The sequence below is a fragment of the Gossypium hirsutum genome, chromosome D10 (genome assembly GCF_007990345.1).
Source record: "Gossypium hirsutum isolate 1008001.06 chromosome D10, Gossypium_hirsutum_v2.1, whole genome shotgun sequence".
Lineage (NCBI taxonomy): Eukaryota > Viridiplantae > Streptophyta > Magnoliopsida > Malvales > Malvaceae > Gossypium > Gossypium hirsutum.
In genome coordinates this window covers 18344828-18416916 of record NC_053446.1, presented here as the reverse complement: position 1 = coordinate 18416916, position 72089 = coordinate 18344828, and the positions used below count along the sequence as shown (strand labels likewise).

General features: G+C 33.1%; 5 protein-coding genes and 1 long non-coding RNA gene across 9 annotated transcripts; 4 read left to right on the top strand and 2 right to left on the bottom strand.

Annotated features, from left to right (window-relative positions):
- Positions 1-19672: 19672 nt before the first annotated feature.
- On the bottom strand, positions 19673-25646 carry LOC107914500 (uncharacterized). 4 transcript variants are annotated; one of them, XM_041102154.1, is made up of 2 exons: positions 23227-25646; positions 19673-20454 (listed from the first exon to the last, which is right to left on the bottom strand). In XM_041102154.1, the coding sequence occupies exon 1, from the start codon at positions 25460-25462 to the stop codon at positions 23228-23230; it is 2235 nt and encodes a 744-aa protein (XP_040958088.1). In that variant the 5' UTR covers positions 25463-25646; the 3' UTR covers positions 19673-20454; position 23227. The 4 variants fall into 4 exon arrangements, with proteins under 4 accessions (XP_040958088.1, XP_040958087.1, XP_016698921.1 ...); XM_041102153.1 differs by lacking the exon at positions 19673-20454 and adding an exon at positions 21074-21091; XM_016843432.2 differs by lacking the exon at positions 19673-20454 and adding an exon at positions 21910-22143.
- A 4357-nt stretch (positions 25647-30003) lies between these two features.
- On the top strand, positions 30004-31881 carry LOC107914783 (uncharacterized). Its single transcript, XR_001689011.2, has 4 exons — positions 30004-30393; positions 30665-30945; positions 31432-31494; positions 31615-31881. It is a non-coding gene; the product is annotated as an uncharacterized lncRNA (long non-coding RNA).
- An 11606-nt stretch (positions 31882-43487) lies between these two features.
- Positions 43488-46160, bottom strand: LOC107915373 (uncharacterized; the record flags this gene model as incomplete). Its single annotated transcript, XM_041101929.1, has 10 exons — positions 43488-43822; positions 43919-44132; positions 44238-44340; positions 44430-44578; positions 44707-44735; positions 44986-45154; positions 45314-45437; positions 45592-45739; positions 45855-45933; positions 46023-46160. Coding segments are annotated over 9 exons (1089 nt in total), but the record flags the coding sequence as incomplete, so codon positions are not given.
- A 564-nt stretch (positions 46161-46724) lies between these two features.
- Positions 46725-47824, top strand: LOC107914498 (PLASMODESMATA CALLOSE-BINDING PROTEIN 5). Its single transcript, XM_016843430.2, has 3 exons — positions 46725-47242; positions 47322-47349; positions 47463-47824. Exons 1-3 carry the CDS (start codon positions 46906-46908, stop codon positions 47623-47625), a joined length of 528 nt encoding a protein of 175 aa, XP_016698919.1. The 5' UTR covers positions 46725-46905; the 3' UTR covers positions 47626-47824.
- Positions 47825-50287: 2463 nt separating this feature from the next.
- Positions 50288-53889, top strand: LOC107914497 (uncharacterized). The gene is made up of 7 exons (XM_016843429.2): positions 50288-51324; positions 51410-51522; positions 51619-51668; positions 52594-52827; positions 52960-53112; positions 53193-53288; positions 53386-53889. The coding sequence occupies exons 1-7, from the start codon at positions 51044-51046 to the stop codon at positions 53581-53583; spliced, it is 1125 nt and encodes a 374-aa protein (XP_016698918.1). The 5' UTR covers positions 50288-51043; the 3' UTR covers positions 53584-53889.
- A 15249-nt stretch (positions 53890-69138) lies between these two features.
- On the top strand, positions 69139-71902 carry LOC121222043 (uncharacterized). The gene is made up of 3 exons (XM_041101928.1): positions 69139-69450; positions 70198-70927; positions 70995-71902. The coding sequence occupies exons 1-3, from the start codon at positions 69139-69141 to the stop codon at positions 71900-71902; spliced, it is 1950 nt and encodes a 649-aa protein (XP_040957862.1).
- The last annotated feature ends 187 nt before the right edge of the window (positions 71903-72089 follow it).

Sequence of the window (72089 nt, the reverse complement as noted above, 5' to 3'; positions counted from 1 at the left end):
ACCAAAAAATTCTAATTGGTTAAAATCATTTCAGTTAATCTGGAAACCGACAAAAAACCTACCGACCAAACATCGTTACGGTACCCGAGCTAAGACAAAAGACATGGATCAAAGATTAGAAAGACTTGAACAACTTTAAAGGGAGATGCAAGACCAGCTACAAATGCAAATGCAAGAGCAGCTAGCTAAGATCCAACAAGACATGATGGACAAAATGTTACAATTTCAAAGAAACATGATGACTCAGTTGACCCAATTATTGGCTGGGGGGATAGATAAAGGAAAATACCCTATGGCCAATCCTAGGGAGGATAATGAGGAACCGATCTATCCTCCAGGTTTTACTCCACCAAATACACAGACCCAAGCTGAAATGTACCCGCGGAGACCATCCGTCACAATTAGGCCTCAACAATCTCAGACCGGTGCTTCTGTGCCAATGAACTTTCAAATTGGATCAGGTTCATACCCAGAAGATTACCCAACTAATCTCATTATTCCCGATTTTGATGAAGTGGTAGAAAAGGAAAAAGCAAAGACGGAACTGCCAAAACAGTTAGAGGACAGGTGTAAATGGCTAGAGGAAAAATTCAAAGTAATGGAAAGCACTGATAGTCATCATGGAATTAACGCTAAAGATCTGAGCTTGCTCCTAGACTTAGTACTTTCTTACAAGTTCAAAATACTAGAATTTGAAAAGTACAACGGGACCAGTTGCCCCGAAGCTCACATCACCATGTTTTGCAGACGGATGACTGGATACGTTAATAATGACCAACTACTAATACACTACTTTCAGGACAACTTGGTGGGGGCAGTATCCAAATGGTACAACCAATTGAGTCGTACCAGGTTTGGTTCGTGGAAGGACCTAGCAGAAGCATTATGAAGCAGTATTGTCATGTAACAGATATGACTCCTGATAGAATTACTTTACAGAATATGGAGAAAAAACCTAGTGAGAGTTTTAGGTAATATGCACAGAGATGGAGGGAGGTTGTCATTTATGTTCAGTCGTCGCTCATAAAGAAAAAAACTACTATGCTCTTTATCAACACTTTAAAAGCCCCGCTCATCACACACATGCTCGGAAGCGCCACAAAATTTTTTTCAGATATTGTCATGAATGGCGAAATGATCGAGAATGCCATAAGAAGTGAAAAGATAGATGCAGGAGAGAGTAACAAAATGTTAGTCTTAAGGAAAAAGGAAAATGAGGTGAACAACAAAAGTGCGTATAATAAGGGTTACTCAAAATCAATTACTATAAATCAGACAAGAAAAGTGGTTGCTGGTCAACAAATTTCATCAAGGCAAGAATCTGGCACGAAGCAAAACGCTGAAAAGCCCCAATTTATGCCAATCTCGATGTCATATAGGGAGTTGTATCAGATTTTATTCAATCCACATGTCATTTCTCTTTTTTACTTAAAGCTAATACAACCCCCGTACCCCAAATGGTATGACACAAACGCCTAATGCGAATACCATGTAGGAATCACGGGGCACTCGACAGAAAACTGCACTGCTTTGAAAAATCTAGTCGAAAAGTTCATCAATCTGGGCATTGTCAAATTTGATGACCCATCTAATGCAAAAAATCCATTACCCAATCATATCGATAATGGGGTAAATGCGATGAGTGAAGACATGGGGAGAAGAATCAAGACAGACATTGCAGAAATAAAAACTCCTTTGAGATGGGTCTAGAAGGATATGGTAAAAAGGGGGTCAATTATTTCAAAAGGAAGTTACAAAAAGATGAGGAACTACTGTGAGTTCTATTACGAAGAGGGGCACAAGATCCAAGAGTGCGTGGAATTCAGAGCCTTGGTTCAAAGCATGATAGACAATAAAGTGATGGAGTTCTGTAAAGAAATTAAAGAAGAGAGAAGCATATGCACAATGTTGGGAAATGTTCACATTAATGTCATATGCGAAGAAGCAACTAAAGGAGGGACCTTGTTAGATATTCGCCCTTATGAATCAGGGAGCATGCTAAACAATTGAACTGCAGAAGAAATTCATGTAATTTTTAGAGCTTACCTAGAGTAATGTTCAGAACATTCTTATTACTTTTAGCCTAGAAGTGATAAGAACCACTTTGTGAAATAGACTCATGTCTAAACATCATTATTTTAATGAAGTACATCTTTGCATTCATTTTGAGCAAATATTCTTTCATTCTTTCCATACGAGTAATTATTCTTTCATTCTTTTAGAGATTTTCTTCCAAATTATTCTTTCATTACAATCATAATCATATTGTACAAATAATTATTCTTAAATTCATACATTTTTTGTATATTCTTTTGTACCTACAATAGGTCCCTAGATATCAACGACATGAGTGACACTGCTACAGACTCAGAATTTCCTTTTGAACAAGACATGTGTTTAGACGGATCTCATGACTTTGAAGATGACGTAGACTGTGGCTTATCTTTGGACTTGTTGAGGATGGCAGAACAGGAGCATAAACAAATCCTACCTCAAAAGGAATCAATGGAAATTATGAGCTTGGAAAAAGAAAAATAGGTGAAGATTGGAACTGACATTACCACAAGGACGAAACGAGACCTCAGTGAGTTACTCCAAGAATTCAAAGACATCTTCACATGGTCATACCAGTATATGCCCAGGTTAAGCACTGATAATGTAGTACACTGCCTTCCTATAAAAGAGGATTGTAAGCCAGTTCAGCAAAAACTCTAAAGCATGAGGCCTAATATTGTGCTAAAAATAAATGAAGAAGTCAAAAAGTAATTCGATGCTGGGTTCTTACAAGTGGTCAAATATTCAGAATGGGTAGCCAATGTCGTCCCAATCCCTAAAAAAGATGGGAAAGTACGAATGTGTGTGGATTATAGGGACTTGAACAAGGCCAACCCAAAAAAATAATTTTTCATTGCCTCACTTAACACTTTGGTGGATAATACAGCAGGCTACTCACTGTTTTCCTTCATGGACGGTTTCTCCAGATACAATCAGATAAAGATGCATCCTGAAGACATAGAAAAGAGCACATTTGTAACCCTGTGGGGAACATTTTGCTATAAAGTGGTGTCATTTGGATTAAAGAATGCGAGAGCAACGTATCAAAGAGCCATGGTAGCCTTGTTCCATGACAGGATGCACAAAGAAATTGAGATTTATGTCGACGATATGATTGCAGAATCCAGAACAGAAAAGGGAACACGTGCAGGTCTTGAGAAAATTGTTCTTAAGATTGATGAAATTCCAACTCAAGCTCAATCTAGCAAAATGCACTTCCGGAGCTATGTCAGGAAAGCTTTTAGGCTTCATAGTCAGTGAGAAAGGAATCGAGATCGACTCAGATAAAGTCAAGACGATACGAGAATTACCCCCACCACGTACACAGAAGGAAGTTCAGGGTTTCCTAAGAAGACTGAATTACATTGCCCGGTTTATTTCACAACTAACCGAGAAATGTGACCCCATATTCTGTCTTCTGAAAAAACATAATCCAAGTGTATGGGACAAAGAATGTCAAGAAGCTTTTAACAAGATAAAATAGTACTTATCCAATACTCTAGTACTGTCACCACCTAATCCGGATAGACCACTGATATTGTATTTAACAGTGTTTGATAATTCCATGGGATGTGTACTAGGCCAGCATGATGAGACAGGAAAGAAAGAAAAGGCGATATACTATCTCAGTGAATCAGTAAGAAATTCACTGATTGTGAAATGAGATACTTGCCTATTGAGAAATTATGTTGTGCCATGATCTGGACAACTCGGAGACTGAGGCAGTACATGTTGTACTATATGACTTGGCTAATTTCAAAGTTAGACCCTTTAAAATATATGATGGAGTCGACTGCTTTGAATGGGAGGATAGCTAGATGACAGATTACGAGCCTTTAAATTTTGATTTCCCGAACGAGGACTTGATGTATGTAGGAACCACTGAAGAAAATTCCCAAGTGGATCACATTTGGAAGCTAAACTTTGATGGAGCCTCAAACGCTGTGGGCAACGGAATTGGGGCAATCTTAGCATCCCCAAGCGGAGATCATTATCCTTTTGCTAGCAAATTGGATTTTGATTGCACAAACAACATGGCAGAATATGAAGCGTGCATTGTGGGCATCGTTTCATCTTCGTGGTCACTGATTACTTCACTAAATGGATGGAAGTTGCTTCATATGCTAATGTTACAATGTCAGCAGTCAGTAAATTCTTGAAAAAGGAGATCATATGTCGATATGGAATGCCTGAAAGAATCATATCTGACAATACGTTGAATTTGAACAACAGCACAATAGCAGAGAGTCTGCAGTCAATTAAAGATTAGACACCATAACCCGTCACCATATCACCAAAAAATGAATGGTGCATTGGAGTCGGCCAATAAAAATATCTAGAAAATTGTGGGGAAAATGACTGAGACTTACAAAGACTGGCATGAGAAATTACTATTTGCCCTCTTTGTTTATCGAACATCTATTAGGACCTCCACCAGGGCAACCCCTTTCTCTCTGGTTTATGGGATGAAAGTAGTTTTACCTATTGAGGTTGGGATTCCTTCTCTACGGGTATTAGCTGAGCTAAAGTTGGATGAAGTCGAATGGATCCAATCTCGATATGATCAGTTGAACCTAATAGATGAAAAAAGACTAAAAGTTATTCACCACGGTTAAATGTACCAAAAAAAAAGAATAATGCGAGCCTACAAAAAAAAGATTTGTCCCAGAGAATTCCACGAGGGGGACCTGGGGTTGAAAAGGCTCTTTTTCTATAAAAAGATTTTAGAGGGAAATGGATGTTAAATTGGGAAGGACCTTATGTTGTAAAGAAGGCCTTTTCTGGAGGAGCATTGATTTTGAGTGTGATGGATGGTAAAAACTTGCCTAATCCTGTAAACTTAGATTCAGTTAAAAGGTATTTCACCTAAAGGAGGAGAAGGGACCAAGGTGAAAACCCGCAAAAGGTGCTTTGAGTCCTAAAAGAAAAAGAGAGGCCAAGGTGAAAACTCGCAAAGGGCGCCTTGAGACCAAAGGGAATTTGAGTTGAAAACCCGAAAAGGGAGGCTCAAATTTGGATCAAATGGGGCATGAAGTGATCTTGCTATACCTAAATCAACAGAAAAGGGTATGCGACATCTGAGGCATCATCAAAGTATTATAGATCTCCTAAACACATGTCAAATTCAAAATAATTTTTAGAAAATTTGTACAGAGAAGTTTAAGCTGCGATATCTGGGGCATCTAGTCTTCGTATTACTTATATTGAATTTGATATTCTTAGAATACTTTATTCTTTTCAAGATACATATTCCCAATCAATTCCCTTTTTATTTTTTACCATCTTTGATATTTTATTCATTTCGAGCTATGCTCCAAATCAATTCTATTCTTATCCAGTGCTATTATCTTTTGCAAGCATGTTGCATTGGAATAATGATTAATGGATTAATAATACTTTCACAAAGGAAGTTCTGCATATTATTTTAGAAGTTTCTAAATAATAAAAGTACCTGAAACAGGACAATTGTTTAGAACGCATCAGGTTTAAAGGTTGGAAATATTTTGTTGTCAAAATATTGATTGAACAAAACGACAAGATATCGTGTCGGTGATAAAGCTTCAATAAACAGACAAGCAATGACTACCAAGCAATAAGACGAAGTTATTCTTAGAGAAGAAAATTCTACATTTGTGCATAAACATCTGGTCACGACACTCTAAGAGTGATGTTAATGACTAAAGTGATGGAAGAGAACTCACATCCTATACTCTTAAATTGCAGTAGAAGATGATGGAAAAAGTGTCAAATTTTATACCCCAGGTCTCAATAGCACAAGACTCGTGACCCAGAAGTACGGTTGAACCTTGAGGTTACAGTGGGGGAAACTGATTGAGTGTTTCTTTGGGTCTTTTGTCGAAGGTACCAGCCGAACAAGAACACATCAATGATGGAGCCTTAATAAACAATGAGCAATAACAACTCAAACATTAAGGGATCATTTTCATGACATTCTGCATTCATTCATACACATCTAGTTATGAGATTTTTATTCATTCTGATCATAACATCCTAATCACTAGGCATAAATAGGCCCATGAAATGGATTCTACAAGTCATGTTCCCCAGAGAACATATCGGTGAAACCACAAATCCTATACCACTGAAGTTGCAGTGGGATGGATTAAAGTCATTATGCCAAATCTTATCTCCCTGAAGTTGCAGTCGAGTAGATTAAAGCCAATAATCCTATCTCCCTGAAGTTGCAGTGGAGCGGATTGAAGTGAAGTCTTATCTCCCTGAAGTTGTAGTGGAGCAGACTAAAGACATCGAATCTTATTTCTTTGGCGTTACAGTGGAACAGATTAAAGCTACAAATTATGGCGGATCTTATCTTCCAAAAGTAGTAGTGGAGCAGATTGAAGCCACCAGCCTTATCTCCCTGAAGTTGCAGCGGAGCAGACTAAAGACAGCGAATCTTATTTCCCTAGCATTGCAGTGGAAAAGATTAAAGCTAAAAATTATGATGAACCTTATCTTCCTGAAGTTGCAGTGGAGCAGACTGAAGCCACCAGCCTTATCTCCCTGAAGTTGTAGCGGATGGAACAGATTAAAGGTACAAATTATGGCGACTCTTATCTTCCTGAAATTGCAGTGGAGTAGATTGAAGCCACTAGCCTTATCTCCCTGAAGTTACAGCGAAGCAGATTGAAGAAAGCGAATCTTATTTCCCTGGCATTGCAGTGGAACAGATTAAAGCCACAAGTTATGGCGGATCTTATCTTCCTGAAGTTGCAGTGGAGCATATCGAAGCCACTAGCCTTATCTCCCTGAAGTTGCAGTGGAGCAGATTGAAAGTAGTAAATATTATATCCCTGAAATTACAGTGGGTTAGAAAGAGGTTAATTGAAGAAGACGAGTACCGAAAAGTCAAGACTCGGCGAGACCGGGCAAAATTTATCTTTCTTAAAAGTCTTTGCTTCATTCCCGTTGCACGACAATTAGCAAAGAGGGGCAGCTGTAAAGCCTAAATTTATGTCCGGGCCCATGCAGATTAAATAAAGAAAACAAAATAAAAACCAAATAAAAAAACAAACATTAACAGTCCAGTTACAATACCCAAATTACCAGGCCCAACGACAACAAACCTAAACCTAAATAACCAAAAAACCCTAGTGGCCTAATATGGCCCAAAAACTAAACATTTTCAACAACAAAAAAGGAGGGAAAACCCTAGCCGCCGCCGCCCTAACTGCAGCCGCCTCCCCCGCGCGCGCCGCTTTGTACACCAGCTGGCTAACGGCTTTGTACCTGCAAAACAAACAAGCTAGAAGAATCTAATAACAAAGTAAAAAATAAGAGAAAAATAGAAAAATAAGTGGCATTTTCGAGCTATAAAAAGGGCCCCGATTTTATTTTTTTTACTTACGAATGAATAAAAAAACAGAGAAAAATCAGTTCAAATACAGGCCATTTTCGAAGGTAGTTCTTTACTTTTACTCCATTAGATTCATTTTTATTTATTTTTGTTTTTTTAAGGACATAAAGAAAATAAAATAAAGGCGAAAACATACCTTTTTGCTCCGCTGTGGTAGCGAGGTTCATCGTTTCTGATGAAAAACGACGTTTTTTAGGCCAAGGGAATCGAAAGCCCCAAAAATGGCCTTCTTTCGATTTTCTGCCCACCGCGAACAGCGGCGCCGTCGCCGACAACCGACGGTCGCCGCGGTGGCCGACAGCTGGAACTGGCCGGATTCTAGAAAATATTTAGGGAGGGGAAAGAGTTTAAAAGAAAGTTTTTTTTGTTTTTTTAGAAATGAAGGAATAATAAGGATTTTTAAAAAAAATGGTATTTATAGCTTACCCGAAACGGTGCCATTTTGGGCCAAAGGGTAAGTACAAAAACGTCGTCGTTTCAGCCATACGACCTGCGCGCGACCTGACCCGGGGGAGATCCACGTGTTTCTGGTAAATGGGCTATTTGCGCTGATAACCCTTCCGCACTTTGCGACTGTTTTGATTTAGTCCTTTGGTGCACTCTTTTATTTATTTTAAATTTGACCATGGAATTTGTTTAACTTCTCAAGTCAGTCCTTGGCACGCTAATCTCTTGGGGAAATGACACGTGTCCAAGGAATGTGTTTATTCTCGTTCAGCCCTCCCATCTTTTTTGCGCATTACAATTTGGTCCCCCGATGTATTTTCAAGCGCGATTTTAACTCAAATTTTAGTTTAAACTTCAATTTAGTCCCTAATTTAATTTAATTTAATTATTTATCCATTCAATTCCACTTAATTTACCTTATTTATTTATTTAAACATCAATTTCCTTATCCTTGTTATATTTATGTATTACATTTATATATATTATTATGTATTATATTTATGTATTGCATTCATGCATTATCATGTATTATTATTTTTATGTTTTAATTAAACTATATCCCACATATTTTTTTATTTTAATATTTGGTCCTCCATTTTAAACATTTTATAACTTATTTTCCTTAATATTATTTTATGTATTTATTCATATTTTTCTTCGTGTTCGAGTTGATATTTTTTTATGTCATTGTTATCATTAGTATTCCTTTTGATTGTTGCTCATCTTATTATTTATTTTGATTGCAAATATCAGTATTAGGGTGATGTGTATCTCGTGATTATTGTCATCATGTGTACCATAATTATTTATTCCCATTTTCATATTATTGTCGTTCATTAGTTCAATATTTAATTCATAAATCACTGTTTTAAGGAAAATACATCGTGCTTAATTAAAACACTTGTTATCATCCAAAATTTCTCAAAATGAGGCAATGTTTCAATTTTTAGAGATTCGAGAAAGTCGTACCCTAACTTACGGGGTTTCTATTTTCTTGTTAAATCCAAACGACCAAACATCCTTCAAGGTTTAAAATACCGAAGATTTAAATAAAAATTCAAGGCAAAATTATTCTCGAGGGTTCAAATGTCGCATCCTAACTTACGAGATGCGTCATTTTGTTATCGCAGGATGATTGGGCCTTTGATGCTCATTTCAATTTAATTCAAGCGTTTTTACAATTAACACCAATAAAAAGGGATCGTATTTTAAAATCTTTTTCAAATTTTCAACTTTCAACCTTAAGACGTTAAGTAATCAACTAGGTGTTAATTTTGGGTGTATCGAGGGTGCTAATCCTTCCTTGAGCATAACCGACTCCAGCACCCGTTTTTTGGATTTTGTAGACCAAAAATTATCATTTTAGTATATTTAAATTTTTATTAAAATGATTAAATTATGAGGTGATCCGATCACACCTAAGTAAAAAGGATTGGTGGCGATTCCCATTTTCGCTTTTTTTTTAAAAAAAATTAAAAGTCGACCGATTTCAAAAGTGGTTTCGAAAAATGTAGGTTTCCAAAAATGGAAATGGAAATAAAAATGAAAATGGAAACTTGTAATACTATACAGGATTACTTAATTTTAAATCATTTGAGCCCTAATCGCATATGTCTAATCGGTCCCTCCGCTAACTCGTTGAAATCATAAATGAATTGCATGTTGAATCAAATGAACAGAAATGGATAGAAATGGGAAACGTTTGAAAATAAATATGGTTTTCTATAAAGTAAAATGACCTGAAAAATGAATTTATGGTTTTTTGAATTATTATTTAATTAATTATCTAGAATGCCACATCCCAAAAATCGAGTTGGTAGAATCGGGTTAGTAAATCAAGGGTTAGTGAATCAGAAATCGAAATTAGGCTAGATTGTTAAAATAAATAGGAATAAATAAAATAAAAAATTAAAATTAAAATTAAAATTATAAGTTTAGAAATTAAAATTAAGTGTCCGAGAATTAATTTGGTTAAAACGAATTTTTAAAACGAGATCGGAAAATAATTTTGAAAATGGCTTCAATTGAAAATCAATGACCAATTTGGAAAAGGGAGGAAACTGTAGGTGGTCAAAGGGGCAAATTCAATTTTTAAAACCTGGTTGGTTATTTAAACCACCTACATCTCCTTCCCTCCCATTTAACATCCTTTTAAAAAAATTCTCAAACACCAAATTAATATTTCTCTCCCGAAATTAGTTCATCCATTGTGATTTTCAAGCTTTCCAAATACAAAATTATTTTTCAATTTTAAAAAATACTCATGTTTTCATATCCAATTTCTCTAAAGTTCTTCACATATTCAAACTCAAATTAGCTCTATAGATCATCGATCTCATCAAATTGAGGTAACATTCTGAATTTTTATGACTAAACTAAGTATGTTATTGTTTCAAATTGAGTTTTAATCGATTAAATCAATATTTCAATAGATCACTTGATTTTAAGTTGATTTTTTGCTTGAAAATGGTATATTTGTATTACTAAGCTAAACTTATATTTTAAAGTGATATCTAACTCATTTTGAGCTAATTAAAAGGTATTTGATCTTAATTTAACAAATATTTAAGAAAATTTAACCAATTAAACTTTTCCCCTTTCTATTGATCACATAAACTTGATTTTTATAAAAAATGGAATGCATGTAATTGGAAAAATTAAGGGTTTGAATATGTAATTAGATGATATTTAGGAGGATTGGAATTGAAATTAAGGTTTAGAAAAGAGATTTGATTGATGAGATTGCTATTTCGGTAAAACTAGTTAAGTTCTCGGTATTGAGGTTGAGAGGCTTTGATCTGTGATTTTAGAGTGATTTAATTTTGTTTGTTGTTGTTTGTAATGCCTTTTTATTGTATTTGATGTATATGTAAAGTGCCAACCCATTTGGGAGCCTCTACAAGCAAGGACAAAGGCAAACAAAAGCTTACTTGAGCTTTTGTCATTGAAGCAAAGGTTGCAAGGTGAGTGGTCTGGTGTGCTATAAGTAATGCACAATTCAGTGTGTTAAATGGGAGCTTAGGTAGCCTAATCTCCGACCTTAAGTACCAAGAGTAAGTGTTCCTACCTATATTTATGTTAACTTGCAAATGTTGCTTCAATGTGGTAAGGTATATATGTGGTGTGTTAAGTGAATATATGTGATGTGAAAATGTTGAAATATAACTTGTGATATGTTGGTTTTATGCACACAACTGAGACTATTGATTATGTGGCTCAATGAGCAATGTGAAAGCACTTGAGAGTGCATGAATTGTGAATGTGGTAAGTGGTATGAACATGATATGTAAAAGTTTGCATAAACCAGAAAACAAGTGTGTGATAAACTATAAAAGTAACATATTTTAATCTCATTCTTAATGCATTTTTGGATGATTAATTATGCAAATTAGTGAATTTGATGCTCCTAATCCTTTAAATTCATATTTCTATACTTAGGAGAGCATTTGGGAGTGAAAGGAGCAAAAAACGAGCCAAAATTAGACAAAAAGACTTGTTTTTAGGATCCACACGGGCTGAGCATTTCCACACGAGCTGGCCATACGACCAAGTGTCAACCTGTGTCGATTTCGTAACCTGCTTCCCAAATACGCAGAAAAACTCAATTTTAGGCTTTTTGAGCATTCTAAAGTCTATAAATACCTATTAGAAGAAGACCTAAAAGGGCAATTAGAGAAGATCGAAGAACACATTCGAAGATCGCCATTGGAATCAACTCGGAAGCGGTTCTCCCTCAAGATCGAAGATCTCCATTTAATTTCTTTCGAAGTTTTATTGAGTTTCTTTATGTCTTGTGGTTATCCTAACTTTGAGATATTTCTATTCAGGATCACGAACTAAATTCCCTAGATACTTAGGGAGGATAAAACCTATGATGAGTCTTATTATTTAATTTTTGTTTTTACATGATAAATACTTGATTCTTGTTCACAATTATGTATGCTTATTTTGTGTTTTAATATTTTTGGGATATTAATTCATGTTTAATGTGCTTATTTCAGTGGAGCAAAAGTCCCTGTTTAAGAGTAGATCTAGCATAATTTAGTGGACTTGCATGCAATCCTAGAAATAAGACAACATAAATCTATCGGATTAGAGTCAAATCTAATAGGGGAATCCATAGATCGAGTTAATGCGACGATAGGGTTTTTAATTAGAAAGAGATTTCAATTAATCAACCTAGAGTTAGTTGTTCTTACTCTCGAAAAAGATATTAACATAATTTAGGGATTTCTACAAATCAAGACATAAATGAATAAATCATTTAATTCAGATTCATAATAATAGGTGAAGTCTAGGTGCATTCTTTCCTGGGTATTGTCTATTTCATTGGTTATCTTCGATTATTTTCTTATTTCATTCTCTGTTGTGTTCTTAGTTAGATTAGTTTAGTAATTTTAGATTAAAAACAATCACTCCAATTTGTCAGCTAAATAATAAAAAAACAGTAATTACTAGTACTTTTAGTCCTCGTGGATACGATATTCCCTACTCAACATAGCTATACTATTGTTCGATAGGTACACTTTCCTTAATCGTATTTTTAGTTAGTTTAGTGACTACCAGTGTGTGTATAAGGGAATATACTGACATTGTGACCTCTTGAAACCATTGGATATCATTGGCATGTCATAGGTTGTGAGTACTCACCATTATTGTGCTTATGTGTGAGGGCATTGAGGCCCCGAGATTGGTTTGGAGAGATAAGGGAATGTTTACATTCAACGGGACTGGTTGGTGTGTTTGGAGAGTGTTTAGCTTCATGCTACACTTTTATGGGACTTTTATGGACTTTATGAGTCATGAGGTGTGTTGGGAGATTCGTTTATCCAATGCTTATATGTTCTATACATGTTTCCTAGTCACATTATGCCAATATATTAACATGATATGCTATGATACATGTTTGATGTAATACTATGAGCAAATGATCTAGTATGCTTTCATTTAACCTTGATATTGTGGATACTTTGTGGCAATATTTGAACACTCACTGAGCTTGAAAAAGCTTACACTCTTATCTATCTATCTATATATATATATATATATATCTTGCAGAAAAATAGTTTGAGAGGTGGAGGAGAAAGGTAAAAACTTGAGTATGTTTGATGTGTTTCCAACTCAATAAGGAAGGCAATGTAGGACTAATTTAGAGGGTTTTGACTTTGAATTGTTAATGGTTTATAAATGGATATTATGGATTGTTTAAATGGTTTTTGGAACTTTTAACGTTGGGTTGGATGAATGCTTTTAATGGATAATTTATGAATGCATGTTGTGAATTGAATTAGGAAGGTGTTGTGTACTTGTTATTGACTAACATGTAAAATGCAAGTGGTTTGGCTTGCTGAGCATTGAGGTAAGGTCAAAATGACCACTTGGTATGTTTTGTGCCATTTATGCACTTTAAATGTCCTTATATGCAAATTTGGTATGTTGAGTAAATTGGTTTGAGACTATAGAAAAGTGTGTTAGCATAGATGATTGATTTGGATGCCAAAGCATGTTAATGTATGGTCTTGTGTGTTTGAACATGATTTACATGATTTAAGTATTCTATATGATATGTTAGAATAGGGAAAATGACATGAAATCACAAAATGGTATGTGTATTTGAGTGTCTGAGTGTCATTAGTAAGTGCTGCAATTTTTCTGCAATAAACTGCAATGTGTCGTGGTGACGAGGCCTAGTTATGTTACGATGTGGAACTAACATTAGGACATCATTTATCGCATCATCAAGATAAGGGCACATTTCCAGGCGACGCCGAGACGTGACAAACGTGCCGTCTCGACGTGGCTAATAAGTGAACTGGGCATGTTTTGAAACCTTTGCAAATAAGTCTTGATTTTTGTACAATAAAATTGGAGGGCTTAAACAACTCGAAATGCTTTGAAAATTTACATGACATGGTTTTATACATTGAATTTCAAAATGTTAACTTTAATTTCTTAAAGAAGTTTTCCTGGATATTTTGTAAAATTTATGTTTTAGTCATTAAACTTCGTTTTGAAATTAAATGAGTTTTAAATGTCGTTTAGAGCTGAATTTTTCACAAATGGCTTAAACTATAATGCCTAGGACACTAGTTGGACTAAATTTACAATTTACGTGTTTTAGGCTTACACTATGCAAAATGATTATTTTACTCCTGTTTATAATTTATTGTATTATGGTAGGTAAAACATGTTTTAGGCTTGTATGTTTAAAATTACTTGATTAAGCATGTTTTGTTTGGTGTGATGGTTGGTTTGCAGTGTGTTTGGTGGTTGGTAAGGAGAGTCATGTAAGTGGCTTATTGTGCTATGAATGACGTTTTTTGGGAACCCCATTGCTCTACTATAAATATGAGGCTTTGGGAAGGCTTAGGTTGGGAAAAGCATCAAGCACAATCACAAATAAGTTTCACCAAGAGAGTGAGACAGAGATTCTCCATTGTGTGAGAATTGTAAACCATCCTAACTGGATGATGTTGGAAAAAAGGGTTTTGAAAACGTAGTGGAAAATAAATTTACGGAAAAACAAGAGTTTTAATTTTTTTTCCAAAAACAATATCTTGGTTGTGATATCTAAATTAATAAACACTTAATCAAAATTGTACATTTTCGATTCGTCTAGGATAAGCGCGTTGACCGAGTAGTCTTCTCTGTTATCCTTAAGCTCGCGTCTGCCGAGTATGGGCTCGATTCAAATTAGAAAATTTTTCACGTGGAGTAATTTTATAATTTTTCCAAACTTTTGGGTCAAGTTGTAAATTAAAAAAATATCTCTATAAATTTTCTAAAATAACCTCTTCTGAGAATTTTCTCTCTATAACTTTCTCTTGAATTCAAGTGTGTGTAAATAATGACCCAAGGTTCTCTTTATATAAGGAGAGTTTAGAGAGTTCAACTATGATTAAACTTAATCACTTTAATATTAAATTAATAAAATACTAGTAAGATAAATATTAAATTTAATTTAATATTAAACTATTAAAATAATATTATTTTTGGAATAATTAATCTGAAATCAAATTCCCTAGTAAAGTTCCAATAGGAGCGTAACTCTTTCACTGCTTAACCACCGACGACCAACCGCTACCGGCCACCGGGACGCCATCGTCGTGGCCACCGGCATCTCCATCTCCGGTGATGCAAGTGCGACACCCTTACAGTACCCCAAGCCGGTTCGACTGCGGCCGGTTCAACTGCGGTCGGTTCGATTCAGGTCAATGACGACCCGATAAATCTGGTCTAGCTACTGGTTACACCATTAGCCCCGTTTCACATGCCTGGCCTGATTCAACCAGTTTTTGGGTCTTGGTCTCTGTTTTGGGCTCCCACACCCAATTTACGATATCAGGTCCACTTTTCAAGTTAAATTACCCATTGGACTAATTGTCTAACTTGAAAATTAACTTCCAAAAATATATTATTAATATTAATTGATTTGATTAATTTAATTTTACTTGATCAAAATTAATTTTTTCAAAAATCACTTAGATTTTAAAAAATTAATTTTTCAAGAAAATTCTTTAATCAAATCTTTTAGTTGAACAATTTTCATGACCACCTAATTTAATTCTACATCGAATAAATTATTCCCAAAGTCGTAGAATATTCTTCTGATTCAAATGCAATCCGATCGAGCTTTTATTGAGCTAATGGAGGGACCAATCGGACATATACAATTAGGCTATAGTGATTGCAATTATGTCCAGAAGCATCGTTCCGATAATTCGTAATTACTTAATCATGGAGTTAGTCCACAAGAAGTAGCATGATTGAAAACTCTTTAATGTATACTCTTTACGAAAACAGTTCATCTAACTACTTTGTCCAATAACCTCGTCATGTGTGTGTTACTCTCATATGATATCATTGATTCCTTTGAGTTAAATCCGTTCACTCAATACAATCTTATTTTATCTCATTGTCACAATTGTGTCTTCTTAATGATTAATATGATCACTGTCAACAAATGACTGTTATAAATTGCTCGTTCGAGAACGAGCAACCCGTGACCACGTTCCATATTTATCAATCCACACAATGTCAATGAGAGGATATCATTAACTCTTTAATTAAGTTATGAATTCCACTGTTCTAGTATAGTCATGCCATACACAAGTCATGTACCCAACATACCGGCTATAGGCTCGATCATCTTTAGAGTATAAACCTCCACTTATATTAAAGCACATGAGTTGTATATGCATGGTCAGTGACTAACTCGGGATTCAGGTAGATCACACCATGAACATTGCAAGTGAATTAGTTCACAAACGGATTCAGAATTAATTCATCTTGGGTACAGTCCAATGTATCATTCTACCAATGAATACATCTATGTCTCTACTCGTGGAGTCAACTGCTCTGATAGCCAAGACTAACCATCACCTCGATTGGAATTGTAGACGACATAATAATTCGTCTCAGTATTTGAATCAAATGCTCACTTTGATTCTTTACGAAATTACGGGCTGATTTAGATTATCTACTGAAGTAAGTTGTCTTTCTTGCAATGTAAATGTTCTTTACAACGCCACTTATCTTCAGTTTGAACTTTAGACAATCAATGAGCTATATTTGCTTGTCACAAACTCGCTATACATGCAAAATATAAAAGACAGAAAATACAAAAGGCATAATAGTGAAATGTGAAATTAACTTTATTTATTTATTTATTTATTTATCGTTCAAATAAATAGAAAACAATTACATGTTTACTATAATATGGGCACATTTCTCAACAAATAAGATATTGAATGTAATCCTACTCATATAGTAGTAGAAGGCAAGTTTGCACTCGACTAGAGTCCTATGATTTTTCCCATTTGGATTTTTCACGTCAACAAAATTTTGTGTGTTCTTATTATTTTTAATTTTTACCTATTATTACCTATTTCAATTGCATAAAGAATGAAAGAAATATTCTCTTACATACTCAATTTTTCCAACGTCAACCACCCCACTACACTCAAAAAAATTCCATTGCTAAGTTGTGTTAAAATTGAAGCCATCAAAATCCTAATTCTTGTTTCTCACTGCATGGGATAACTTTAATTTTAATACCTTATATTAGTAGATTACGCAATAAAACTTTATTTCAACAAATAAATAATACGTACTAATCTACTATTTAACTTCAATACATGATTTATTGATAGGGGTGGCTTCATTTTTGTGTATCATCCAGCCACTTTGTTCGGGAGCTACAGGTGAGTAGGGATTTCAATGACGGCCTTGCTAAGTTAGCAGTAACAACTCATCCAAGTTTAATTATTTTGCAAAAGGCTCCGCCAGTCATCATGTTTTAGATGCTTGTTTCGTCTCTTTACTATCAAATTAATAAATAAAAATTCATAGATTGGAAATTTAAAAGCTATGGTTAATTTTTTTTAAAATGCATTTTTTTTCTGTTCTATTATATGATGTATAGTGTTAAGCATAATAATATTACTTTTAGAAATTTTGAAATTTAATTCATGTATTTTTATTTTAAAAAATTTAGTCTCTTTACTTTTCAAATTTCTAAAATCAAGTTCAACGGTTAAGTGTTTTTGTTAAATTTATTGGCGTGACCTTTTGAAATAATAAAAAAAACCTCACTTAATAGCAATGTAAGTTTAACAAAAGATATTAACAGTGTTAATAATTGAACTTAAATTTTAAAGTTTGAAAAAATAAAAAGACTAAATTCTTGAAAATAAAAGTACAATGACTACATTTTAAATTTTCAAAAAGTACAAGAACTTACGACATATTTTAACCTTATATTTACTATAAACTTTATATATTATTATATACTACATAGTTATATTTACACTTTTATATATGCATATGTAATATTAGGCTAAATTATCCAAAAAAAAAGCCTATTTTAATAAAATTTGAGAGAATAGGCCAATTTTAGAGAGAGAGGGTAAAAACTTGCCCAGCTAGTTGCGTTTTTCCCCAACGATAATATCCCCTAACGGTCAAATTCTCCAACAATCGAATTCCCAACGACCATAAAACAACTAGTTTTATTTGTATATAAACCCAATCATTTTCCGCATTTTTTTTCATTCAAATCCAATTCTATCAATTCTCTCAAGTCTCTCAAGATTTTAGTTCTAAAATTTTAATTAAAATTCTCTCAAGTTCGTCTTGATTTAATTCTGTGTTTCGATTTTTATTCATTTTAATAATGTCAAATACTCTTATTGTTTTGGATGACAACCACATTTCCACGTTCCAATTACAAATGGTAAAAACATATTTTTAATTTTTATAATTTTATTTAAATTCATTATTAAGTTGTTAAAAGGATTAAAAAAAATTAGAATCGGGCCAAAGATCGAATTTTGGAGACATATATATACAATCTATCTTTGAAGCCATTGCCTATGATTGAACCCTATTTGGAAGATGTGAGATTTTTGCATGTGTCCCATATGCTCACGGGTATAAATTGGACCCCACACTTATTAGCACGTTGGTCGAAAGATGGAAGCCTAAGACAACACACATTCCATGCAGTGAGTGTACAATCACACTCGAGGACGTTCAATTAAAGCTTGATTTACCAGTGGATAGGCCAATTGTTACGGGATTAGTGGTCGTTGGCGATTGGATCAGCATTTTCGAGCTACTATTAGGCAAGGTGTCAGACAGGTTTTTCGGTAGCTTGATAGAGATGAAACAATTGCAAGAAAATTTTGATTCTCTCCACGAGAGTTCGAGCCCCCTTGAAAGAGAACGACACACCCAAACGTGCATTTAAGGTGGCTATTACAACTCGTCGACTTGAAAGAAGTGGGTCGACCCAGTTGGAATCAGCCGTGTTGGCAATATTGTACCGAGAAATGTGTCAGACGACGCAACCACAAAAAATAAAAATTGATGGTTGCGTACTCCTTCTACAGTCACGGGCATGGTTCCGGCTACCATTTTTACGTTACCGAGTGGACTACCCTTATACTTTCTCACTCGTAACAAGTTAAGATTAATTCGGTGTCAACCGTAGCTGCATTTCCAATGTTAGATGTCCCTTCACCGATGCAAGTTGTAGAGAGTACATCATCCCGCCTTGTATACCTTTCGCTACAACTAAAATCACTTACGGGTTGTCAACCGGTGTAACATGATGACATACTCGTATAAATGTTTCTAGCATAGAACATTGGCGTTTGGAAGTTGAAATCAAAAGCACTAACAGAATGTCGTGCCAAGGTGTCGAAGTTTCAATTACCGACAAACCTTGACTAGTGGATGGACTGTGTGCCAAAGTTGAAATCTTTGGCTGAAACTGATGAAAGTTTTCCCATTGGTGATTAAGAGATTTCATAATGGGATCTTTCTAACAAAGCTGAGAACCTACCAGACAAACGTGTAGTTGGACTTCCAGATTCCTGTTCCATTTTGACATGAACCAGAACAGCTATCGACCTTTGACCACTTTCATCGACTTTGACAAACTTGACATATACTGAAGTATAGGTGATCTAGTAGCATGATGTGTTTGGACCATCACATTGATCGCCATTGGGCCTCTAACATTAAATATTTCATATTTCATAGGGTCCTCTAACACTAAATATCTATACTTCAACGACGATATTCTGCAGCTAGGATTGCCCACTTTTCGCCTAATTCTTGATCGGAGCTCCGAAAATTGAATGTTCGGGTTGAAAGCCAATTGCGTAGCTTAGGCTGATAAAAAATGACCCCGATCTCAGTGTCACGAATTTCATCGTTGTAATAAACAACAACATTAAGTTGTCCACTCATTTTCAACCAAATAACCTGTTTAGAACATCTCTAGTAGAATGTCCACTTGCATTATAGAAAATACTATCCCAAATATCAAATATAACTTGACATCAGTAGAACAATTTAGACATTATAATTCTGAGAGATTTTTTTAAAAATGCGTGTTGTTAGAAGCGTTTTAAAGATAAAAACAACAGATGTAGCTTGGGATGTTTGAAAATAATACCTCGAGATTCTTAAGATACCTAAAAAATGAGGATTAGGATTCCCAGGTTTTAGAAACCTTTTAAGGGGCTAAAAATGATAGAGAAAACGCCCCGTTAGGTGTGCGCTTTTAGTGATGTGTCAAAAAGATACACTAAAAGCACGCCTTGTTGGACTAGTTTTCAACTGATGTGCCTGGGCAGCATGTTTTCCATCTCCTATTTTCAACCCCTTAAAAAGTTTCCAGAACTCGAGAATCTCAGTCCTCATTTTTCAGATATCCTAAGAATCTCGAGATATTTTCAGATTAACCCAGGCACAATGTTGTTTTCTTTTTCACTCGTTACCCACCCGGTTGCCTATATAAAGGGGGTTTGCTCCCCTTACTCCATCAACTTTCTCGGCCACCTCCCCTCGCCCCTAAAATCTTCTCTACACCATTGTTTATATTTTACTTTCAAGTTTTTTACTTTTTCGACGGATAGATTTTTCTATTTAAGGGAAAGAGTGTGCTAATTTTAAAGTGTATTTGAGTTCACGATGATGCAGTTGCGCTCCGAGATCCACATTTCATCTGTCGTGTCGAGACGGAAGCATTGCATTAAATGCTTATCGTATTGCAACTCTAAAACCTACAAACACAAACACAAATAAATTGGCCTCCCATTATTTCCAATGTCTACCTTAGACACAAACACAAATAAATCGACCTCCCACTATTTCCAACCTTAAAGCCTACAACCCAAAAATAAATCCTAAACCTTTAAAAACCTTAACAAACCCTAAAATACATTTACTACCCTAAAACCCTCAAATAAAACCTTAAACAAACAAAACCCTAAACAAATCTTAAGGCCCTTAAAAACCCTAAACCCTATCGAGGAAAAAAAGAGTGAAAACGAGTCCTCCAAAATCAGCCTATTCCAGTAAATATTTCAAAAATTGACCTATTCACTTAAATATTTGTTAAAAAATGGTTGTTTTTAAAGCTAATTTAGCCATAATATTAAGATAGAATATCGCTGTGTAATTAAACAAAATAATATATCATTGTGAAACAATACGAGGAGATATTAAAGTTCACAATTCGTATTTTCTCATATTTTTATTTTATATTTAAATAATTACAACAAGTTAATAATTAGTTTATATAAATTTTGTCCCCTCTATTAAACAAATGGGTAAATTAACCCCTATACATTAGAAAAAAAGTGCAAATTGATACTTCTGTTATAAGATCCATCTATGTGTCGTTAAGTGATGACTTAACTTTTTTTTAAAATAATTATACAAGTGACTTAGAAACAAATGATAGGTAGGATTAGGTAAAAGTACCATGTAAACCCTTGTATTAGAAGTTGGATTGCAATTTTGCCCCCTCTAGTCAAACAAATGGGCAAGTTAGTCCCTATACGTTAAATTAAATAACAAAGTAGTCCTATTAAAGATTCATCCATTTCTATTGTTAAGCACTGGTGGCTGAAAGACCAATCAGACACTAACATGTAACATGTCACGTGTACCTCATGCTGACATAACAAAACTCAAAAATTAAAAAAACCTAAAAAATTATAATTATTTAAAAAAAATCACATTTAGGATAAACCTGGACAAATGATTTTTTGAATAATTATAAAAATCTAAAAATATATAGAAAATTATTTTAAAATGTAAAAATTATATATACACCTAACATGTTTAAAGAATTTATATATACATATGTATATATATTCTTAATTAAGTTAATATTTTTAGTTAATCAAGTTGATGAGTACTATTTTATTATTATTTTTTATAATTAAATACACATATAATAGTAACATTGCATAATAATTTTTAATTAAATTTTAAAAGTTTAATAATTTATAATTTATTATAATTCTTAAATAATTTTCTATAATTTTGTTTAATTATTTTGTCTAAGTTCATTATGGACGGTTTTAATAATTCCAATATATTTTTATAATTTTTAATAATATTTTAATAATTTTCTATAATTTTGAACGTGATTTTTAAAATAATTATTTTTTGGGAGATTTTTAAATTTTTTTAAATATTTATTGACATAACAAAACACCATATCAGCATAAGATATAAGTGGCACATCTTATGTTTTCTGATTGCTCCACCATCCATGTCATCACTTAACATTAGAAATTAATGAATCTTTTAACAAAAAAACCATTTTGCTCTTTAATCTAACCTATAAAGATTAATTTACCTCTTTTTTTAGTAGAGGGGATAAAAAGCAACCCTACTTCTAATACTGGGCCTCCATGATACTTTTAACTAATCCTACCCATCCTTTAATTCCACATCACCTACAAAAAAAAAAAACAAATCATCACTTAACAGCTGATATAGATAAAAATTTTAACCTGGGTCAATTTCCACTTTTTTTTTACATATAAGGACTAATTTATCTATTTTTTTATTAAAATGTAATCTTCTCTTAAATACAAGAGCATTCATAGTCCTGGAATTTAAACCAGGAATTAAAACTAAGTTTTTTTTTCTTAGACCCACGACAATCCAATACAACAAATCTTTAAAGAGAATCAATGGGATGGATACTATGTAAATTTCTGAAGAAAGATGTATCCCCATTTAAAGAAGGATGGATCCTTCAATGTCTAAATTTAAGCAATTTATTTTAGACTTGAGTAGGGTGTTAATAAAACGGACCAGGCTTGAACAGGATTTTCTGCACATACTTCAACCAGTCTCGTGCATGAGATTTAGTGAATAAACATCTATACTCATCAAGTGAACCCCATGTATCCCTATAACATTAAATCAAGCTTTGGGTTTAAATCTCTGCTCAGGTACAAAGTATTTTTAAGCACAATTTTTGTCTCATTTCATCGGATTTCAATTTATATATATTTCAACTTTGGTTTCAGTAGTTTCCTCGATCAACTCAAATTTCTGCTAGACTAAGTCCCCCCCCCCCCCCAAATAGAAGACTAAAATTGAATCATATTTATTAGAAACCGACTAATCGAAAAAGAAACCTTTCAAACCATGTCTGCCCAAATCCCCATTGTTGACAGACTTGCTATAGTACAATAACCAGTTCATAACAAGACATATAATCCAGCGGAGTCCTCATCTAACTTATCCACTGAAGAGATAGATTGAAGCATCCATTTCGGTTCTCAGCATTTTCCAGTGAAGTCCTTAAGTAAAACAGGTAAATCAGAATTAAGTATGGACCTCTTAATATGAAACACAAAATTTCGAGAACCTAAACTATCTGCTGCTACTAACTTTGCAAATCAAATCTGCCATATAGTGAGCCAACTAGAACAAAAGCCTCCATTCGTAGATGCCGCGCATGATGCATACTGTTTAACATATAAATAAGAGTAGTTCTGCACTACATAAAAATTTACTAGACATACCTTACTGACTAGACATTCCAGATTCATTTGGAACACATTCTGGAGTACCTGCTGAAACCTTTCGGTTGCAAAGCTCTTTGAGAAGTTTAACTTCATTCTCTGCGTTAGTCAATTTGTCACTCAGAAGAGAAACTGCATCCCTGTGTGCATCGAATTTCCTTATCCACCCAGCTTCAAAATCCTTTATCTTATTCTCAATTAACAGTCTATTAAGCCTGTCTTCTTCTTCTTGTTTCAGACGCAGCTTTTCTATTTCCCTGGTGCTCAGAACTAAGCCCCCAGAACCAGTGACATCTTTGTAAAGTGGTTCATCAGGCAGGGGACAACGTGCTCTATACTCAGCAAAAGTTCTGTTTGTTTCCTTCAAAGCCTTTCTGTATCCATCTAAAAGGTTTTCCATCAAATAGAGCTCACGCTCAAGCCTATAAACCTCCATCTGTCTCTTCTGCTGCTCTTCAAATTTGGCCTTCTGCAAATGCTCGATAAGGGTATCCCTCCGTTGCAACTCATGGAGCAACACTTGTTGGTGCATACTCGAATCTCCACAAGCCTGGTCTTTCGCAGCATACAACATTCTTGCTTTGTCCATCCAATGCTGCATTTGTTCCATGCACGTATCAAAATCAGATGACTTATCCCATTGCTCATCAGTTCTCAACCTCTTATTGCTAAGATTCAAGGAATTATGAGATATATCATTCTCATGACCAATCTCTCTCTTGTTACCATTACTCAGAAATGATGAGACAGCAGGAACTGTCCGAGCATCGACCCTGGAGACAAGGAACTCCCCTGATGAGTTATCGCGAATGTGCAAGCCAGTTGTAAAAGGGACATCGGCAGTTTCCATTCCTTCAAGAAGATTTGCCGAGTGCACAGCCTCCAAATTGTCACCTTTTGGGGAAATAGTAAAGCCTTCTTCATGCTGCTCCTCTTGTTCATCTTGTACATCCTGTTCCTCGTGATCCTCTTGTTCCTCTACATTTCCTCCTCCTCCCTCTTCCATCTCTCCTTCCTCTCCTTTTTCTTGTTTCCTTTCTTCCACCATATCAACATCACCAAGATTACACGGTCTTAAGAAATTCTCCCCACCCACATCCATATAGCTGTCTCCATCCAAATTCCACTGTACGTCTTGAGGTCCATCCCCCTTACTTTCCTCACAATCCATAGCATCCTCATCCCCCACAGCAGCCTCCTTTTCAGCATCATCTTTATTCATCAAATTATCCTGCCCACCAAGACTCAACTCAATATTATGCTCCTCCAACTGTGATCCCCCGTGAGATTCATCAACCAAATCAGCAGACGTCTTGAAATCCTCAGGAACGTTATGCTCTTCCTCTTCCTCCTTGGCCTCATAAGCATCCTTTTCTGGTTTCTCCAGCAGCAACTCTTCTTTCTGGTATTTTATCAAACACTGCATGTGCGAGGCATAGTAACAATTCCCTAATTTAGGGGCAGACGTGAGCTCTTTCTCCACCATAAACCAAATCAAACCAGCCCAATCTATCTTCTCGAAATGGCCTTCTTTAATCATTTTAGTCCAGTTCAACACCTCCGCTGGCATCATCCACGTATCCTCGTGCAAAAGCACCCAATTTGAGACAAATTCCTCAAGAAAGGCTACCGATTCCTTTGACTCTTCAATATCAAGGATGCTATCCTTATCCTTATCCTTCTTCACAGATAAATTCAAAGCACGGGCTAAGTCGGCCCGGTTGACCCCAATGCGATAGCCATTAACGTAGCTACCGCGCGATTGCGGGTTGTACGTAGCGATTAACTGCGCGATCAGATCGGCTCGAAGGTTTCCATCGAAATCCAAATGAACAAAATCCCACAAACCAAGTCGCTTGAGGAGGCTTTCGTGCGAAGAAAAATCTAGGGTTTTGTTGGGGAGAAAGGGAATGGGGTTGAAGACTTCAGTCAGCATCTCGAGCTTCTTCTGGGCCTTCTTCTCTTGAGCGCGTCTCTTGGTTGCGGCCTTCTTCCGTTTAGGACCCCCGCCACGGCGAGAGCCAGTGGGGGTGGTGACATGGAGGTCGGTGTTGGGTGGAGAAGAAGGAACAGACAGATCCGGGTAGTCAGCGTTGGGTTCATCTTCGAGTAGATCTTCTTGATCATCGAGCTTGTCTTGGGATGGAAGGGTTTCAGGGAGCGATTCCTGGGGAGGGTTAGGGTTTTCGATGGGGTCTGGTTGGGATTGATCTGGACAGTCACTGGGGGAGGCCATGGGGATGAAGGTGAACTTGGGGTTGAATCAAAGATGAGATCAGAGACACAAGGTTAGGTTGGGACTTGGGGGATAGGAACTGGCATTACACGAGACGGAAGCGACGATTTACGACTTCTTCCCTAAACCTTTCACGCCCCTACCTTGATACAAACAAATATTATCGTGTGTTAGTTAAGAAGCAATAAATAAAACTGCAGTCATTTGAAACCCATCATTTATTCCCATTTTCCAAAACCTTTTTTTAGAATAAAAAAATAGAAAAATATTTGCTCTAATGTTCCTATACCAAATTCTAATATTTTCTATTTTATTTTTTTATTTTTCACTTTTATATTAAACATTTTAATATTGTTTAGGAATATTGTTTACTTAGGGTTAGTTTGGATGGGCGGTGTGTTTACCTCCGATGAGGTTAAAAACAGCGGTGGCAATGAGATTAGTTACTGTAGCGGTGAGATTGGATACTGTAGCGGTGAGATTAGAAACAATGGTGGAGTGTGTGTTTGGATTCAAACGCAACTGTAACGGTGATGTGAGAATAAAAAATGATTATTAAGGACATCAGATTAGAATTGATATATAATAGAAGTTATTTAAATTATTTAACTTTTTTAAAATTATTAAAATATGTGAATTTATAAATTAATTTAATAAAATATTAAAATGTATCTTCTAATATTTTAATGAATTATATAATTAATTTAAATTATTTATTAAATAATATGATAATTATTTTTAATTTTTTTATAGTTAAATAATTTTTATAACAATGATAAATATTATTTTCACAAATAGTAACATTATACTTGGATCAAATTTTGAAGTATCTAAACGGATGATTTTTAATAATAAAAAATATAGTAACATAAGACATAACAAGTTTCATTATTACTAGAAATTAGGTTATGATACAAAATGTTTTTACAAATATGGATTCATTAAACTAGTTGCAATGGTTTCCCTTAACATCGTGATTTCAAGGTCACTTTCTCTGTTAGAAGAACTCGATTCACCTCTGTCAAACTGGCCTGAAGAGACTGGCATGTCGAGTATATTCTCAAATTCTCGAAAATCCTCATCATTTGACCAAGCATGTCTTTGAATGTAATTATGCAAAACCATTGTTGCAATAACTATTAAAACATGCTTGTCGAATGAATAACTTGGAATATCTCTTAATATTGGCCATTTTTTTCCACACTCCAAATGTTCGTTCAATCACAGAGCATAATGAAGAATGGGCATGATTAAAGATTTCTTTTTTTCCAGATGCTTGATGATTACCTTGACGAAAATCAGGTAAATGATATCGTTCCCCCTATATGGACCTAGAAAACCTGTCATTTGTGGATATCCTGAATCCACAAGATAATATTTTTCTACAAAAAAGTAAAACATAATATAACGTTTAAAAATAAATTAAAAATTTTAATATTTTTTATGTAAAAAGTAATTAAAAAATTAAAGTTCAACCTAGTGGAAGGTGTGGAAACTTCAACTCTTGCTTTCTAAGTGCTTGCAAAAAAATTCTACTATCATGTGTTGTTCCTTCCCAACCAGGAAATGCAAAAATAAAGCACATGTTGAAGTCACAAACTGCCATAATATTTTGAGCTGGTTCACCTTTCCGTCCGATATAAGGTATTTGAGAAGAAGGCGAAATGCATGCTTTTATGTGTGTTCCATCTATGGCCCCAATACAATCCTTTAAAATAAATACAAGTAATGAGATAAAAGTTAGAAATAATTTATGTTTTAAAAATATAAAGATTGAGTAAATTTTACCTTAAAGTGAGGCCAATATCTAGTATCATGTCGAATATGGTTCGGTACTTCCTCGAATTGACCTTCAATGGGTTTAATCGTGTCTATTCTCATTCGAGCAAATATATGCAACATATCAGTAAAAATTTGACTAGCAGTTTCCTCAGATCGTTGAAATCGCTCTGTTGCATTTGAATTTGATTCTCTATTTCCAAGAATGTACAATGATAATGCTAACTTCTCCATCGCCGATACTTTCCCATTCTTTAAGCCATAATTTGTTTGCAAATCATGCAACAATCTGTGAAATATATTTTTTGGCATCCTAAAACTAATCATGCTACGATCATCGTGCCCATTTAATACTTCGTCCACCCACATTTGACCTGTATAATTTGAATCCATACGCGGTTGCATAGTGAAATAAGTTTCATGGTGTACCAATACACTGCTTAACACATATTCTTCCTCCTCATGATAATTGTTATGCTCAACTTGGGTGACAATTGTGGCTATTCTTTGTTGAGCTTCTTCACTTAATTCAGAGGCATCATAATTCATATCAAAACTATTATACATATTGTTAAATTCGTCCATAACCTGAAAAAGTAATCAAATGAAAATAAATTAACATTTCGTGACATTCTATACAACACAGAAACTTGATTAAAAGCATAGCATAAAAATACCAAACATAAAAAGTATCATACATTAGTTTTACATATAAAAAAGTAGTATAATTATATTACAATAATAATTCTAATGAGCTTATGGTGGAGGTGGTTGATGGTATGGTTGGAAGGGAAATGAGGATGTTGCTACCAAGGACGAAAATGATACAATTGGATTTTGTTCAGCATACTCACATCGAAGCCACCAAACCCTATCATCTGGATCTAAGTTCAAAAACACTTCTCGTTTCACCAGTATTTGGAATATTTTGGTGGCAAAATAGTACAATTTATCTTTTTTTGGAATTTCATCTCCCAAAGCACGCAAAGCATTCATTGCATTTGAAATAGTATATTGAGAGTGGGGAAAAATAATTTCATTCACTGACTTCCTTGGACTAGCCATACTCTCACACAATTTCTCACTCTGAGTAGTTAATGTATTTCTTGATGATTTTCTACTTGAACTTGATTTTTTTCCTTTACCGTGTACAGCCCCAAGTGTCTGCTTTCTTCGATTAGGAATTTCATGAAAAGGGTTTGATGGTACCTCATCAGGAGGAATACCTTCATTCTCGTTACTATGTTCATCTGAATCACCAAAACCCTCATTAGGTGCATCATCTCCCATAGGAGCCCCACTTGGAAGAACACCAGACGACGGTGCCCATGCGTTTTCTCCAGTAGCTACAATGCCAACAAACATTTGCCACATTAACTTATTCAATCGTGGTTCAATTCCTTTCTTCTTAAATCCTTTAAAATCAGGATTTTCCTACATAACGTGTTAAATGTTAAATGTCATACTAAGATTTTTATAATTGTAAATTATTAATTTCAATAAACTTTATGCATTAAAATAATGATAAAGTTAACACTAACCTGTATTTTTGCAGCCCACCATTCTTCGGTAGCATCGACCGTCTTTTTAGATGGACACCATTCAATACCTGTAGATTCCTTAAGCAATTCCCTCCATAACCTCCATTCCTTTTTTAATGTATCCCACTTATTTTTCAATTGAGGTTTTCCATAATTTTTTTGTGTTTTTGCTTAAAAAAGAGCAACGACATTTTCCCATCCTTTTGAGTTTAGATGAGTTGTCGGTCTATTACCAGCATTGACTTCATTCACACAAAGCTCACAAAATATCAGCGTCAACTCATCATCCCAAACAGCTTTTGTTGCTAAGGTACTATCTCCCTCCACAAAATTTCGTGTCTTTACCGTCTATTATTATTTTGATTTTAAATGTCAACCGACATAAAACCATAAATATATAATTAGATATAATAATATATTTTCATAAAAAATAAGAATAATACATCGCGAATGGATGAAAGCCATAAGATGAACACTAAATAAAAAATTCTCAAAGGTCCATGGTAAACAATAACGATGATATAAAAAGGATAATTGATTATGACTATCTTTTCAAAATGAATAAAGACATTTTCGTTTTTTTTGTTGGGTTTTTGGTTTTCTTGTTTGCCTTATCTTTGAAGAGCTTTAAACAACTAAATATTTCACTATTTTTTGTTCGGTAATTGAAAAAAAACTTAAAAGCTGTTTTTTTTAAGCAAGAAGATTATGCAATCGATTTGTTTTTAAAATACACTACATATATTTTTTTATTTTTAAAATACACTACATATATTTTTTTAATTTTAAAATACACTACATATATTTTTTATTTTTAAAATACACTACATATATATTTTTTATTTTTAAAATACACTACATATATTTTTTTATTTTTAAAATACACTACATATATTTTTTTATTTTTAAAATACACTACATATATTTTTTTCATTTTTAAAATACACTACATATATATTTTTTTATTTTTAAAATACACTACATATATTTTTTATTTTTAAAATACACTACATATATTTTTTTATTTTTAAAATACACTACATATTTTTTTTATTTTTTAAATACACCACATGTATTTTTTTATTTTTAAAATACACTACATATATTTTTTTATTTTTAAAATACACTACATATATTTCTTTATTTTTAAAATACACTATATATATATTTTTATTTTTAAAATACACTACATATATTTTTATTTTTAAAATACACTACATATATTTTTTTATTTTTAAAATACACTACATATATTTCTTTATTTTTAAAATACATTACATATATATTTTTATTTTTAAAATACACAAATACAATGCAATTTCCCCATTCCCATCTCCCCTCTTCCATCGATTCCCCCTTCCACTGTGCCCTCCTCCCATTTCCCATTCCCATTTTCCCTATTCCACCGTGCCCTCCTCCCATTTCCCATTCCCATTTCCCATTCCCATTTACGGTTGCTTCTTCAAATTGAGGCAGTAGGATTGTTGACTGTTGAGTTTCTGGTTTTGCTTTGGATCAGGTGTCTTAGCTCGCTTTGTTGTGGAGTGGGAATCGGGTAAAGAAGGTTGCACAATGCATGTCTCTCCTGGTCAACTTTGGCCTCATACCAAGGTTCGTTTTTTTTCTTGTTTTGTTTTTTTCCTCTTTCTTTTAAAATAATTTCCTCATACCAAGCTCTAGTTCATTGATATTTTGCTTTAGGTTAAATTGAATGCTGAGAAAGGAACTATGTTGTTAAACTAAAGTAATTAGGCCCAATGTTTTCTCCCTGTTGTTTCACGACAAAGATACTTGCATCTTTTGTTTGCTTATTATTATTCTTATAGTTTTTTTCCTTCTAATCTTTCTTACGTGTGATCTCTCTCACTTTTTTTTTACCCAGATCATTTGGAGATTTCTTTGTTAAAAGCACTTCTCGGTAACATTTCCTCATTTTTAAATTTGTGTTCTTTTGAGAACATTAACTCAGAACCAGTTCAGAAGTTTTACCAGAGAGCAGAAGAGATACTAGAGTTGTTGAAGCCAATTCTTAGCGCAGTTATTGATTCAGAAATTACTTCTGATAAAGTGCTTGGTAAGGCATTTGAAGGATTGCGTCTCTCTAAAGAAGAATTGAGAGAGCAATTCGAGAGCTGGCAACCCCTTTTGAGTAAAGTTTACTTTGTAAGTTACTAGTTACTTGAGTTCACATATTCACTTAGCAATTTTAGTCCACTTATGACTGGAAAAGAAGTACCTAAGTTAAACATTTAGGCATTGACATTCACCTGATATCATGAAGCTTTGATCAATTACCCGTCTAAACGTTAATATTTTCATATGAGATGCATGTTGTAGATTATTGCTGTCATTTTACAGTTAATTCTTGTGGATGTTTTCTGCACTATGGTCTATGAACACATTTTCTTCTAATTTCTTATGGTTATTAGAACATCATCATGTTTGTCCTAAGAGATTGTTGGAATGTATAGCTTTTGGAATAAGTTTAGCCCCTAAGTGCTGATTCTTGAATGTTAGTGGAAATTATACCTAAAGCAAAATATCAATGAACTCGATTTGTTAGTGGAAATTATAGGTTGTAATGACTTTTTGGAGTCCTTTTACTTGATTTATTTTCCATTCATCTTTCTAAAGGACTTCATAATGCAGGTATTTTCAGCTTTTGGATTTGTGCATAAGATTACTACCTTTGAGAAGACAGTTGGATTTCAGGTGAATGAATTAAATCTCCTTCTTCCTAGATTGATTGGTTTGCAATTTTTATCATTTATAGCTTGTTTGCAGTTTTTGATCTGTTTAATTACTTGACTAGTGTTCTTTGTTTATATATAGTCAGGGATATATAAATTGAATGGGGACTGATGCTATTGAAGTAGGGGAGACTCCAATTGACTCCTATCCTAGTTCCTTTGAGGTACTATTTTCGAGTTCCTTTCACTTTTTTTCTGTTCTAACTTTGAATCTACTGTATAATTTGATCGTTATCGGGAATAATTACATGCATTTGTTTGTGTTTTTTCTTTGCTTAAGCAAGTGTTAAAAGCCTTGGAAATTCAGTTTCTGCCCTACAAGCTTTAAGTTATAATGTTTTTGAGTTTAGATGTTTAGGTAATTTCATTGTGTATGACTTTAAATTATAGTTAGTAATAATATTACTAAATAGTGTGTAAAGCATGCTAAATTATAGGTCCAAAGATCAAAAGATAAAATGTTGCTGCCTATGGGATAAGGTCAGTATATCATTCAGAACCAGACTACTCAAAAGAAAAGCAATAACAATAACAACAATAATAACAGTGAGTAACAGCAAACCATCTCACCTTGAAGGAAGAACAACACTTTTTAACCAACTGTCTAAATGTAGACTTCCCCTGTTAATTGAGAAAAAGGGTAAATGTTGAGCATGAGAAAATAGAAGGAAAAAACACAAGATATCTCTAACTTGTTAGTTTGATTGAAGAAACAGAATATCCTAAGCTCCCACAACCAAGAACAAAGCAAAAAAGAGGGGAGAAACCAGTAAAAACGAGGGACAAACCAGTAAGAACAAGGGAGAAACCAGCAGGAACGAGGGGAGAAACTGCTGTTTTGTTCCCAAATCTGAAAACAAATAAGATTGGGAAAGAAATTAGTTGAACATCTAAGGATAAAATGGTAAATTAATAAATTAAAGTAAGGGTATTATTGTCTTCTAAAAATGTCTACTGCCTTACTGGAGCTTTTACCACCAGTCAGCTTAAAGCTGTCCAGTGCAGTAGAAACTCCTCACTGTGCTGGAAGCCAACACATCCAAAGGCTGTCCACAGTCCAGTCCAGTGCAGTGAGATTGATAATAAAGTTGAAAAAATTCAACGCACTGTAGTGCGTTGGCATCCAAAGGAGCTCTTAATTTATTCTTTATTCTTTTTAAGTTAAATTTGACTAAATATTAATATTTATTAACGCATGTCAATCCACATATACTTCATGTTAATATGACACAATTTATGTTATATATCATGCGTGAATTTTCATTTAAACTGTCATGTTTAAAAATTTACCACTTTAGTTAGTATTTCTGTTAAAAATGCATAAAGACTTATTTGGCCCTCCAACTTTACACAAAAAAATTATTTTAGTTATTCATTTAATTTTGTCTCTTTTACCTCTTAAACTAGCACTATTTGTCAAATCACTAAAAAACGAATGAAAATTTTAATATAAACTTTGCTAATGTGACATACACGTGGATGCCACATCAACAATTAATTATTTTTAAAAAATTTTAAAAAATCATAACAAAATTAATAAATATAAAAATATTTTCATTTTTTATTTTTTAAAATTAAATACATGGACTGACACATGGATGTCTCTACATGTATGCCATGTCAGCAAAGTTAACAGACATTAACTTTTCCAGTCATATTGGAGTGATTTAACAAATAATACAAATTAAATGAAGACCTAAAATGTCTTTTTTTTTTTGTAAAGTTAGAGGCCAAATAAGTTATTATGCTTTTAAAAAGCAACATTTCAACTCCTTTTGAAAGTTTGATAGTTGAACCTAACACATTTTAAAAAGTTGAGAGTTAAATTTAGTTTAAAAAAAGAGTAATGGTCAAATTGACAAAAGGTCTAAATGTTACGGGCTAAATTTATTTTTATTTATATTATTTATCAATATATGTTATTTTTGAGGATGCAGTTTTTTTAACTACCTAGACATTCATAAGTCTTGAATTCACGATAATATTAAATCATTAAGCTAATATGTGTCATGCATGTTAAGAAAAAAATCCTGCAAAATATATGAAGAGTACAAGTGTGGAGTTAAAAGATTAAGGCCTCCTTTGGTTTGGCTTTTAATGCCAGTGAGGTGCAATTGTGGTAAATAACTGCTACCAACCTCACTGTTATGTTGTTTGGTTCAGCATGACAATTCAGTGAAAATGCATTTTCACCACGCTGATGTGCTGAAAATCAGCTGGAGATTTCAGTAGCAATTAAAATTCACTGGGGCAGTTGGTATTTTTAATAGACAAAAATACTCATACTTTTATTTATTATTTTACCATTTTATCTTTGAAAGTTAAACTAATTTCTTTCCCAATCTTATTTTTATTATTTTATAATAAAATATTAGAAGATACATTTTAATATTTTATTAAATTAATTTATAAATTTACATATTTTAATAATTTTATAAAAGTAAAATAATTTAAAAACTTCATTATATATCAATTCTAATCTGATGTCCTTAATAGTCATTTTTTATTCTCACATCGCTGCTACAGCTGCGTTTGAATCCAAACACACTCCACCATTGTTTCTAATCTCATTGCTACAGTATCTAATCTTATCGCTACAGTAACTAATCTCACCGTCACCGCTATTTTTAACCTCACCAGAGGTAAACACACTGTCCATCCAAACTAAGCCTAAATTTAACTTAAGTATTTATTTACCCGTTAATCCAATAAGAGAATTAAAAATGGGGGAAGTCGACGCCCGTGAGCGTCTAAAAACCATTTGTTCCTCCCTTCTTCCCATCCAAAATTTCCTCAAATCTTGCGAGAGAAAAGTCGGTTGGGATTAGGTTCATTGAGAAGAGGTTAACACTAAATACAAATTATAAAGAGAGAGAATTTTTCAAGTGCCCAAAACCCAACCTTATAGATTTTGTTTATACACTCTATAATAATAGAATGGTTACGTTTGTTGTAATATTTACTATTTTTTTATGAAATAATATTTTAGTATTTCTTTGAGTTAATTGATATTACAAGTTAATTAAATATCAATTCAATCAAAAGTAACGCTTTGTGTAAATAAAACTTTAATAGACACTAAATTATGACACATTGGACTCCTAATAATTATTTGGTGTAAGGGTGGCTCCCTATTCAACATGATATGTGTGCAGGAATGATGTGAGATTCTAAAAAATTAAGAAGTTTTTATAGTTAGATAGTGGTTTTTCTTCCTTTTTTATTTAAAAGAAATTACAAGGTTTAAATAATTTTTTAAACAATAAACTATTTAAGTATCCATAAATTCATCTAAATATTATATACTAAAAACAAATTTTTAATATCTTTATTATAAATATTTGATTAAGCTTGATGTCAGGAGTTAAGTAATATTAATTTGATAATTAATTTTATAAAAACATTCATCTCTTAAAAACTGAGTCAAATAATAGTAAAATATAAAGGTAATTATGTAATTTAATTTAAACATAAAAAAATTATCCATTTTCTATAAAAGAAATCACTCTTTTAAATCCATTCTTGAAAAGTTTTTTTCTTAAATACCATTATCATGAAAAATATATTTTTTAAAAAATAATATATTATATTTTTATAAAAGAATTTGTCCGCTTTATAAAAAAATCCTATTTTTTTAGAAAATTACCACCCTCGAAAAAATAGCTCTTTTTTTTTTTTAATTTCATTACTCTCTCCTTTTTAGGTTACGATAAATATTTCTATACCTCCAATTAAATTAAATCACTAGAAGTTGTGAATCCATTAAATTTTAGTTATTTTTTAATTGAGAGTGCTTTTGCCTTTTTCATATTTTTATATAAAAACAACGCGATAAATTTTATATATAAAAAAATCGAAAATGATAAGTAAATAAGAATTATTTATCACTTAATTGAGAATACTTTCAATTAATTTAGTTTTATTTTAACATTATAATATCATATAAAGATTTTACATTTAAAATTTAATTTTATTTATAATACAGTGAAATATTTTAAAATTAAAGATAATATGAAGAATAACCTTTTTTTATAATTTAAATTTTATATTTTCAAACAATTTGATTATATTTCTTATTTCATTGTAAGTAATATATCAAATATTTTACCTTGTGTGATGGCCTGATGGTCAAGGGTGTTCATTGCCTTATATGTGACCTGGATTTGAGTTACGCTAATCGCGTTTGTTATTCGGACTTTATTCTGTCATTGTAATTTACCAAAAAAAAATCAAATATATTTTAAAACTTAAATATAAAACTTAATTTTTTTGGACATTTATTTTATTATACAGCACCTAAGTCTATTTAAGGGAATTTGGCAATTAAAACAAGACGTGGAGTACGGTAAAATGGGTTAGAAATTGGAACCAATATTCCATTATTATTAAATTAAATTAGATTAGATTACATGTCATCCACTATGTGGGTGTAAACTTCTTAGATATATATTATTAATTAATTTTTTTACCCGTCCAACGCATAGCCTGATTATAGGCTGTTTTACCCAAATAACCCAAAAAAATATTATATTTACAAAAATAACCTAAGTTTAAAAACAATCACCAAAATAACCTAAAATGAACAGTATCCACTCTTTTTTTGCACCAATAATTGGCTAATCATTGTGTCAGACTTAAAAAAATTATTTTTTTGGGTTCTGGCCTGTCAATGGCCGGAACCCATGTATTTTTTTTTTAAAAATTGTGTAATACTGAAATACGGATATACGAAAGAAAAAAAACAAAAAAAAAAATTTTTTGGGTGCTAGCCTGTCAATGGCCAGCACCCAGTGTACAGTACTAAAAAAAATGTTTTGTGTCAGAGTCAGATTTAAAAATACGAAAAAAAATAAAAAAAAAATTTTGGGTGCTGGCCTGTCAATGGCCGGCACCCAGTACACAGTACGAAGAAATTTTTTTTTGATTTTTTTTTGTGTCAGAATCAGATAAAAAATACGAAAAAAAAATTAAAAAAAATTTTTGGGGATGCCGGCCTGTCAATGGCCGGCACCCAGTGTACAATACCAAAAAAAAATTTATTTTTTTTCGTGTCAGAATCAGATAAAAAATACGAAAAAAAATAAAAAAAATTTTTTGGGTGCTGGCCTGTCAATGGCCGGCACCCAGTGTACAGTACTAAAAAAAAAATTTTTTGTTTTTTTTTTCGTGTCAGAATCAAATAAAAAAATACGAAAAAAAATAAATAAAAAAATTTTTTGGGTGCTGGCCTGTCAATGGCCGGCACCCAATGTACAGTACCAAAATTTTTTTTTATTTTTTTTGTCAGAATCAGATAAAAAAATACGAAAAAAAAATAAAAAAAAAATTTTTTCGCTGCTGGCCTGTCAATGGCCGGCACCCAGTCTACAGTACCAAAAAAATTTTTTTTTGTTTTTTTTTCGTGTCAGAATTAGATAAAAAAATACGAAAAAAATAAATTTTTTTTTGAGTGTTGGCCTGTCAATGGCCGGCACTCAGTACACAGTACGAAAAAAAAAAAAAAAAATTCGTGTCAGAATCAGATAAAAAATAAGAAAAAAAATAAAAAAATTTTTTTGGGTGCTGGCCTGTCAATGGCCGGCACCCAGTACACAGTACGAAAAAAAATTTTATTTTTTATTTTTTTTTCGTGTTAGAATCAGATAAAAAATACGAAAAAAAATAAATAAATAAAAAACAAAATTTTTGGGTGCTGGCCTGTCAATGGCCGGCACCTAGTACACAGTACAAAAAAAAATTATTTTTTTTCGTGTCAGAATCAGATAAAAAATACGAAAAAAATAATAAAAAAAAACAAAATTTTTTGGTGCTGGCCTGTCAATGGCCGGCACCCAGTACACAGTACGAAAGAAAAAAAATTTTATTTTTTTTTGTGTCAGAATCAGATAAAAAATACGAAAAAAAATAAAAAAAAAAATTTTTTGGGTGCTGGCCTGTCAATGGCCGGCACCCAGAAGAATCATATATATATAGGCCATTTCATCTTCCATTTGTCTAGTTTAAAAAGTTTTTCTCCCTCTGTTTAAAGGAAATCAATTTTTTTTTTGAAAATGAGTTCTGAAATACTTTTTGTTTATGTTCATTTCGATGGTAAAATGATAAATACAACTGAAGAAGGATGTGTATTCCAAAGCCGGAAAAAAATAGGAATGAGGTTCAACAAACAGATTTCGCTGTTGGATTTGAAACGGAAAATCCGTACAAAGATAGCAAGCCGTTGTGGAAAGCAAATGTCGAGACTGTTTTATAGATTTCCGATTTCAACCGATCCGCTAAAGTTCTCAGAAATTGAGCTTGAAGATGATGATGATTTAGGTACAATGATAGCAATTTATTGCCCCCCTGGTATAGAAAATCCCAGTCCAGTTGAGTTGTTCGCGGAGATAACTGAACCGGATCCCATTCAAATCGTAATTCCAGCAAGCCAGCGCTCCGAAATTGATTTTGATCTTAACGTCCCTTGGGAAGATCAGTCAGGCTTTGTATTGTCGGCGCCAACTCTCGAAAATCCAAACACTGGTGGGTGTTCGTATAACACCCCATACTCGAGTCATTGTCTAGAGATCCATCCAGATGTGTTGGCCACCATAGAAGATTGTGATGAAGGGTCCGATAATGATGATCAGTCCCACCGTGATCCCAACGATGATTTTAGGGACCCCGATTTGGATGATATCCCTGAAGACATAGATGAGGAAGGGCCGGTAGAGGGTGAAAATGCGATCCCCCATCCGGTTGGAAACACGGGCCCTGGTATAATTATAAGAAATAATTCAGGAACCTTCATGAGCGACGTGGATCCTGATGCAGCTCTTGCACGCGAGTTCTCGGAATACCTAGATATTGTGCCGGCTCACTTAGTTCACAATGAATTTGACGAAGAAGAGTTGTTTATTGGGCAACAATTTGATAACAAAAAAGACTGTTTGCATGCTATAAAAAAACTTAGCTTGAAGTTAGGTGTGGATTATAAAGTAACGAAGTCGACGCAGTCTTTGTACGCAGGAGAATGTTGGAAAGCATCAAGTGGTTGTAAATAGCGTGTCCGGGCCGCCCTAATGCAGCGGACACAGATGTGGATGATAAGGAAACTAGAAGGTCCACACACATGCATGTCTGCTCGTGTGTCGCAAGACCATAGAAAGTTAGATGCAAAAACTATATGCAACTGCATCATCCCTTTGGTGAAAGAGTCACCCACCATTCCAGTGTCGGTCCTTATTGCGGATATGCAAGCTCGATTCAAGTACAAAGTGCCATACCGAAAGGCATGGTGGGCAAAGCAAATGGCGATGTGAGAGTTGTATGGTGACTGGGATATGTCATACAACGTCCCCAGGATCGCGACAATTTTAAATTTTTATGTTAATTTGTACTTTTTTATAATTTATTATGTAAATATTCCTTTTATTTTTACATTTTTCTTTTTTTAATATTTATTTAATGAATCTAACATAATTATCTAATTATTTGTTTGAATATATGACTTCCAAGTCTCGAAAAATATTAGGACTAAATTCTTAGAAATAAAAATATACAAACTAAATTCTAAATTTACAAAAAATATATACGACTTGGGGGATTTTAATTTTGTAATAGTAAGTAGGAGGAAATAGAAAAAAAAACAAGGCAATTAATATGTGAACAAAATCTAAATGTTTGCAATTTTTAGATAATTGTGTGATTAATAGCACATATTTTTCGATACATTAAAGATAATTTTTTTTTAGAATTTCTATGACAGAATTTAAAACTTATTTCTTTAATTCTTGCATCTTTGATTAAGGTCCACTTAGTGTATCCTCTAAGAACTGAATCTATCTATTAATAGCGCATATTTTTTGTAAATTTATATCTGACTCTGACACGAAAAAAAATAAAATTTTTTTAATAATTTGTTCTGGGTGCCGGCCATTGACAGGCCAGCACCCAAAATTTTTTTTTTATTTTTTTCGTATTTTTTATTTGATTCTGACACGAAAAAAATAAAAAATTATTTTTTTCGTACTGTGTACTGGGTGCCGGCCATTGACAGGCCAGCACCCAAAAAAAATTTTATTATTATTTTTTTCGTATTTTTTTATCTGATTCTGATACAAAAAAAACAAAAAAAAAATTTTTTGGTACTGTAGACTGGGTGCCGGCCATTGACAGGCCAGCACCCAAATTTTTTTTTTATTTTTTTCGTATTTTTTATCTGATTCTGACACGAAAAAAAAATAAAAAAATTTTTTTGTACTGTACACTGGGTGCCGGCCATTGACAGGCCAGCACCCAAAAAACTTTTTTTTATTTTTTTTCGTATTTTTTATCTGATTCTGACACGAAAAAAAACAAAAAAAAAATTTTGGTACTGTACACTGGGTGCCGGCCATTGACAGGCCAGCACCCAAAAATTTTTTTATTATTTTTTTTCGTATTTTTTTATCTGATTCTGACACGAAAAAAAAAATTTTTTTGGTACTGTACACTGGGTGCCGGCCATTGACAGGCCAGCACCCAAAAATTTTTTTTTTGTATTTTTTATCTGATTCTGACAAAAAATAAATAAATTTTTTTTTGGTACTGTACACTGGGTGCCGGCCATTGACAGGCCAGCACCCAAAAATTTTTATTTTTATTTTTTTCGTATTTTTTTATCTGATTCTGACACGAAAAAAAATAAAAAAAAAATTTTTTTCTTCGTACTGTGTACTGGGTGTCGGCCATTGACAGGCCAATACCCAAAAAATTTTTTTATTATTTTTTTTTCGTATTTTTAAATCTGACTCTGACACAAAAAAAATATAAAATTTTTTTTGGTACTGTACACTGGGTGCCGGCCATTGACAGGCCAGCACCCAAATTTTTTTTTTGTTTTTTTTCTTTCGTATATCCGTATTTCAGTATTACACAATTTTTAAAAAAAAATACATGGGTTCCGGCCATTGACAGGCCGGAACCCAAAAAAATAATTTTTTTAAGTCTGACATAATGATTAGCCAATCATTGGTGCAAAAAAAGAGTGAGTACTGTTCATTTTAGGTTATTTTGGTGATTGTTTTTAAACTTGGGTTATTTTTGTAAATATAATATTTTTTAGGTTATTTGGGTAAAACAGCCCTGATTATATGTTTTAATGAAAATAATAATAATTTTGTGTAATTATTTTCAACATGTTTACCATTATTAAAGATAAATGTTAATTTTTTTTCAATTGAGTTTGAGTCATGTTATCTTTGTGTAATAATAATTTTGTGTAATTATTTCCAACACAAACCAACATGACTTTAACTCTATAATTAATACCTATACTATAGATTTGTTACTTTGTAAAAGAATAAATTTTAATTTTTTTTCAATTGAATTTGAATGGTCCGTGCCATCAACTCAATATGACACTTAAATATAGTATAGATATTAACTATAGAAATAAAATCAACTCAAGTTTGTTTCACTCCCACTGTGTCGATAATTTAATTGATGGTTAAATTCTGTTATTAGTCTTTATACTACCTGTAAGTTTTAAATTAATCCGTATAAATTACTTTGTTCATTTTTATCCCTTGTATTTTTTGAAATTTGAAATTTCAATATTGACCAAGCAATAGCCATTAAGGTCTAGTTTTTCTAAATTTTTATGTGTAAATATATTATCATATGAATAATGTCATGTTATTTTTCTATTTTCATATATTACTAAAAAAATAACTAATGGATTTATCGATTTTTGTTTGCATCAACATTGAAATTTCAAAATTCGAAAAATATAGAAACTAAGATTAATTAAATTAGAGAACATGGAATAAATCTATAACTTTATGTATAGTATAGGGCTAATAGTATAATTTAACCAAATGAATTTATTTACTACCATTAAAGTTAGGATTAAAATTTTTAAATTCAAAAAGCACATATTAGAATTGATCAATTTGAGACTAAAAAATAATTAAATTAAAATATATAAATTAAATTTTTATTGATAATAAATCAAATAATTTCATAAAATATAATACTAGAAATTCTATTACAGATGCATGTATGTGAAAATCATGTATTTAGAATACAGATTTACAAATAACATTTAATTAAAAATGAAACATATGATTTAAAACTATAATAAAAAATATTTACGAAAATAAAATAAAATAAAATAAAATAAAATAATTTAAATTGTGAACAAAAATAAACTTAAATAGGTAAATAATTATGATTAAGAATATTAAGTGCATTCTTATTGCTCTTTTTTTTTTTTTGACTATTATTGCTATTTTTCTATAGCATGAAGAGGTGGATGGTAATTGAGGCTCAAGAGCCTTTCTCCTCTCAAAATTTTTAAAAATTTTCATTATATACTTATTTTTTATTTTGAAAATTTTAATTAAATCCTTCAAATTTGTTTGAAATTTCTTATTAACTTATCAAAATTTTTAAAAATTTCAATTAGATACTTTAATTTTTTCTGAAAATTTTGATTAAAACCCTTGAAATTTCAAAAAAATTTAGTTAGCCTTCCAAGAAAAAAACTTAATGCTAAGATTCACTAGTGATAACACATTAAAATGTCATAATATCATATAGATAGTAGTATTGATAGAATGGCGAAAGGTAACAGCAACGCTAGCTGAGAAACGACAAGGCGCGGAAGGGTTCCTCCTGCCTTAAAACCTTTAGGGTGCGTTTGGTTCGCTGTATTGGATTAGAGGTGTATTGGATTAGAGGTGTATTGGGATTAGAGGTGTATTGGATTAGAGGTGTAATAGCTAATCCACTGTTTGGTTGAATGTAATGGAATAGAGGCGTAATAGTAATCTTGTGTTTGGTTGAATGGAATAGAGGTGTAATAGCATAATGGAAAAAACTAAAATGACTAGAATACCCTTAGCATAAAATTGTTTTGGTAAATGATTATTGTTATTGTTATTTAAATTTTAATAAGATTATTATTATCAGTAATAAATATTTTAATCATATTTAAACATAATTATTATTAAATATATTTTAATTAATAATATATAATTTAATAAAATTCTTATAATTAGCAGAAATTTGTTTTGGTAAATTATTATTGTTATTGTTATTTAAATTTTAATAAGATTATTAATATCAATAATAAATAATTTAATCATATTTAAACATAATTATTATTAAATATATTATAATTAAAATATATAATTTAATAAAATTCTTAATAATTAATATTCTTATATGAATTTACTCAAATCATAATATATGATACTGTAAAATATAAAGTAACATAATTATTATTAAATATATTATAATTAAAATATATAATTTAATAAAATTCTTAATAATTAATATTCTTATATGAATTTACTCAAATCATAATATATGATACTATAAAAGAAAATTTGAAATAATTAATATTAAATATATTTTAATTAAAATATATGATTTAATAAAATTTAAAATAATTATAACTAATAAATTATATTTCCAACTGAAACAAGCCAAACAACATAAGCAGTATTAGAACGGGGATTATTAAATCGACTTTTGTAGTATAAAGTTCCAAAAAAAATTTTCTTTATCTGTAGATAGAGAGAATCATGTTCATAAAACATATAAAATTTGACGTTGATGAACTGCATTCTCTTCCATTGTTAATGCAGGTTGAAAGGCTTGATTTCAATAGTGTTACGGCCTTTGTATTTAACTTCAAATAGAAGTTTGTACAATTGCTCCAATTAATATTTTTTTCTTTGCTTCTATTGGCTGGGTTAGAAATTCAAAACAATATTTTTGAAAGACTTGTATAATTTCATCTGCTCAATAATTGGAAAAACTCAATTTGATTTCTTCCTTTAATTGTCTCTTTTTTAAGTACTAATTATCAGCAACAGGCAGGGCGATTTAATGTGGTCAAAACAACCACATCAAGCACTCTCATCTCTTTGTTTGCAGCAAAGATGAACTCAACAGCTTCAAACCATGGCAAAATAAGTACAACATATATAACCAAAACAGGATATGCTTTCTTCAATAACATCTCAACTTAAATAACGGAACATTCATATTATGTTCGGAACACAAAATAGGTAACTTATAAAGTACTGAATAAAAAACAGAAGTGTCCACTGCCATGGTTTATGCAAAGTCCTACCAATTCCTCAACGATTGGCCTTGGCAACTCTCTCGATTTCGTCCTTCTTCTTGATGGCATAGCTACACAAACAACACGAGAAATGTTCCTACGAGCTTGTGTAATAGTATTTTGTCTTAAGAGATGCTTCACAAAATACTTTGCAGATGATATACTAGCTGTTAACAGAGCAGGTGACCACCAAGTCCTGCAACCAAATAAATGTCCATGCTTAATAAACCGGTTTTATTTATGGATTCTACCAGTATTGCAATCTAGATTCTTCTTCAAGCTTATAATGAACCTTCTTTTATTCGATCCTGAGGCAGCTGAGTTCTCTTTATTGGCAACAAGAATCTGCAAAGTTATCAATGAAGATTATGATAAATCATAACAAACCTAATTTCTATTGTATGTATAGGAACAGAAAGATTAAGAAGGCCTTCAGTTTCATCAAGAAAAGAAAAATCTCCATGGATATATGCATCTGCAAGGCCTATATCAGCTTCTTTCATGATCTGGAGGGAAAGCACATATAATGCTCATAAGCAAAGGTGACAATAGAGTTTAATATTAACAAGTAATCCAACTGAATTAAGAATTAAGTAATGTGTGGTGTGTACCCTCCAGTAAAACTGAGGATTATGCACTTTCAGAACTGTTTTAAGAGGACACTTTTCCATGTTTCCTTTGAAAGTGAAAATTCTGCCTCCTTCCTCTAAGAAACTGATGATAGCCACATGGTCAATTGTGTCAAATTCAAGTAGAAAAACATGCAGTGAACTAACATTGAGTGATTATATTTAAGAACTCACGTTACGCAGCCCATAGATATATATTGTTGAAAGAATTTAGTAACAAAGAGGCGTGCCGTTGTTTCCATGAAAGAGGGTGACATATTCTTTGGACTGTGCAGAACAGAAGAATGCTTTCCCAAGATACCATGTGCAGCATCCATACCAGCCTGAGAAAAAAAGAGCACCTTAGAAACATGCTTTGTGGATTCTTGTACTTTCATTGCAGCCTAAACTAAAGGAATTTATCTTGCTTGTTAAGAGTTGAAAATAAGCAGAAATTACTAGGTAGAGGTACCTTTAGTTCATCCTGATTGAAGTCATAGCCTGAAATAATTGTAAAACAGATACTCAGACGAGAGGCAGTTGACATCGTGTTTTATTATCTTATAATGACAGCTAATGAAGGTTTTAGAACACAAGAAATATAAAAGCACAGCACCATAACAGTAGCAATAATACTTCACAAATCTATAGCTAGTGGAAGAGAACTAAAAGAGCTAGTTTCATCCCTTGATAATTTACTTCTCCCCAAAATTTTGGTCCAAAATGTTAACTAATTTCATGAGGATCTCACCACAGAACCAGATTCCTCTCTTCCCCTGAATCTGACCAAGCTCAAGTGAAGCTTTTGATGCAGCAATAGAGGGAATTGCATGGCCAGTCGACCACTTAAGCAAGGTATTCTTCGGGGTATGGTCTGGATTGACAGTCACAAAAAATGGCTCACTTGTTTTCCCAATATACTGTAAAAAGAATAAGAACCACTCAGCATTACTCAAGTTATAACTGGATAAACAACCAAGTATTTTAGTAATTCTGATGAAATAAATGGTATCTGACAAGAATCTTCTATGCTTCCCTAGATGTTAGACAATATTAGCAAACTTAATTTTTTGACATACCTGTAATGCATTGAGCCAGTATGTTAAGAATGCATTATTTTTGCTACTATTGAGAAAATTCAATGCACTCCAAGCTGATTTGTTTTGTGGCATTAAAGTACTATCCCGGTGAAGGAAAATATCACTGCCAACAGAAACAATTGATTAGATTTCATGAATTTTAGTAGCTCACTTTAAATAAACTAAAGAACGTGCAAAATAGATTAGATTATACTTGCATATTAATTTTGAGACGTTCGAAGGCAAACAGATCAACGAGGGAGTACAAATTTTAGTACCTGGTAGCATATTGGAAAGCACCCAGTACTCTTGTTTCTTCAAATGTTGCTTGATTTCCTAATAATTTTAGGGCAGTGGGAGCATCAACAGCCATTATGCATCCATTGTAAGTTTCTTGAAAACCATCTCTACAGACCATGGTGGTACCTGTCAATCCATTTATACACAACTATCCTCAGGGGTCTGTAAAATCTGATATGAAAAAGTCATATTTTTCCTGGTAAATATTGAAAGATGGATGATTTTCGAGGCAAGCACTCACCATTATCAGCAGGCAAAACAGATTGTACTTCACAACCAAGTTTAAATTGACAACCTTTAGTCTCCAGCATTTCACTAACCTGATTTCATTGAATTGGATTATACTTTTAATTAGCTTACATCAATAGAACCGTATGTGGAGAGTTTAGGAAACTAGAAAAATGCTCACCCTTTTAACAAAATGTGAGTGCCCTTTGATAGTCAACCACTGTGGCTGCCCAAATTGCTGAAGATGGAAAAGGAAAACAAAAAGATCAACAAACGAAACCGACACATTGAGTTTTATATAGGAAGAGTCTAATGCAAATTAAGCCTACAATATACAAGATAGAATGATAATGCAGGAGAATTGATAATTTATCCCCAAAAAAACCCTAATTTCAACAGACAAAACCCACCATAGTTGAAGAACACAAATCTGTTTTTTGTCAACAAAACAATCATGATGAAGAAAATTAAAAATCCAAATTAAGTAAAAAAAGAGAAGAAGCACTTGCCGCTTCTGTTGATGTTGGTGAAAGATGCCAAGATGAAAGTCGGCGAAAGATCTGAGCGGGTGGAGGTTTGGTTCGGTGGCAACTTCTGTTGATGTTGGGAGGGAGAGGGAGAGGGAGAGGGAGAGGGAGAGGGTGGGGAGAACGATTTCTGCTGGGAAGGGTAAAACAGACACCGATTAGCTTATCCTTTCTTTTGGAAGGGATTGGAAAATCAGCGTTGAAGCAGAGAAAATGAGGATTGCGTACGTAACGTAATAGGCCCGTATTAGGGCAATACACTCAACCAAACGTGGGATTAAGTGGGCCCACCGATTAGGGGTGTATTGGCTATGCCAATACACCCAACCAAACATACTCTTACTCTTTTCGTATCCCCAGCCCAGATCTTTCCTCTCTGCTTTGCCTTCGCCTTTTGTTTTTAGATCTCCCAACTACTTATACCCTTAAAGTGTCCCAACGGTCGCTTTTCCATCGATCTTCCCACACTTTCCCTTTTTAATTAGTATTCAATCCCCCGCACATTCCAAATCATCAACCGGCTCTCTCCCTTTTACCATGTCCCAAAATCACTTCCTTCCTCTCTTTCTCTATCTCATTTTCGTGTCGCTGCCGCGTTCTTTGGCCCAGCACGGCGGCGAAACGGTGGTCACGGAGCTTTGGTGTGTCGCAAAGAACAACGCCGACGACGCGGCGCTTCAGGGAGCGCTGGACTGGGCTTGCGGTCCTGGCGGAACGGACTGCAGCCGGATCCAGCAAGGCGGACCCTGTTACGACCCCTCTGATGTCCAGAAAACGGCGTCTTATGCCTTCAATGACTACTACTTGAAGCACGGCATGACTGACGATGCTTGCTCCTTCTCCAACAATGCCGCTCTCACTTCTTTAGACCCTAGTGAGTTCAGACTTCAGAGTTCCCAATAAACTCTTTCATTTCATTTGATGATGCAATGCTCATTCTATTTTTTTTTCAGGCTATGGAAATTGCAAGTTTCCTTCCAGGTAATGCTTTTGTATTAATAATTTGAATTTCGAAACTCTCAATCAATGATTGAAAGTTTAAAACAGCAATACCTACTAATTCAATTGAGTGGATGCATGTTTTTGTAATCCAGCAAGACAGTGAACAATGCAAGCATTTCTCAGTCGACAGGAACACTGGGGATGGGACCAGATACTGCAGATCTGAGTGCTTCTCATCGTAGTGCTCACTCCTGGCTAAGGCAACCGCTGATTGTTGCTTCTTTCTTTCTTAGTATTGTAAGGATCCTCTCGTAAGATTAGATGGAAACGCAAGTTTTAGTCGAATTTTTTCCTTTTTGAAGCAGAAAAGGCAAATGCTTTTTCGAAGGCAAGATGTGTTTATTTGAACTTTTGAGTTGGATTGCATATATATGTTTAATTTCGTCAACTTATTAATGCATCTTTCTGCAAGTGTTTTCCAGCTGCCTTGGTTTGTTATTTTCACTAAGAAAACCACACCAAGGCAAATTACAACAAGCTTTATGATAACTTAAGACACAAAAAGAGGAATAGGAAACAAATAAAACAAGTTTGTTATTTTTGGTTTAATTCATCAATTAGTACCTGAATTATACCTTTCCCCATCTTGTATTTAAACTTTCTTTCGAGGTGATACATTCGTTAGTCCAATTGTTAATTTTATTTAAAACAGAAGTTTAACCCATAATTGGTATCTAAATTATGTATATTTTTTTTTCATTTTGACCCAAACATTGTTTTTTTGGTTACAAGTGGCATTTAAACTATTTTTTCTCCCAAGTTGATACCTTTTTTAGTTCAAATGTTAGTTAAACTTTTAAATTTTCTCTTTTATTTTATTTCTTTAGAACTGGACTTATGGCCAAAGCAATCAAATCACTAGTTCTTGGTTGGGTTAAATTATTATTATTAGTTTGGTTCAACCTACCTGGATTGATTTGCAGGTTAATTGGTTCAACTCTATCTTTGAACCGGTACCCCCAATCGATTTCAGGTCCGATTGGTCATTTCAATTCGGTTCAAGAAACATTGGTTCTGGACAATGAAATAACTTTTTCGATCTCGTCAAGTTGAGCGTGTAGGCGATGAAGTACGAAAATAGGATTAACCATCATCATCTCAATTTCAAGAGGGCAAATTTTGAGCATCACTATACATTATAAAAGAAAAAGAAAGAAAATGATAAAAAAATAAAAAAAAATAAAAAAAATTGTTTATACAGTTTATATAATGTGGCAAATTATTATTGGTGGGTTTTTTTTGTACAGATATAACATTTTTGTATAAAATGAACAACAGAATAATAGTTTAGATGCCAAAATGAGAAAAAAAAAATACATAGTTTTAGGTATCAATGTATAGGTTAAGCCTTTTTAAAAAAAATAGATTTAATGGTTTAACTAACGGAGATACCAAGTTGGGAAAAGAATAGTTTAAATACCATTTATGACAAAAAAAACTAAAATAGAGAAAAACATTATAATTTAGTATCAATTTATGAATTAAGCTGTTATTTTAAAAAAAAATAATGAATGAAAATAAAATATTATTAAAAGTCATGCATGAAAATGAAAATTTGAAGATAATAAATGTAAATTTAAAGATAATGTATGGAAATGGAATATTAACAAAAGTTATGAATGGTTAATGTAACCTCCAAAGGTCATTAATGAAAATGAAATATTGAATAAAAATTATGTATCATTGATGCTTTTTTCTTTGTCCCTTTGAAAGGAAGTTAATTAATTTATTGTATGATTATATAATTCGAGGAAAATAATAATAAACATTCGTCGTAAGTGGTGAAAGAGAAGTTCCATTAACACAACAAAAGTTTTAGCTTCAACATTAATAAAACATTATAACACGTTGACAATTGACTCTGTTACAACTTAAGCATGACATATCTGGAGTGATTGCAAACACTTAATATGATAAGGAAATAACCTAAAATATTCTAAAGTGGCGAGTAAAAATCGACAAAAAACTGAGTATCCCTCAAACTGGAGAGGATGACAAAATCATCCCTAAAATCATTTGCAGAAGCAAGACTACATGCATAAGCAAAACTAAGAAACGTGTTACAAGAGCATACAAAACTTTTAAAAATGAAAACTTATTAAAGAATGAAAAACAAAAAAAAACATATAAAACATAATACAACACAGGTCCAAATTGACTCGTGAAATAATTTATTATTTTAAAATACTCTCAAAATAGAAACATATTAAGAAGTTGACGAAGAGCCACCCACTTTCTAAGAGAAGCTATTGGTGGTTGATGGAGTTTCAACGATAACATACACTTTCATTTGTCTTTCACAATTTGTGAAAGAAAAAATAGATTTGCAAATTATAAAAAGAGAACACGTGGATGAAAGAGTTGATTAGTGAAAGGGTGGAAAAAATGGGTAGTGCCAATTTTCGAGGTGAGCAAAATAAAAAAGAGAGAAACAAACCACTTAAAAGAAAAAGGGTTTTAAATTTAATTTTATATGTTCTCGATTTAATTGTCAAGATCCGAATCATTTATGCTTTCTACATAAAAAAAAAAAACTCCACCAATTAATAAAAACAATACCATAAAAGATAATGGCACCAGTGGCCCATGTATTTTAAGGTATGTTCTAATGCGGTAATTGTACTTTTAAAATGTCTAATTTGATTTTTGAAGTTTAATTTTGTTAATTAATCTGGAATTTAACACTATTATTTTATTGTGACCCTAACAAAATAGTGATATGTGGCATTTTTCATTAAAGGTTAAAGATTAAATTGTACAATTTTTTTATTAACTAAAATAGAAGAAAAAGGATAAAATATTTTAAGATATTTTCCCGAAAAAATTTCTCAAAAAATCTTAAAAAAAAAACCCTATTTCTCATAAAATCCCTATACTTAAGTAGAAGAAAAACCCAGAAATTAAAAACTTTCAAGAAATTTAAATTCTCCACATTCATATCCCTCTTGTCCTCTCTTGGAAGAAAAAATGTAGAAAATGAAAAGAAAAAACCCAAACCTCTATTTTCATTATCATCTTGTATTTGTTCAACCATAAAAACCCATAAAACATAAAATGAAAAATCAAAAGCCCTAATTCCATTCGGCAACAACAAATCCACCGAAGAAAACAATGGTGTCCATAAGCAAGGCCACCATCAATGATGCAAACTTGCAACTTGCTTTTCCTTCTCCAGAATTACCAAATGAAGTAGTATTTTTACCGCACCCACTCATGGCCTTAGCTTCTTTTCGTGGCCAAGGACTACAATTACGTCCTTGCCAAGATGGAAGACGGAACCAACGAGTGCCACGGCCACATCATCTCTCTCGCCTTCAAGCTTGGCCTTGTCATTAAGCTCATGAATGTGCTACATCAGCAAAGAAAAGTGACGGTGTTTTGAAACTTTAAGTACCACATTAAAACAAACCCCAAAATGCAGGGGTCATTGATGTCATTATCCATATAAATTATCAAGGAAGAAAGAACAAATATTATAGGGGAAACAAAGCAAGCAGATAAACTTTGATGTCTTATCATCCACGTGGAGTTATGCAATAGGCTGAGAAGATTCAGGTTAAGAAAAGAAAATGCAAAACTGCTTCTGGTCTCAAATCTCACTCACATTGAAACAGAATACTGATAGATTACAGATCTGTAACCTTCATTCCAAGTGTTTGTTAATCATCTACAAATGGCGCTGTGGGCAACTTCTTGTTCGTCTTCTGAGAAGCTTTTCCTCGCATCTTCAGCTGCAACAAGAAGAAGGATGGGAAGCAGAAGAAGAGATTTAGTTCATGTTGGGATGACAGACCAGGCTGAGACGGAGACTATATCAATAGCCTACAAGGAGGGAGATCGTGAAAGGCCTAAATGGGCAGATGAGACCCCTTTCTCTCGCCTTGTTGAAGCTCTCATTTCATTTAAGCCCTTTTACTCCCTGCTTAAGCTTGGTGCCCGACAAGTCCTTATCAGGTTCCTTCCTTTCTTTCTTTTTTCGTGTCTGTGTGTTTTTGATGTATATGTCTATACGAAATAATGGAATACAATATTCCAACAGTACAGCGGAGAGGAACAACATTCCATGGAGGGAGATGACGAAGGAGATTCTGGAATCGGATGTCTATAAGGAGCTCAACACCATTCAGAACACCTCTCTTCAATACCCTGATTGTATGATCTTCTTTTAATGATTTATGAAGCCTTGGGATTTATTGGTTTATTTTTAAGGTATTCAGTCCAAATTAAAAGCTATATAATTGTGTACAGATTATCTGAGTCCTTTTCATGCATATGACGAGGGCAATCTTTCATGGCTGGTAAGTATCCAATTTAGCTTTCCCCTGTTTTTATTTTTAATGCTTTCACCATTTATTTAATTTGCAATCACCAAATTCCAAAAATTATAATCTAATATTTAAACAAATTAGTCTCGAATTATCAAATGTATCAATTTAGTCCCTATATCATTAAAAAGAATATAATAAGACCAAATTACAATAGACTTAACATTTACGGTTTAAAAGAGTTAATATTTTTAAGGCTTTTATCGCTTTGTAATAAAATATTTTGTTTCGAATTGAGTTGCAATAACTTTCAAGACATTTTTTATATAATAAATGTTACATATGTTACAACTTGGACTTATTTAAACTTTTTTATTAGTATAGGGACTAAATTGATCTATTTAATAGTGAAGGGATTAATTTGATTCAGTCCCTATAATACAAGGATCTATCAGGTACTTTAACCCATACAGAAGTTTATGAAGACTTGTTTATAGGATTTAGGGTTAAGTTCTTGGACTATCAATCCAGAAATGGCCCAAGATTGTTCAATCTCCAAATGGGTTAAAACACGGGTTAACTATGGGTCAAGTATGGGCTGATTACTGGAGTTAATTCCAGCATACATCCCCAAACTATGCCCGGATTCTAAATCAGTCCCCATACTTCAAAAGTTTTAATTGAGTCCCCAAAGAATAAGTGAATCAAATCTTTCTATCAATCTCGTTATGAGCTTGGGCGTTAAATACCAGCTCAAATATGACATGAAACATATTTAAAACATATGGATCAAATTACAAATAGAAAAACACTAGTGTAAAGATTGACATACAGTCTTATTGAATCATTGATATAATTTGTCCATGAAAAATACATAATTATGATAGCCGATTAATTTCTTAGGAGCTTAATCTTTCAATATAGTTTGGCCGTACAAATTAAAAATAGTGTATGGCAGGCAGCAGCTGAAGCGGAGGTGGCAACCATGTCTATGACAAGACGAGCTATTCCATATGCTCCATCAAATGAGGAAGCAACTCAAGAAATGCGTGGGAATTGGGTTCAAGCAATCAAACAACATCACATGAAGCATTCGGGAAATGTCACGATTCAAAATATTGTAGACATTGGATGTTCTGTTGGTGTGAGTACAAGATTTCTTGCCGACGAGTTTCCTTCGGCTAAAGTCACTGTAAGTGCTATATGACACATCTTCCTTCACCACCATGGATTTGATGCAAGTATATAAATCACCACAACACAACACGTTTTTACAATCCCTAACATATATAATATATATGCTGATCGGATCTACTGCATGCAGGGACTGGATTTGTCACCCTACTTCCTTTCAGTAGCTCAATATAAGGAAAAGAAAAGACCCCCTCGAAAGAACCCCATCAGATGGATACATGCAGCCGGGGAAAACACTGGCTTGCCATCCAAATCCTTCGATCTTGTTTCTTTTTCTTATGTGGTATGGCCTTTTCTTCAGCCTGCTTAAGTCATTCCTTTTAAACAGCTTGTTAAAAGTTTGTTGGGGATGTTTGTCTGCAGTTCCATGAATGTCCTGAAAGAGCAATAATAGCTTTAGTGAATGAAGCATTCCGATTGCTTAGACCTGGAGGCACACTTGCTATAACCGACCAGGCGGTAACATACTACAACCTAACTTGTTTACAAATAAATACCTTCATTTCTGCTTCTATACGTACAACTCATTCTCATTTGAACTTTGTTGCTTTTGCAGCCCAAGTCTAAGATCCTTCAGGAACTGTCTCCAGCTCTTTTCACATTAATGAAGAGTACGGAACCATTCTTGAACGAATACTACCTCACTGATCTGGAAGAAAGATTGAGAGAAGCTGGCTTTGTCAATATGAAAACATTGCTTACTGATCCCAGGCACATGACCATGACTGCAACCGTGCCTCATCAGCATGTTTGAGTATTTTCCATTGAGAAGGAAAGCATTTATGAGTTCAAACTTCGAACCGAAAACCTTTGAAGACCTTTCTAGTGTCATCATGAATTTTAGTCTCATTGGGAGACTCTACTGTGAAGAAATTGAGGGTGTGGTGAAGACCAAATGATGTTCAGGTTTCTTTTTTTCTGATGTTCAGTACTGGGTAACCACACAAAGAATGATAGCTAACTAGTTACACCATAAGAAATCCATTGTTTTAGCTGTATAACTTGCTTAAAATATGAAATGCTTTAAAATGGTTGGAGATTTACTCTGACCTTGTTTTGACTTTTTGACTTGATTACAAACCTGCATATATCTCATTGGCTCTGCAAACTGAGAAGACTGGAAAGGTGCCATTGAACAAAGAGTCATGCCTGATAAATTAAAGCAAACTTACTGTCCATAGGGTTCGTCTTTTTTTTTTTTTCAAAGAATTTAGTTGAGTGAATTCAATAATTAATTTTTCGTATTTTATAGGTTCATTAAGGGATAAACGTTGACCATGAATTTTAAGTTGCTCTATACTCAGAAAGAGAATCAAACCTTCAACTATTTATTAAGGTAGGAGAGATTCTTATCATCTCATTTAACTCTGTAGTTAAAATTCTTTAATTTTACAAACTTGTTAAAATATTTTTTTTGGTATTTCTTATTTCTTTTTTTACTATGCACTAAATTATGTGTTACCTTTTTAACTTTGTTTTTGCAGTTTGAAAATTTTACTTATTGAGAATTAAAATGTCACTTCGATTTAGTGATACCAATAAAATCACGAAAAAAGTCAAAATATTATTATAATATACTTGTATATAACTAGTATAAATATGTCATTTACTTTGGAAAAAAGTACCCACTAAAATATTTTTTTATAACAACAAATAGCTATCACCAATGATTTAAATTGCGGTCGTGGTCACGTTTTTAGTCGCGTTGCGTTTATCGCGGTTGCGGACATAACGGATGCTATTGCGGTCATTGTGGGTATCGCGGTCGTGAATTTTTTTAAAATTCGCACAACTTATTGTAAAACATAATAATTATAATTATAATTATAAAAAGTTACTTTTAATGATTTTTAGAGTGTTTTCTAACACTTATAAACTTTTATTAATATGATATGAGAACACAACTTTTATAATCATTAATTATTCTTACATTTATTTACGAATTTTCTAAGAATGTTATATTAACTAATAACAAAGTAAAAAAGAAAAAGAAATATTAAACATTTATCATATTTAATAAGTTTGAAAGTTTTTATAGATAAAATAATTGAAAATTTATACCTGAGAGATGTCTTCAATATTTCTTGACAGCTTTGAAGATGGTGAAGATATAAACATTCTATGCTGCAAAAGGAAAAAAGGAATAGATAAATGTATAGATTCTCATTAATTATTCTTATTTCCTACCACTTATTCTCACTCTCATTCTACTTTCATATATAGTTTAACATGCTTCGATTCTTAATTATCTTTTCATAAAATATACTCCATTCATTTATCTAAAGATATATTTTAAATGCTTTAATATCATCAAAATTAAGAACATTAACAAAAGTTTTCTTTAAAAAAAACATACCTTACAAATAATGGTAGTTGTACGATTTAGTTTTCACCAATTAGTGGAATGATGAGGAAGATCAGACCCTTCACCTTCACATTGAGAGCGCTCTTGACTTGATTCTCTTGGTCTTTGTCCAAAAATATGATTGATATGGAGGATATATTTGAGGAGGAGGATACATGAGAGGTGAAGGTGGGTGATACATTGGTGGTGGAGGATGCATTTGAGGCTGGTATGACACACCATAATTAGGAATTGGTGGATAATAACCATATGGTTGTGGATAACCATGTGAAGGTTGAAAATATGAAGGTTGTTCTGGTGGATAAAAATCTTGAGTGCTAGTAGATGAATCACTATACCCAAGGTTACTAGAACTCGATCTCCTACTAGATGAAGAGCCTATAGAAGTATGCTTCTTGCCTTTTCCATTTGATGGAGCTCTAGGTTCACTTTTATCTCTCCTAGGTTCAGGAAACATATTTCTATCAAACTCTGATCTATCACGGAAATGTCCACTAGTGGTATAAACCCCATATTCTCCTCCATACTGACTAGAAGACCTAATTTCACCTCTATCATCACTATATCCATCATCCTCATCAATTGGACTTAAACCACCACCATCGAGTCCATCGCCACTCTGACTTGGCGTTGAACTAGAACTTGAATGAGACAAATTTTGTTGTTGAGATTGATCAACATCTATTTCATCATCAGAGGTATCCACACGCAACACACCGACATTTTCACCATCTAACAATGGATTCTCTTTCTCATGAAGCCATTCTGATAGTGGATCAACATCTTCAAAGATATGATCAAGGCTGATAGGATTAAAACTAGCGTTTATATCATCAGTGCTCATTCTTTTTTGATGCCTTATCTGAAGCCTCATATTATAATAGGTAAACACTAGTTTCTCAAGTTTTTTATACTTTAACCTATTTCTTACCTTGGTGTGAATATAACTAAATATGCTCCAATTTCGTTCGTAATTTGATGCTGAAGTTGTTTGACTAAGCACTTTAATTGCTAATTTTTGTAATTTGGGAACACATGTGCTGTATATTATCCACCACTCAGCTACATAATATTATTTAAATTTCAAAATAACTTCAAAATGTACAATATAATTAAATTGGAGTACCAAATGTCTTTGTGCTTATGGAGTACCGAATGTCTCATGTTTATCTCTAAATAGTAACAACTGCATAAATAAAAGATAGAGTAAAAAAAATTCTATTTCAAATTATGTAACTAAGTTACAAACAATAGTACTTGAATCTAACCTGATTAACCATTCTGACTTGAGTATCAAGAGAAGGTTCTAATATTTCAATTACTGATCGTGTACCTTCTAATGTTTCTATTAGTACATTCTCAGAATGCTCCACCCTAAATTGAAATTGAGGATTGAGAAAATAACCTAAGTATAATTTATAAGAATATCATCAAATAATAATCTAAAGCTTAAAATAATAAAATATAAAAATAGTTCTTAATTATATGAAACATTTTATCTTACCATCTGAATGCAAGTTCGAATGCATAAAATTTCATCTATTGTTGGAAACACGAAAATTTATGTGTTTTTACATGCCCTTTTTAACTTAAAATCATGTTATTTCGGTTCAATTCTTATCGAAAAATAATTAAATGTTATAAAATAATTAAATTATGTTAAAAATATGAACATGATGAATTTTTAATTAATTTTATAGTTAATTTTGACTATTTTTGACAGATTCGCACAAAAGGCGAAAATTGACTCGGCAGACAATGCTCGAAGAATAAAAACGAGAAGCAATTTGAAGAATTGAGGCAAATTCATTTCCAGCCTAAAATGGTCCAAAAATGTGTGTTAATTCATAATATAATTAATTTTAATATATTTCCAATTTAATTTGGGCTAAATAAATTATTATTAATTAATTATAGAAAAAAAGGTCCAGTTGAACCGCATTGGTTGAACAGAATCTAGTGAACCGAACCAGCCACCAATTGAGCTGCCCAGAACCGTCCATATGCTGACCCAAATTAGCATTTTAGCTGACTAAATAAGCTTGCAAAGAAGCCCTTGAAGAACTTTCAACCTTGCATTCAAACCCCTCCAAAAAATGTGGCTTTATGGATTTGCCCCAGACTATTTTTAGCAAAGTTGAATCTCTCAACTTTGCCATGTGTGTGGCCAGCCAAGGGGGGTCTCTTTGGCTGATGGAATTTTCTATTTTTAGCAGCCACAATCAGCTATAAAAGTCACCCCTTGTTGATCATTCAACTTATCCCTCACCCTCTCATTCTCTCTTCTGCTCTCTCACTTTCTCTAAACTTTTCCTTCCCATTTTCTCTTTTGTTCAAGTGCCAATTTCTTCTCTTGGGAAAGAGGTCCTCATCAACCATTGTTGAGCAGCAATTAAAGTGTTCATAAGCCACCTTGATGGCCGAGGACAACGGAGAACGAAGAACGGAGAAATCAGTCAAGCTACGGAGAAACACCGGATTTGTTTCTTGTTTCCTATCTCTTTAAATTTCGTTGTTTTTTTGACAAACATGTTTATGAATATTTATGCTGTTGAAATGGTTATTTTAATCAATGTAGTTTGAATTTAATTCGTGTTGGGTTGATTATATTTTGCCTGCTTGAATTATTGAAATTGTGTTTGTGCTATTATAAGCCTCGGTAAGATGCTTGATTAAGTAAAATCATGCCGAAGTTATTCTTGCAATATTAATTGTTAGATAACTAATGAATTAATTATTAAATCTTATTGAAATTGTAATTAATCGACACAATGTAATGGCCAAAATTCAAGGTTATCGGAATAGTGGTTTCGTAACCACAAATCTGATTTAAAGAGAAATTTATTTTAATATTTTTGCATGAATATTGATATGATAGGAAAATCGTATGAAAATATCGATAAATTTTTTTTTACCGATTTAGTGATTAGTTAGAAAAAGAAATTATTGAAGAAATTGGGTAAAAATAAGGTATCGAGACCTCGATCTTATAAAAGCGAGTCGAAAATATTTTTATAAATATTTATGAAATGTTAGTAATATGGTATTAAAATTTCGTTAGAAAATTTTAATGTTTAGGTAGTCAATTAAGTGAAAAGGACTAAATTGAAAAAGGTGTAAAAGTTACTAGAAGGATTAAATAGCTCAATTGTTAAATGAGGAGGAACATAAATTGCAATAAGCCCAAAAGGAGATATTTTGGGCGGCATAAGCTGAGAAAAATCAGGAGAATTGGTGAAATAAGGGTAAAATGGGAAAATAATAAATTTTACTAACATAAAAATAGGACCAAATTGGAATATCTAGAATTCTCTTTATTTTTCTGCATTCTCATCAGCCAAAAATGTCCTTAGGGTTTATTCAATCTGAGTTTTCATAATTTTTACACCAAGTGAGTTAATCCTTTCATTTTTCTTGTAATTTTTGTGTTTCTAAGACTTTTACAACTAGGTTCTATTACTAAATTCATTAGTTTTAGATTTTATGAATGAAATTAAAAGTTGCTATGAATATGTGCTGGAAGTTTATGATGAAATAACATGAAATTGAAGCTTTAATTTGTTTATGAGATGATTTTATTAGGTAATTTCAATAGAAATTTATTTGTAGGACTTAATTGTGAAAAAGTTTGGAATTAAAGTCTAGTGCTAAAATTCTGATTTCCAAAGGTAATAAAATAGTTTACAGTGATATAATAAAGTGTTAATTGAGAAAAATCAGCTCAATTGAGAGGTTAATTGAGCAGGGATGAAATTATCATTTATTGAAAGCCTAGGGGAAAAATGGTAATTAACATCATGCACTAAAATAATTTTGGACAGCAGCAGTAGTCTAACTTTGAAAAATCACCAAAAATTGTATAGATCGAATTAGAGGATGAATAAAATATTAAATTAAATATTATTGAGTCTAGTTTCTTATAAAAGAAACAGTGTAAGCAATGGAATTGTAAATCATGAGATATAATAGATTTTGTGAGATAATGTCAGAATGAATTCGGGTTCCCCTGTTATGACTTTGGAAAATCATAAAAAATTGGAGAAAAATAATTACAGGCTTAAATTTATATGTTTAAAATTATTGATGAGTCTATTTTCAAAATAAACAAACAAGAACATCATCTGAATTTTGTACAATGAGATAATTAATTTTTAGTGAAGAGGGGTCAGAACTGTCGAACAGTGAAATAGGGGAAAATTTAAAGAATAAACTGTACTTATTGGATAAACAAAAAATTTTGAAAATTTTATGGTAAGAATATATGTGAGTATAGTTTTGAGAAAAAATTGTTGATCTTAATTTGGAGTTCCATAGCTCAAGATATAAACAATTTAGTGACTATGACGTAGTGAGACAGCTTTGAATGCACTATAAATAATAATTAAATTATTGAGAATGTTACATATGAACATGAAATGTATTAGATTAATGATTAAATTTATTTATTTAGATCCATAAAATTAAAATACGAAGCTAGATCAAGGAAAATAAAAAGTTCGGGATTAGTAGATTTTTGTTTACGAACAAGTATCGAGGTAAGTTCGTGTAACTTGAATTATATTCTTAAATGCCTGAAATGTTTGTTATTGATGTGAATATGATTTGAATGTTCATTGTATGAAAATTGATGAAACACTGATATATTTGATAAAAGGGGAAGAAATCCCGGTTGAATGAAAAGAAAATTCGATGGATCTCTGAAAAGGAATTGACGGTAAAAAGGATCTAGCCCGAACGGGTGATCCTATCCTGATATAGCCTTCCCGAAGAATATGTGGAAAATGGATTTAGCCCAGACGGGTAATCCGAAGTAGGGTCTGAATTTAGCCTGGACTGATAATTCAGATCCAAGCTCATTAGAGTAATTTTTTTTGCAGGGGATTTAGCCTGGACTGGTAATCCCGCTGTAAGGATGAGGTTCACGGGAGTGTGCTCTCTGAAATGGAAATGTGCGCACATGAATATGTATTAACGGGCTCGAATTTGTACACTAAAGTGTACCCCTAAAAATCCATCGAAATTCCGAGAAATTCAACGGAATAAATATGGAAAAAAATAACAAGGAAATGGAAATCATGGTATTGATGAGCTGATCAATCATGGTATATATTATTGATACATGGAAATTATTGGACTAATTTGAATGTTGAGTTTGTGCATGATAGGGGAATAATGTATTGAATGGGTGTATGAATGTTTATTGCATTGTATTGAAAATATTAGGTAAGTATAATTCTTTTTACATGAACTTACTAAGCACAAAATGCTTACCCTGTTTCTTTTTCCCCTATTTTGTAGTGTTAAGAGCTCGGAGGTCGAATTCGGTCAGAGACGTATCACACTATCAACCTCAAGATCTCGGTATATAAAGAAACTTTATTTTGGAAATCAATGGCATGTATAAGATAGTAAAGTAAATGTTAATGTGAAATGAATGTACGGTTAGCCATTGGTATGGCTAACAAATTTTGGTTTTGGTATGTGATGAGGTTATCTTATGAATACGTTAAATCTATCTTGAAAATATGTTAAAATGGATTGGTTTTGTTGGATTGGTCTCGGTTTAAAATTGCAGGGAAGATTAGATATTTATAAAGGGGTTATATTGAGTTCAAAAAGAAAAACTTTGGGATTTTGCGAAAAATTTATTCGGTAAAATTTGGTAATGCCTCATACCCTATTTCGGCGATGAATATGGGTAGGGGGTATTACACACAATACTTAATCAGTGCATGTTTATTCTTCTAAGGTAGCTGAAGTTAATTTAGCATTGTATTTGGCGATACATATGCCTTGCATAGCTTGCAAGATTATTGTGATTAAATTGTTTCAAGGTAGAAATACTCTGTTACCTCACTTGATCTTTTATATGCTTGTGAAGATTGATTAATCGTTTGGATTGACATTGAAAAATGTTCAAGAGATTGATTAATTTAAGAAGTATGTATGAGCACAGTAGTTAGCAAATTACCGAGTTGCCGTGAATTTGTTCGTAGCAGTATAAACATAAGTTTAATAATTCTAAGTTAAAGGAATGTAATTAATCCAACACAATTATATCATCTTGATTAAACCTTATTTGAAATCGTGCATTAGAACCTTTTTATTTTAAATTTTTTTACTTAGTTTTTAACCCTTAGTTTTTAATCATCTTTAAACCAAAATATTTTCCATCACCAAAGTGTTTTAACATTAATTTCATAAATATTCCTTTTTACAGTCCCTGTGGGTACGATAACTCGACATTTACTTGTCACTTTATTACTTGTTGCGATTGTGTACACTTGCACATTTTCGTCGTTCTAATTGTCAATAATCTTTTCGTACTAGGTGAAATATCGACAATCTTGTTGAATTGCTCGTTTAGCTCTATCAACAACCTCATAAATAAAGCCTATTGTTGGTTTTTCATCGTTATCTACAAATCTCAATACTTTTACTAGGGGCTTGTAAACTTTTATGAGGTCATTAGCTTTTTTCCAAAAATCTTTTCCCAAAACAATTTTTTTGGCTTCATAAGCAGGTCGTAACTTTTGCTGTCCCCATTTTGATTCTTTAAATTCCTATATATTCATAAGAAAAATTTTAAAATAATATAATTTAAATTATTTGAAACTAATAAAATCATTAAAGGTTGCTATATTTAAGTAATTATATTAACTAATTATAAAATACTGACCTTTGAATTAAACATTTCTTTTAGAACTTGCTTTTGTCTTGTTATCTCTTCAAGTTGAATGAAATGATTTGCAAATCGAGTAAGAGGGGGTCGAAGTATTTGTTTCCCTTGTGTATACTTCTTCATGAAATCAACAGTCCAAATGTGATTGTATATAAAGCAAGTCACTTTCTTTGCCTCATCTAACACTTTTGCTACATTGGACTTTTTCTCAATATCTTCAAGACATAAATCTAAACAGTGAGCTGCACATGAGGTCCAATATAGATGTTTTCTTTTCAACATTAATTTTTTTCCAGCAGCTTTCATTGCTGCTTCATTATCAGTCACTATTTGGACAATGCAATTTTCTCTAATTTCTTCTACATCTGAATCTAACAAACAATAGTAGAATTCAACATCTCTACTATGGACACTTCAGACATCTACCGATTTCTAAAAATGGTTCCTTTACTGCAATAAACAAGAAAATTAATGATGTGCATTTGATTCAAACTGTTGGTCCAACCATCACACATTAGAGTTGCACCCAATTCTTTCCAATGAGTCTTTAGTCCATTTACTCAATCACGAACTCGTTGATACTCTGACTCGAAATACACATATGAAACCTCATAAGGTGTTGGGAGCTTTACACCTTGTCCAACTTCTGTTGACACTTGAATTAAGTTATACAACCATGGAGAGCTTGCTAATTGAAAAAGAAGTATTTCATATATTAAAAATTTAGATACTGCTTCACCTATCTTCCTTTGAAAACTCTTTAAAAAAGAGTCATTGACCTTTGGTTGCTTTGAACTTTTGCTTCTAACCAATTCAGGTATAGCTCCCCTTAAGGTAAACTCAGACTCACTTGGGATGGATTTACTTGTTCTTTCTCTATGATATTCTCTATCTGATCCATGAGAAGATCGCCCTTCTTCATAAATGTTATCCCAACCACCAATATTTCGTCTGAATTCTTCCCTTCTATGCCACTCGTGTTGTGATTGGATACTTTCTCGAGTTGTTTGCCTTATAGCAGAAACCTCATCAATGAATTCCTCGTGTTCATCCTCCTCTTCTATTAATTGAGATAATAATCCATCTTTTCTCCTCTTTTGGTCTATTTTCTTTGTGTTGCTTTCTTTCAGTATATTCATTATACTTTCTCTAATGACACTTGTTAATAAAATAAAAATAATTCACACTTTATATTATTATCAATTATATATAATCTTTATTAATAAATTTACAATAACATTTAAAAATAATAATAAAATATCACATACTAGTAACATTAGGGCATGGTGCAACATTGCCGATTTTATGAGCAATGTGCTCTTTAAATCGTGTTATTCCTCCTTTCACAACATTACCACAAAGTTTACATACGATATTTCCTTTCGCATTTGGCACTAGAGTTCCAAAGTGCCAACCTATATCATTACTTGGTGCACCCTCCAATCCTTTAGTCGGGAACTCTCACGCGGTGGCATGCTTTATTTTTATTTATATGTAAGAAACATAAAATTATATTTAGAAATATAAGCAACTCATTACTTGTATTATCAACAATATAATACAAAAAAGTAAATATCATTAACATGGAAAATTTAAATTTATTCCATAATTCATACATATTTTTTTTTAAAACAACAATACACCATAACCCATTATTACTTGGTTCGAAAGTTTTTGGTATAAATAGTTTGTTTTGTTCCATCTTAATAAAATTTAAATTCAAATTGGATCAAATTTAAAAATTCAAGTTTTTCATATTATGCAAACTAAAATCAATAGAGATTTATCTAATGTTGAATTGAAGTCATCTATCGAATTTGATAAAGGAAAACACAATTGTAAATGGCCCAATTAGCCTGGGCCCACATACACAAAGAAAATAATAAACCAAATACAAAAAATATAAAAAACCAAAGCCCAGAATTATAACCCAATAATAAACAAATGGCCCAAATGTCATTAGCCCAATACCCAGTGCAAACCCTAGACCAAAATAACCTAAACCCAACAGCAAACAAAATTGGGCAGCCTCCAGCACAGCATCCAGCCGCCGCACAACTCTGAACCAGCCCTCCACCACGTCTGCCTACAAAACGGACTAAGAGAGTCCAATACCAACACAAACGCAGTGTAAAAGTAGAGAAAATAGGAAAATTTCGGGCTACAAAAGGCCCCGATTCTATGTATTATTTTTTACGGAGAAATAAAAAGAAAACAAAAAAACAAGTCAAATACCGGTCTTATAAAGGTAGTTTTTTTTTATTTTGCCTTATTTATTTATTTTAAAGAAAATGAAAATAAAAAGGTTAAAAATCGTACCTTTATTGCGGAGGAGGTGCCGATTCCAATGAAAATCGGTGTTCCATGTGTATAGGGATTGAAAAAACCAAAAAAATGGTGACTTTTCATTTTTCAGCCACCGTGGGCGGTGACGCCATCGCCGGCGGCCCGATGACCGGACGTTGGCCGGAAGGGGAGGGGCTGAGAGAGAGTTGAGAGAAAAGAGATTTTTTTTTAAAGGGGGCTATAAATGATTTTTAGGGTTTTTTTACTTATATAGACACCCCAAAACGACGTCGTTTGGGCTTGGCTTCTGATGCCAAAAACGACATCGTTTCACCCTTGACCCGTGCGTTGACCCGACTCGCTCCGGAGGATCCGCGTGTTTTCAATAAAGGGTATATTTGCGCTTCAGGCCCTTCCGCATTTTCGATCTGTTTCAATTTAGTCATTTTCGTACTTTTCCTTTTATTTTTAAATTGGACCTCATGTTTTTTCTGATTTTTTAATTTAATCCCTGGCGCGCTTATCTCTTGGGGAAGTGACACGTGTCAAGGAAATGGGTTTATTTCCTATTAGGCCCCCTTTTCTTCACACACTTTTCATTTCAGTCTTATTTTGATTTTATTTTTAAATTTATTATGATTTTTTTCTCAAATTTTATTCTGATTTCAATATAGTCTTTTAATTAATTTATTCTTATGCTGACTTAATTAATTCCATAAATTATTTTCCTCAACACTCATTTGTATATTTATTTATTTATTCTCTTGTACTTTTCAATTTAATATTGTCTTGTTATGGGTTGTGTTTTATGTTTTTTTATTTACTCTTTTATTTTTATTATTTCACCATGATTTTTATGTTGAATCTTGTTTTTATTTTGTTTTGTTTTATTTTTATTCTTGAACTTCGTTACTATTATTATTATTATTATTATTATTTTATAGTTTTCTTTATTTTATTTATTTATATGTTTTATGCCAAATTGTGTATTTAAATCTTGTTGTGTTCTAATTTGATTCTCTATTTTTAATATGTTCACAAACTGTTTTCCTTTTCATTATTTATGAATTTATTTTATTTATTTATTTGTTTTGTTTTTTTGGTATAGTGATTTTATGTGCATGCTTTGATCTTATTCCCCTTTTTTATCAATGTTAAAATAGTGCGTTATATGATTTTCGTAAATTGATGTTATCATATTTATTATATAACACTTTATTCATGTGGTGTTTCGAATATTGCATTTTTTACCTAAATTTGTAAAAAATAAAATTTAAAATTGAGGATAATATTTCGTATTTTTGGAATTCGAGAATTCGTTCCCTAACTTACGGGGTTCCGATTTTTCGATAAATCCGAATATGCGAACCACTTTTCAAAAGAATATATTTTTAAAATTATCCCAGAAATTAAAAAAGGATCGTGTTCCAACTTACGGAATATGATTTTTTTTCTAAAACCGAGATAATTAAAATTTCAAAAAAAAAAATTTAGGTGAATATTTCCGTTTCGGGATTCAAGATTATATCCTAACTAACGGGGTATAATTATTTTTCTCGGTGGACGTGAAATACGTTTTTATTTTTAAGTGATTTTAACAAAAGGGATCATATTTTTTATTCTTTTTCGAATTTTCAATTTTTCGACAATTAGACATTAATTAATCAATTAGGTACCAATTTTGGGCGTTATGAGGGTGCTAATCCTTCCTTGTACGTAACCGACTCCCGAACCCGTTTTTTCTAAATTGTGCAGACCAAAAAAATTATCGTTTTAGTAAATTTAAACTTTTATTAAAATGATTGAATTATGACGTGATCCGGTCACATCTAAATAAAAAGGATTGGTGGAGACTCCATTTTCGTTTTAAAAGTCGACCCCGTTTTTTTCAAAATAAAAAAAATAGTTTCGACAGCATGGCGTTGAGAGTCGAGCCATAAATTGGTTATTTTTTGTCTTTTTGTTGAAAAATCAAATTTGTTTTAAATCACGATTTTCCCTTTGCATTCATTGGTTTTTATCATGATATTCTTGCTTGGTTGGTCCGTATCTGTTAATGTGTATCTGCATTTTGCATTGCATAAGTTGATCAATTTTACCCTTCTATGTAGGAGTGAGAAACTAGTCCTTCGTGAGGTTTTCACCTTCGTATAGGATAGTGGATCGCTTTCAGGATACATCCGTACTTATGCCTTTGTGAGATTTTCATCTCCGTATAGTCATAAGGAAATGTATTCCCTTGAACCGAACTTGATCCATATGAGCCTATAACGGGTGAGGATCGAGGAATCTGCTGGTTCAGGTACCTTTGCTCTACAAGCCAAACCTCATATAATGAATCTTAGGAACTCACCCTAGGTAGAGTTACTCTTGACCTTAATAGATACCTGACTAGGAGTTTTTATTTTTTCTTAGTTGTATTGTATGTTTATACATGATACTAACTTTTTGTGTTTTACTCTGATTGTATGACATTACAATTACATGGCATTTCACTATAAAAGGCGTTGGTTCGTATTCGGTTACTAGATAGAAAACTTATTATGGAAAAAGGGTTTCTTGATAAAATGGAAGATAATGCGGCTATTCGAACTTGGTTTGAGATGACACAGTGAAGAAAAGGTGATAGTTTGGGCGAGGGTTATGTATCGGAATTATGGGACTTCACCCATATTAGCGTAACTCAGAACAGCTTGCAAGAGTTGAAGGAAATTTGGAATCAGTGGAATGATGATGTTAGACAGTCATTCTATTCTAATTATGGGGATTTGTCCTATTTTCTTGATATGAAAGTAGACAAGAATCTGTTTCGAGCTCTTGCCCAGTTTTGGAATCCTACCTACAGATGCTTCATATTCGGGAAAGTTGATTTGGTGCCTACAATAGAGGAATACATGGCTCTACTTCGATTTTCGAAGATTCAAGTGGACAGAGTCTACTCAAAAGCTGTAAATGTTCCGACCTTTTTGAAGAAGCTAATGAATATAACTGGGATGAGTAAGCAGTGGGTTACGGGTCGGATCAAGCAAAAGAGGGATAGCAAGTGTATTCTTTGGAAGAATTTGAATGACCTAATTTTAGCGTACCCAAATACGAAGAAGAAGGTGGATGTCTTTGCTTTGAGTATATATAGTTTGGTTGTCTTCCCTAAAGCTTTGGGTCACGTCGACGAAGTAGTTACTGATCTATTTGACCGATTGGATAGAAGAGTTACACCAGTCCCGACTATTCTGGAAGAAACCTTCAGGTTACTGAATGCATGCCGAAAGGCGGGTGAGGGTAGGTTCATTGGATGTGCGTAGCTCCTACTTGCATGGTTCAACAGTCACTTTTGTAATGTTGATAAGGTTTTATATCGGGTCTTCTCTGAAAATTATTCGCCATTGAAGGAGTTAGCAGCTACACCAAGGAGGGACGACATTTCGAAAGAAAAATGGATGACAATTCTTTAGAATCTACAAGAGGAGGACATCGAGTGGAGAGCTCCATGACTGCTTCTGGATAAAATCCTGTATCGATGCGGAGATTTTGATTGGGTTCCTCTACTGGAAATTTGGGGAGCTGTTGCTTATGCCCCATTGCTAGTGCTCAGGTAATATAGGTCAAGGCAATTCGTGCCTGCAACCCAGGGACTAGATGAATGTGGTTCTTATATAAGGGTGATGGTTACAAAAAGAAGGTTCGTGAGATGTCCAGTGCATGGAATCAGAATCACCGGATGAAGAGTTTAGCTATGGGTCCGATGACAACTCATGAGTGTAACGAATGGTGGGTCAAAAGGATCAATGATAACGTTCCTAGGCCAAATTCAGAAAATAGTCAGTTGATAGAGGAACATTTGCGGGTTGTCTCTTTTAAGCTGGAGATCATAAAGCAGGATTTTGAAAGAAGAAATGCAGAGTTAGAAAAGAAGATAGAACAAATAGAGGAAGAAAAAAGGAATTCGAAATTGGACATAGATGTTCAGAAACTCGAGGTCGAGAAATTAATGAAAGGGGAAAATAAGGCTGAAGAAGATCTAGATGACTTGAAGACGGATTATAAGAAGCTGCGTCTGTCAATGAGAACTGATGGGCTTGGAAAGACTTCGGAGCAGTGGTGTGAAGAGATTCGAGAAGAAAAAAGCAAGTCAGACAGATGGGAAAGGAAACTCCAAGAGGTTCAAGCACGAAATAAAGTATTAGAAGAAAGCTTGTTAGAGAACCAAAGAGAAAAAGGTGAACTAAAAAACAGAGTGGGTGAGTTGGAAAGATCTCTTCATCAATATAGAAGTCAGAATTCTGTAAGAGTTGAAAGCAAGTTTGCATTGCGAAATTGTGAGGTCCGAATGGAGTACCTGGAAGCAAATGAGAGTTGTCAGACTGAGCAACTTCATTACTTTTAAAATCAAGTTAGAAACAGGGACCATATTATGGGAGAAGTTGTGGTTCAGATTCGAGAGATAGTGGATTACCTGCAAACTTTGGTAATACAGGCTGATACGTTGAGTGTGAAGTGTGAGTTGGAATCAGATTGGGGACAAAAGTTGGCCTCGTTACTTAGGAGGATTAAGGTCTTGAGTATTAGGGCAAAGCCTTATTTGTAGTTCATTTTATGTAAAGATTCTGTTGACCTCGTTACTTAGGAGGATTAAGGTCTTGAGTATTAAGGCAAAGCCTTATTTGTAGTTCATTTTATGTAAAGAAATTTATTTTCTAATAAAGTTTTCTGAATAATATTAAATTAGAATTGACGCCTTTTTGCATTCATTTCATGCATTGCATTGTATGTATTAAAAACTATTAAAAGGTTCTAATTGATTAAAATCATTCCTCAGTTAACCTGGAAACCAACCAGTCAATTAAACACCGTTAAGGTACACTGGCAAAATCAAAAAATATAGACCAAAGATTGGAAAGGCTCGAACAGTTCTAAAAAGAAATGCAAGATCAACTTTAGCAGTAAATACAAGAGCAGAGAGGATTCAGCAGAATATGATGGACAAGATGATAAAATCTCAAGGGAACATAATGACTCAGTTAACGCAACTGTTGGCTAAGGGAAAAGATAAAGGAAAGGGCCATATGGCAAATGTTGAGGAGGGAGAAGATGATGGACCTCTCTATCCTCCAGGCTTTACTCCTCTACATGTGCAGACTCAAGCTGAGGTATACCCGCGCAAGCTCTCTATCACAATTGGGTCTCAGCAGTTTCAGGCCGGCGCTACGAGGGTAATGAATTTCCAAACCGGATTAGGCTCTAATCCTAAGAATAACCCTGTTAATCTTATTATCCCCGATTTTGATGAGGTGGTCGAAAAAGAAAAACAAAAGAAGAATTACCAAATAATTTAGAGGAAAAATAGAAGTGGATTGAAGAGAAATTTAAGGCAATAGAAAGCACTGAGAGATATCGTAGGATTGATGCTAAGGATTTAATTTTGGTCTCAGATTTGGTGCTCCCTTACAAGTTCAAGATGCCAGAATTCGAGAAGTATAATGGGACCAATTGTCCTGAAGCCCACATCACCATGTTTTGTAGGCGAATGATTGGATATGTCAATAACGACCAATTATTAATACATTGCTTCTAGGATAGCCTCATAGGGGTAGCGTCTAAATGGTACAATCAATTGAGCTGTACCAGGATTGGTTCCTAGAGAGATTTGGCACAAGCTTTTATGAAGCAGTACAGTCATGTAGTAGAAATGGTTCCTAATAGAATCACCTTGCAAAACATGGAAAAGAAGTCAAATGAAAGTTTTAGGCAACATGCGCAAAGGTGGAGGGAGGTTGTTGTCCAGGTCCAACCACCGCTCTTGGAAAGAGAAATGACAATGCTCTTTATAAATACACTGAAGGCCCCGTTCATCACACATATGTTAGGAAGTGCCACAAAAAGCTTTGCTGACATAGTCATGAATGGTGAAATGATTGAAAGTGCTATTAGGAGCGAAAAGATTGATGCTGGAGAAAGTAACAGAAGGGCAACCTTGAGGAAAAAAAGAAGAAGTGAACAACGTGAAGACATACAACAAAGTGGTTACAATAAATCAGCCAAGAAAGGTGGTTACTAATCAGCAGGGTTCATCAAGACAAGAATCTGGTGTGAGACAAAGTACTGTGAAGCCCCAGTTCACACCAATTCCAATGTCATATAAGGAGTTGTATCAGAGTTTATTCAATACACACGTTGTTTCCCCTTTTTACTTAAACCCTTTACAACCTCCGTATCCTAAAGGGTATGATGCGAATGCAGAGTGTGACTACCATGCAGGAATTACGGGGTATTCCATAGAAAATTGTACTGCTTTTAAGAAGCTTGTTGAAAGGCTTATTAATATGAGCGTTGTCAAGGTAGATGATGCATCTGGTGCAGAAAATCCATTACCCAATCATACTGATAATGGGGTAAACATGATAAGTGAAAATATGGGGAAAAGTGTCAAGACAAATATTGCTGAAGTGAAAACCCCTTTGAAATGGGTTTGGAAAAAGATGGCCAGAAGAGGGTTAATCATCTCGAATTCTGAGGAAAAGGGTGAGATTAAAAATTATTTTGAGTTCCATCATGAGGTGGGGCACGAAATGCAAAGATGTGAAGAGTTTAGGGTTCTGGTCCAGAGCATGATGGATAATAAAGAAATGGAGTTTTATGAAGAAGCGGAGGAAAAAAGAAGCATATACGCGTCGGAGTTAATGACAATGATTGGGAAAGTAGATCATCCTGTGATTATCATCTCACACCCTAAGATTAACGAGGCCAAAAATTATGATTCAGAAACCAGTAAATTTCTCATATAAAGACAGTAAAAAGGTCCATTGTAATTATGAGTGCAATACAACAATCTCAGGAGGAGAAGCTTCGGTCAGTATTACCAAAGGAAATCAAGAGACGGGTTCTTATATGTGTAGTATGAAGCGCTACAATTTGATAAATGCCCGAGCAGAACCGGTAGAAGGAAAAATTTTGACGGAAGAGCAAAATAAGGAGAAGACAGTTGAATCTAAGCCATTGATTAATGAGCCAATAAATGAAGAAGAAGCCAAAGAATTTTTGAAATTTTTGAAACACAGTGAGTACAGTGTTGTGGAACAGCTGCATAAACAACCAGCTCGCATATCTGTGTTAGCTTTGCTCTTGAGTTCAGAGGTTCATCGAAGTGCGTTAATGAAGGTGTTGAACGAAACATATATGGCTAATGATATTTCTGTTAACAAGTTGGATCGGTTGGTCAACAATATAAGTGCCGACAATTTTATTTTCTTCAATGATGACGAAATACCGTCTGGGGGTATGGGGTCCACTAAGGCTTTGCACATTAGTACTCAGTGCAAAGGGTATACATTACCGGGAGTTGTGATTGATAATGGATTCGCATTGAATGTATTGCCCTTATCCACTCTTAATAGACTGCCTGTGGATAGCTCACATATAAAGACATATCAAAATATAGTGAGGGCATTTGATGGAACAGAAAGAAAGGTTGTGGGAAGGATTGAGATATCATTACTGATTGGCCCAACTATTTATGAGGTGGACTTCCTTGTAATGGATATCAAACCTTCCTATAACCGTCTGTTGGGAAGGCCTTGGATACACTCGGCAAGGGTTGTACCTTCATCACTACATCTGAAGTTGAAATTAGTATCAGATGGACGGTTGGTGACAATAAATGCCAAAGAGGGTATTATCGCGTCAATAACTTGTGATGCACCATATTTGGCGATTAATGAGGAGGCAGCAGAATGTTCGTTCTGATCCTTAGAGTTCGTGAATGCAACATTTATTACTGAGGGTAGCAGAATCCCAGTGCCAAAAATATCCAAGATTACAAAGATGGGTCTTCAATTGATGGTGGGAAGAGGGGCTTTATTGGGAAAAAGGTTAGGAAGATATCTTCAAGGAGGAGTTGAGACACCAATGCTAAAAGAAAAGTTTGATTGTT

Coding starts and splice junctions, on each gene's coding strand:
- LOC107914500 (XM_041102154.1), bottom strand. CDS start 25,462: ATGGCCTCCCCCAGTGACTGTCCAGATCAATCCCAACCAGACCCCATC.
- LOC107914498 (XM_016843430.2), top strand. CDS start 46,906: ATGTCCCAAAATCACTTCCTTCCTCTCTTTCTCTATCTCATTTTCGTG. Junction 47,243..47,321: donor TCTCACTTCTTTAGACCCTA/GTGAGTTCAGAC, acceptor TTTTTTTTTCAG/GCTATGGAAATTGCAAGTTT. Junction 47,350..47,462: donor AATTGCAAGTTTCCTTCCAG/GTAATGCTTTTG, acceptor TTTGTAATCCAG/CAAGACAGTGAACAATGCAA.
- LOC107914497 (XM_016843429.2), top strand. CDS start 51,044: ATGGCGCTGTGGGCAACTTCTTGTTCGTCTTCTGAGAAGCTTTTCCTC. Junction 51,325..51,409: donor GCCCGACAAGTCCTTATCAG/GTTCCTTCCTTT, acceptor ATATTCCAACAG/TACAGCGGAGAGGAACAACA. Junction 51,523..51,618: donor CTCTCTTCAATACCCTGATT/GTATGATCTTCT, acceptor AATTGTGTACAG/ATTATCTGAGTCCTTTTCAT.
- LOC121222043 (XM_041101928.1), top strand. CDS start 69,139: ATGGACAAGATGATAAAATCTCAAGGGAACATAATGACTCAGTTAACG. Junction 69,451..70,197: donor TTATCCCCGATTTTGATGAG/GTGGTCGAAAAA, acceptor ACAATAAATCAG/CCAAGAAAGGTGGTTACTAA. Junction 70,928..70,994: donor AAATTATGATTCAGAAACCA/GTAAATTTCTCA, acceptor CAACAATCTCAG/GAGGAGAAGCTTCGGTCAGT.